The 70,617-nt window shown below is 36.6% G+C and overlaps 7 protein-coding genes and 1 long non-coding RNA gene across 27 annotated transcripts; 4 read left to right on the top strand and 4 right to left on the bottom strand.

Annotated features, from left to right (window-relative positions):
- Positions 1–16,952: 16,952 nt before the first annotated feature.
- On the top strand, positions 16,953–19,967 carry LOC113277662. 6 transcript variants are annotated; one of them, XR_003325048.1, is made up of 6 exons: positions 16,953–17,124; positions 17,371–17,627; positions 17,915–18,317; positions 18,448–18,578; positions 18,835–19,196; positions 19,295–19,790. It is a non-coding gene; the product is annotated as an uncharacterized LOC113277662 (long non-coding RNA). The 6 variants fall into 6 exon arrangements; XR_003325042.1 differs by having other exon boundaries at positions 17,915–19,196; positions 19,295–19,511; positions 19,637–19,967; XR_003325037.1 differs by having other exon boundaries at positions 18,448–19,196.
- A 1,056-nt stretch (positions 19,968–21,023) lies between these two features.
- LOC113277651 (probable folate-biopterin transporter 7) lies at positions 21,024–23,853 on the top strand. Its single transcript, XM_026526701.1, has 2 exons — positions 21,024–21,434; positions 22,577–23,853. Exons 1-2 carry the CDS (start codon positions 21,173–21,175, stop codon positions 23,650–23,652), a joined length of 1,338 nt encoding a protein of 445 aa, XP_026382486.1. The 5' UTR covers positions 21,024–21,172; the 3' UTR covers positions 23,653–23,853.
- Positions 23,854–23,985: 132 nt separating this feature from the next.
- Positions 23,986–32,178, top strand: LOC113277607. 5 transcript variants are annotated; one of them, XM_026526657.1, is made up of 15 exons: positions 24,053–24,076; positions 24,262–24,330; positions 24,862–24,918; positions 25,059–25,165; positions 25,239–25,440; positions 25,517–25,769; positions 26,518–26,674; positions 26,836–27,441; positions 27,527–27,737; positions 27,839–28,079; positions 28,285–28,435; positions 28,566–30,345; positions 30,467–31,015; positions 31,097–31,428; positions 31,511–32,178. In XM_026526657.1, the coding sequence occupies exons 3-12, from the start codon at positions 24,885–24,887 to the stop codon at positions 29,598–29,600; spliced, it is 2,997 nt and encodes a 998-aa protein (XP_026382442.1). In that variant the 5' UTR covers positions 24,053–24,076; positions 24,262–24,330; positions 24,862–24,884; the 3' UTR covers positions 29,601–30,345; positions 30,467–31,015; positions 31,097–31,428; positions 31,511–32,178. The 5 variants fall into 5 exon arrangements, with proteins under 5 accessions (XP_026382461.1, XP_026382442.1, XP_026382454.1 ...); XM_026526669.1 differs by having other exon boundaries at positions 24,059–24,176; XM_026526663.1 differs by having other exon boundaries at positions 24,066–24,111.
- A 1,619-nt stretch (positions 32,179–33,797) lies between these two features.
- LOC113277641 (pentatricopeptide repeat-containing protein At3g29230-like) lies at positions 33,798–37,102 on the bottom strand. The gene is made up of 2 exons (XM_026526692.1): positions 37,060–37,102; positions 33,798–35,781 (listed from the first exon to the last, which is right to left on the bottom strand). The coding sequence occupies exon 2, from the start codon at positions 35,388–35,390 to the stop codon at positions 33,879–33,881; it is 1,512 nt and encodes a 503-aa protein (XP_026382477.1). The 5' UTR covers positions 35,391–35,781; positions 37,060–37,102; the 3' UTR covers positions 33,798–33,878.
- Positions 35,633–37,470, bottom strand: LOC113350278. The gene is made up of 3 exons (XM_026594666.1): positions 37,213–37,470; positions 37,060–37,102; positions 35,633–35,781 (listed from the first exon to the last, which is right to left on the bottom strand). The coding sequence occupies exons 1-3, from the start codon at positions 37,468–37,470 to the stop codon at positions 35,633–35,635; spliced, it is 450 nt and encodes a 149-aa protein (XP_026450451.1).
- A 2,586-nt stretch (positions 37,471–40,056) lies between these two features.
- LOC113277509 (probable LRR receptor-like serine/threonine-protein kinase At1g07650) lies at positions 40,057–49,445 on the top strand. Of its 11 annotated transcripts, none has more exons than XM_026526628.1 (14): positions 40,057–40,263; positions 40,921–40,965; positions 41,087–41,161; positions 41,294–41,510; positions 41,609–41,809; positions 42,526–42,618; positions 44,661–44,907; positions 44,986–45,181; positions 45,256–45,502; positions 46,005–46,158; positions 46,315–46,881; positions 46,972–47,185; positions 47,708–47,858; positions 47,991–49,445. In XM_026526628.1, exons 7-13 carry the CDS (start codon positions 44,677–44,679, stop codon positions 47,731–47,733), a joined length of 1,635 nt encoding a protein of 544 aa, XP_026382413.1. In that variant the 5' UTR covers positions 40,057–40,263; positions 40,921–40,965; positions 41,087–41,161; positions 41,294–41,510; positions 41,609–41,809; positions 42,526–42,618; positions 44,661–44,676; the 3' UTR covers positions 47,734–47,858; positions 47,991–49,445. The 11 variants fall into 11 exon arrangements, with proteins under 11 accessions (XP_026382413.1, XP_026382399.1, XP_026382390.1 ...); XM_026526614.1 differs by adding an exon at positions 47,279–47,519 and having other exon boundaries at positions 47,708–49,445; XM_026526605.1 differs by having other exon boundaries at positions 46,972–47,519; positions 48,312–49,445.
- A 135-nt stretch (positions 49,446–49,580) lies between these two features.
- Positions 49,581–51,484, bottom strand: LOC113277585. The gene is made up of 2 exons (XM_026526645.1): positions 51,360–51,484; positions 49,581–50,861 (listed from the first exon to the last, which is right to left on the bottom strand). The coding sequence occupies exons 1-2, from the start codon at positions 51,372–51,374 to the stop codon at positions 49,761–49,763; spliced, it is 1,116 nt and encodes a 371-aa protein (XP_026382430.1). The 5' UTR covers positions 51,375–51,484; the 3' UTR covers positions 49,581–49,760.
- A 164-nt stretch (positions 51,485–51,648) lies between these two features.
- Positions 51,649–52,326, bottom strand: LOC113277595 (polyubiquitin). Its single transcript, XM_026526651.1, has one exon. The coding sequence runs from the start codon at positions 52,266–52,268 to the stop codon at positions 51,807–51,809; it is 462 nt and encodes a 153-aa protein (XP_026382436.1). The 5' UTR covers positions 52,269–52,326; the 3' UTR covers positions 51,649–51,806.
- Positions 52,327–70,617: the final 18,291 nt, after the last annotated feature.

Genomic DNA, 70,617 nt, shown 5'->3' with positions numbered 1-70,617 from the left:
TGTATTGTCTTGAACCAGATTTTCATATTTTTTGTGTAATTTTAAACCCAATGGATCAAATGAATGAATGAATGTGGAATTTTCAAGTTTGAGTTTAAATTTGAATTTCAGTTTGGGTTTAGTTTGAGTTTAAATTTGAATTTCAGTTTGGGTTTAATTTGAGTTCTATTTGACTTGACTTTGACTTGAATTTCTTTGAGTTCCATTTGACTTGACTTTTCCTTTACTTTGACTTGAGTTCCATTTGACTTGACTTTGGCTTGACTTCCATTTGACTTGGCTTGACCTTCATGTAGTCAGATTATTTAAGATTTAGCCATTCAGGCATTTCAGCAAATCTGAATCAATTTTTTTTTTACATTATGATTTAAATACGAGACTCACGTGTTAGGGTCTGTCCCTCGATACCCTTGAAATCAGTCGTTATTTTGAGACATACGGATAAGGGTCGTACAGAACAACTACGCTTTCTCAGAGACACCAATAGAGACGGTTAGAACGAGTCGTATAACTCGTATATATGACTTGTCCTGATGGTCGCGGAACTTCTGTTTTCTACTAGTGTACGCTCCTTCATTTTTATCTACTTGAATTCAGCTTTTATACTTATTAGGTGTGGAACAACCCGGTATCAATATAGCTATGTAGGTGAGGAAAAACCCGGCATCATTAATATATATTGTTTGAAGAAGGAGTTTGTCCATATACATGTTTGTGAATTTCCAGTGACTTAGTCACTTTGATGTTTGGGAAAACATGTATTCTTTTCCAAATCTTGCTCATGATTTCTTTAAAGTTAAATGTTATTCCTGCTGGGCACCCCATCTAGGGATGATGTGCTCACCCTTTTCCCACTTTCAGTTTCAGAGACAGATCAGAGTTGCGCAACGAAAGCTTCGAGGAGTTGACACCATTAATTAGTTAACTTCTGTTATGTTTATTATGCGGTTTATTCTATTTGCAAACAAAATGACCGTTGTATATGTATCATTTGAGAGAAGTTCTTGTATATATATTTTTTTGCGGGTTTAGTTTTGGGTTAAGTTTTATAATAAATTGTTTAAGTAAATGATTTAGATTCTTATTTCCTATTTGTTTAGCTAATCTCTTGGATTAGTCAGCGGTTAGCTTTGGGGGTGCTACATGGTGCCTGAAAGAAATATTGAGTTGGGCAAAGTTGAACATGACATTACCTAATCTTCTTAGCCAGTCTGCCCCCAAAACTATATCACAGCCACCCAAGGGAAGTAGCCTCAAATCTCCACTGAATTGGTAATCCTGCATTGACCATTGTAGTTGAGGACACACTCCAGAGTTTACAGTCCTTTCTCCATTTGCAACAGTGACCAACAAGTGTGCAGTAGGCTGAATTTCACGATGCAACTTGGTGGCTAAAGCAGAATCAATGAAGCTATGTGTACTTCCAGAATCAATTAGTATAGAAATTTTATGCTTCTTAATAAGTCATGGAATTCTAATTGTGTCATCATAGATAGTACCGGTGAGAGCATGTAGAGAGATTTCCATGTCAGAGTCCACTAGAGTCTCCACTGTTTCCTCAAAAACTTCTTCTTCTACAGTAGCATCATCCACCTCAGGAGCTTCAGCACTAAGCATAAATAGTTGTTGTCTCTTACACCAATGACCTTGTTTATAAGGTTCATCACAGTTGTAGCACATCCCCTTATCTCTCCTAGATTTGCATTTGTTCTTGAGTTAATCTTTTAATGGATGGTAGAGTGGAGGAATTTGTGGGAGTATTGGAAGTATGAGTAGTAAGAGATGGTTTGAAGATGGATGGTGGAGACTTAGGTGTACCGGGGATGGCGATGATTGGTTTAAGAGGAAATTGAGAATGAGAGAAAACTCTATTGGTAGAAAAAGAATTGTCGAGGGGTTTTGAGAATGGTTTAGTGGTTTTGTTGAGCAGTGAGTAATTCGGTTCCTCTATACGAGCTAATGAAAAAGCCTCCATGAGAGATTGTGGGTGAAACATCAAAATTGAACCACAAAATTCCTCCTTCAACCCACTAATGAAACTCAGTATAAAATGATGCTCTGTAAGATAATGGTTTTTGCTTAGCATAAGGGCCTTAAGAGTTTCGAATTGTTCAAAATATTCTTTTACAGAATTAATTTGTATCAGTTTGTTGAAAGCTCCAACATAGTCATCATCAAAAGGGTTTTCAAAACGAGTGCAGATAGCCAGATACCAACACATAAGTCATTCCAAGTAACATAAAATTTACCAATCTGAAAATTTAAGAACCACTGATCAGCTCGACCATCAAAATGAAGAGAAGCTATACTTACTCGTTGTCCATCATCAATTTTATGGATCTTAAAGTAACGCTCACATTTTTGAATCCATCCTCGTGGATTCTCACCATCAAAGTGAGGGAAATCCAGCTTAGGTAGACGATAAGAGTTTTGATTGTCTCGATGATAATTTAATGACCCAAAAGAAATTTCACCAGTATGACCATGAGATCAAGAAGCTCTATCAGATCCACCACCATTGGGAGATACAAGAATCTGATGTTTAACCGGAAGCAATAGTTCAGATAGCTGAGAATTTACCTGAGACATTACCAGATCATTAGCTTCGAACTTATCCTTGATACGAACATAATTTTCCTCTAGATGTTGGTCGAGTTTCGCCAACTTGTCTTCAATAGCAGAAATTTTCTCAGTAGTTGTTTAAGATAATTCACGCACAGTCAGAACGCCCATCGTAAGATCAGAACAACTCTGATGCCAATTGTACTAGTCTTAGTACAAATTGAACACCGATTTGAGAAGAAGGAGTAACTCTGATTCAAAGAACCAGCCTCAGGTTTTAATTATCAAAATTCATTAGTTCTTACAGAAAAAAGAAATACCAAATAAATACATTATTGGATCTAGAACAACCAGCGCACAAGAGACACGTGGAGAAGACGGCTAACTAAACAACTAACAGAATCTTCAACACTAGTACAAATCTTCACATTGGCCACACTTAATCACCGTGTCCATAGGCTTTTGGTCATAGATTTTTTTCACTCCAAAAATCTGGCATCAGGTGCCGAGACAAAAAGGTATCCCTATGGCTACATAAACTTTGAGTGGCTATAAAATATGATTTACCATGGCCATAACTCTAAAACCGTGTCTATATGGTACTCAATATTTTTTTTGTAGTTAAGCATTTTCACTATCACCATGGCCATAGGATCCTTATAGACACAAAATTTAATTATATATGGCTAAAGTTTACCTTAAAGTCACGTGAATTTTATTATAGCCGTGGCCTTTGTCATCAATTGGACACGCAAAATTCATTTTATCATGGCCAATTCATGAGTTGCAGTCACACTAATTTTTCTCAACCATGGCCATCTCTATCATTTGGATACACGAAAAATAATTTAACATCGCTAATACATGATTTGTAGTCATGTTTAATCTATGGTACCATGGCCATCCATATTTTTGGACACATGATAAACATTTTACATGGACAATTAATAAGTTATGGCTACTAAAAATTTGTAGCACCGTGGCTAAATTTTTTCGAAAGACACATCAAGTGTTTTGAATGTAGCTATTGTTCACCTTTTGGACACATCAAGTGTTTTCAATGTAGCTATTGTTCACCTTTTGGACACATAGGATAGCACAAACCATGGCGATAACCTTTATAAAATGACATAAAACATATTCAACGTGGCAAATATTAGCTTTTAGTCACTCGAAAAAATTGCAATTTTTATCGCCCAATTTATCTTCACGGACCTATTGGCCCCCTCTTTTATCATTTGTAGCAAAATTCACCTAAATAACCATCCATAAAAAATTAATCAAGACTACAATTAGAATTGAACCAGTCTAAGATCTCAACAGTTATCGAATCTTAAAATACACCAGCATTCATTAAAATGTAAACCATTAAAATGTGAAAGTATTCCAACACTTGAGCTCTTGCAATTTTCTCCTTTATTAGGGTGTAACAAAATAAGACCAGATTTGTACAATGATAAATTAAAAAGAAAATCCAGTCAATAACCTAGATAAGCATTAAGGTAGTTGACCTTCCACCTGCACCTTGCGGATGTTTTTTATAGACAACACACTTCAGAACTGACCACTCAAAGGAGCAAGCAAGTGATCTGCAGCTGACAATTGACAGTTTCAGCTTGAACCAGGGATTCATCCTTGTCCTTGTTGATCTTCTTTAGACCTGCAGAATTCAAATTACTTGTTTTTTAGCTGAACAAATTGAAAGAAAATTATATCATATGAAGCTATATGCGCTCTAATTTTTTATTTCAAAATTAACGATGAGAGATAAAGAGTAAGTTGTGTTGGCATGTATATGCACAATTAATTTAAGTTAGGTGATTATCATGTAAGAGGGTAAAATCTAAGTTAGGTGATTATCATGTAAGAGGATAAATAAAAATATAAAGTTACACTTAGTTTTGTTCGAACCAAAGCTTAATATTATCTTAGTGTGACCGACAGTATGACACCATGATGGAGATCACCCTTGATTGGCAAGCAACTTAGCCAGGCATGGACAACCTTCCAAACAACAAACATGCATATATGTTTCTGAATTCCTGACCAATTCTGTATAACAAAGATAATGGTCTAGGTAAATAAAACTCAAGTTATGAGTCGAACAAAATAGCTGATTTAAGTTTTTGGAAAAAAAGCACAATCAGGCATCAACAACTCTAAAAATTGATTATAAAGACATAGCAAAGAAGGATGATATCATACGAAAAGGACCAGACTCTTCCATAATCTTAATTAAGAATCATCATGCTAGAAGAAGGAACTCAAATTCCTTTTCACTGAGAAGTGCATATAGGAATATGAGCTTGAAAAGTCATGTTATGAAGGCGAATAACCAAGAATATGAGCCTCAAGTGCAACTAATACCTGAGATGAATCAATACTGTCTCGATGGTACCGGCATATTTTCCCAACAGCTGAAACAACATTGTCATACGCCATAACATTGTCCATAGATAGCGTATTTGGATGCCTAATCACAACATTTAGCCTGGAAAGTTCCTCTGTAATGAAAATTACGAATACAAGTCGGTACGCTTTTATATATCTTTATACCAACAATTATTATTGTTCATATCAAGAACCCACAGCCAATAGTTCATAGAATGGCAGTAAAAGTAAGTTACCTCCTATTAGAGGTTTGAACGCTGCTCCACCAATCTCTATGCAAATACCAACTTCATATAAAGCAGCCTGAAGATAGTATTTCATATTATATGAGATCCATATATAAAGAAGAGATAGAAACTGCAACAGGACTCAGTAAAGAATGAACCTGGTGAAAATCTGAATTCTCATCATTGCAAGCCTCCAATAGGAAGATAAGTATCATAATATCTGTGTCATCAAAAGTAAATTAAATAGATTTGAATAAAAAGAAATCTCAACATTCAGAATTGAACCTTATTATATGGTGCTTACTTGAGAGCAGCTTCTTGACACTGCTCGGCAACATCATCAAAAATGCATATAACAACCCTTTTCTCTGCAATCACCAGCTCAAGCTTAGCTTACAAGCCTAGCCTGAAATTATGACAAGCTCTCAGTAGCAACATCTGGCCCCTTGCAATCTCCATCAAGCTCACTGCAACACACCTGCAGTTTCACTGCAACCAAACAACAGTATCAGCTTTAGCCAAAATCATTCTTCAGCACCGCTAGAACCTACCTTCAAACCAACTTTTCAAGGCCATCAGCTGCTCAAACCACCTGCAACTTGGATTCAACTCAATCATTTCTTCCCTGTAGCTGTGTGTATATCATTTATCGCATCTTCTCAGATTCATAACCCGACAACCACAAACCCATGGCATCAATATCTCAAACCCTTACGTAAGGACTCAATTCAATCAAACCCTTACACAAAATCTCATGCAATAAGAATTCAAACAAAGCCCATCTCTTGATTCTTCTCATGTAATACTAATTCAAACAAACCCAATCTCTTAATAAGAATTGACCTGTTGAATCAAGAACCAACCATGTTCAATCGAATCACAACAACAAAACTAAACCTGTTACACTATCGTTCAAATACTAAATCAAAACACCAAATCAAACATCTATATTATGAAAAACCCAATTATAAAACCTAGGGATTCATTATGATGAAAACCCCCAAAAATTTGAAACAAAATCGAACCATTACAAACAAAATGAGGTGTAAAGATAAAAGTAATCGAAACGAAATAAAGAGGAGGAGCATAAAAACCAGTTGAAAAAGAAGAATTAACTGTCTGATCTTATGAGAAGAAGACTTCATATCCTCACAAACAATAACAGAAAACATCATATCCCACCACTTAAACCCTAAAATCGTTTCATAAAAATATCAATAAAACCCTAAATCCAATTAAACAACGTAGATTGAAAATATAAATCAAATTACTATCACCTTATTGTGCTTCTCTGAACTCAGTCATGGAAAACCCATGTTCCTATTTATCTGAACTCCCATTATGTCAAACAAATTCAGGGTTATGCATCAAAAACAAAAGAAGAGAGATCAGGGTTCTTCAAATCGTAAGATGATAAAATAATAAAGATGAAGCCGATTTGTTTCTCTGGAAAAAAATTTTTGGTAGAGTTAGGGTTTTCTTTGTTTGAGAGGCGGAAGAGATGAGGGAAAAGTGAGAGAAGGAAAATGGGAGAATTTTTTTTTGCTTATATGTAAAAGAATTTGAATGGCGATAAGAGTTGATTTAAGACTGTCATGCGGATTGTGAAACTCTTTGGATGGCCAAGATTTGATTTAAGACTGTCATACGGATTGAGAAGCTCGCGTATTTTTCTTTGTGCTAGTTCAAACTCGTTTATTCGATCTTATTACCAACTTTCGATATGAAAAAAAAATCCGAAAAATATATGGGAATGAAGCAGAAAAATAAGAAAGTGTGTTTTTTTTGTGCTTTCTCTTTGTGTTTTTGTGCTTTCTCTTTATGCTTCCGGTTTGAATTTCGACTAGTCACATAGGTCATGAAGCAATTTTGACTAGTCATACAGGTCATGAACTTCAAATGTGGTACAACAATGCACAAACTATGAACCAAAAGCTTTGGTGGGTTCTGATTTCAAAGTTATCAGGATACATCACCGAAATCGATCAATATGAAGTTCAGTGTCGATTCAAACTTCAAATGTGATATGAAGACATACAAACTACGAACCATGAAGCTCCAGGAGGGTTCTGACTTCAAACTTAGCATGATACATCATCGAAATCGATCAATATGAAGCTTGGTGTCGATTCGAATTTCAAATGTGGTATAACGCCACGCAAACTACGAACCAAGAAGCTATGGGAGGGTTATAACTTCAAACTTAGCATGATACATCATCGAAATCGATAAATATGAAGCTCAGTGTCGATTCAAACTTCAAATGTTGTATGACGACATGCAAACTATGAACCAAGAAGATCCAGGAGAGTTCTGACTTCAAACTTAGCATGATACATCATCGAAGTCGATAAATATGAAGCTCAGTGTCGATTCAAACTTCAAATGTGGTATGACGACATACAAACTATGAACCAAGAAGCTCCATGAGGGTTATGACTTCAAACTTATCAGGATGCATCATCGAAATCGATCAATATGAAGCTTAGTGTCGATTCAAACTTCAAATGTGGTATTATGACGTACAAGTTAAGTCGGAAACTTTGTAAGAACGATGAATCCAACCATTCATATGTAAGATTCCATCGAAATATTCTACGGAACCTTAAGCTAACCCTTTTCTGGCATATTATATGCACACCCTTGCTCTAAGATCGAAACCTGGCCATGAACTATAAGTCAGAAACTTGGTTAGAACGATGAATCCCTCCATTTACAGGTAAGATCCCTTCAGAATATTCTCTGAAACCTTAAACAAACCCTATTCTGGCATATTGTATGCATACCCTGGCACCGAGACTGAAACCTGGTCGTGAGTGGACTACTATAATTCGGAAACTTCGTAAGAACGATGAATCCATCCATTTACAGGTAAGATTCCTTCGGAATATTCCACGAAACCTTAAATAAACCCTGTTCTGGCATATTATATGCATACACTGGCTCCGATATCGAAACCTAGCCGGGAGTGGACTACTATAAGTCGGAAACTTGGTAAGAACGATCCATTTACTTGTAAGATTCCTTCAGAATATTCTCTGAAACCTTAAGCAAACTCTATTCTAGCATATATCATGGACACATAAACAAACCAATGTGGCTAAATAAATCCTCTTTCCGACACGGATTAATAGGTGTGGCTATTGCCATCCTACACTTTCGACACATACATAATTATTTAATGTGGCCATATAGGCATCTATGGGTACATGTGATGGTATTAAACTGAAAACTATGACCAAACGATACCCTATGGCTATAGTTGATGGGTTTAGGATTAAACCCATGACCAAATGGTGAACTATGGCTACATGGTAACACAAAACGTGGCTATAGTTATACTGATGACCAGTATCCACACAAATAACCCGAAACGTGGCTGGGTTGTAAACCAAAAAACGTGGCATATGTGAAGGTTTGTACTAGTGCAAGTAGTCGTTGTTAGTTAACGGATAACCACTGATGATGATAGCATACACCAAATGGATAAGGGCCACCAGACATGATTAAGTAAGGGAAGCTAGAGTATGACAGACTTGTATAAAAAGGTTTCACCCATTTACACCAAACAACAAGTTTTGGTCAGAACAACAATACATTATCCAGAAATCACCAAAGAACTGATATCTTACATTCCGCAAGCCAGTTCCATATTCTGATGCAAGTCATAAAATAGCCATACCTTCAGAATTAACCATTCTGGTTTCAACACCTTCTTCGCTTCCCTTCCTAAGACCAAACCTTCTCCTTCACTTTGTGGCTGAAGCAAGCCTGGAACGACCATTTCTTGGTTTAAGTCAGGATTGTACAGATTGATCTCTCAAATCTAAAGTACTCCCGTGCAGTGCATTTGTTTAGGATTTAGATTCGTTTCTCATCCACACACCCAAATTTACCAAAACCAGCAGAAACAATTTTCGCTCATAAACAATTTGCGACCACAGTGAGAGATTAAATCTCTCGGTTGTAAATTCAATTCTCAATTTCATTTCCATCCCAATTGGTCTTAGGCCAAATTCAAACCCATTTTCAATTTCCTAAATTTCTCAAGATGGTTGATCTTAGGAATGGTTCAGAAACCCTCAATCCCAATTTTACTTCTCCTAGCACCGAAAATACTCCACATGTTATCCCTGAATACGTTCTTTCATTCAAAACCATTGTCGAGGCTATGGAGTCTCGATATTTAACAACTATTCATGATTTAATGAAAATCCTGAATGATATTGTCGAGAATCAAGCTACTATTATCAAGACGCAGGACAGAGTATTTACGCTTATGAAAGCACTCACGGATCAATTGTCAAATGAACCAACACGTATTCATTCTGGAGGAAATGCTATCAACCATTCATTTTGGATCAATGATGATGGTGGTAGTCCTTTTTCCAAGATTCATATTCCTACTCCTAGTGAGGAGGATGAAGCCTATGGTCACGCTGAATGGAAAGGTATCCACCAAGCTAACTTGTCTGCTCATGAAGATCAAAAGATATTTCCTCAAGATCAGAAAGAAGACTTGTGGGATTTATCACGTTCTCATCAGAGTCCTCGCAATGAAATGTTGATTTCATTATGTGCATCCTGGAAAATATCAATTCCCATATTGCATCAGAAGCTGTTAAGAGATCCGCTGCTGCTTTACTTAGTCGATCCGAACCGTTCCAGAATGAAGAAGCTCGTAAAGACGTTCAGGAAAGCAGGCGTCTTTCTAATAAAATATCCAACGTCCAGTCAATCGCTAATGAAGGAAGAAAGTGAAAAACTCCAGCAGCGGAACAATAACCCAAACTTGTGGCACCAGCGTATCAGACGGCTTCATCCCGGAAGGTCTCGGCTAAGATTCATGTGCAACAACAAGAAACTGGAGATGCTGCTCCAAACTTCCCGTTCCCGATCGAGAAAGTAATTGAACTTCTGGAAGTATGGATTCAAGAAGATGCCATCAAACTACCTCCTGTTAGGCGCCTACCAGCTGAAGAACAAATGGAAAATCCTAAGTATTTCCATTACCACAGGTTCGTCAATCATCCTACCAGTGAATGCAATGCTCTAAAGTGCATCGTCCAAGAAAAGATAGATTCAGGGGAATTGCACCTGGGGACTGGAGATCCTCAGTCTTTTCGCGGATCGACATAAAGATGTTACACAGACAGTAAAGGAAGACTGGGGACTTCTCGCGTCCAGGATTTCGTCACAATAAACTCGGATTTGCAACCTGAAAATTCAGTTTTTTGGAGAGACCCCTAAGCGAATGGAGTATGTGGCCGTATCAGACGAGAGCAAAAAGGGAATGACCAACACCATGGCGTTACATCCTCTACCACCAACACCAGAAGCATCCCCTCCTCCATGGCCACAACTCAGAAGGAGTCTCTTCAACGTTTCGCACCAGAAGCCGCTCCGCTTCAAAATTTTGCTCCAGGGGGCGCTTCAATGTTTCCTTCCAGAAGCCGTTCCGCTTCAACGTTTCACCCTAGGGGTCGCTTCAACGTTTCGCTCCAGAAGCCGCTCTTCTTGAACGTTTCTCTCCAGGGGCCGCTTCAACGTTTTGCTCCAGTAGCCGCTCCTCTTCAATGTTTCGCTCCAGAAGCCGCTTCAACGTTCTCTCCAGAAGTCTCCACTCCTCCCTGTCAAGGATCGTGATCATAACCAACCAAGGTTCGTAGTTGTGACTACTTTTTGATCCATCTCTCCAAAACCCGTGGTCATGGACAATTTACTCGCTTACGTATCCAACCAATCCCTTTGCTTCCATAGACTCCCATGCAATTCTAGCCAACCTATTTTGGTTCCCACGACAATGTAGTCTCTTCTGATCACATCTGCTGCCAAGAACTGTTGCTGCTCGTTTGTTGATACCAGTCAGAGCTTTACCATAGAAACAACCACTACAAAGGCTACTCATATATATGGTATCTAACTTGAATGTGTTGCACATGTCCATAAGATCGGTTCCCCTTTCTGCTAAAACATGCTGCACCTGATACAAAGATCGATTACCCTTTGTGATGTGTTGCACCTCTTACTAGGATCGGTTTCACTTTATCCAGAGTCGGTCATACACAAAATCACAAACTCGATCATACCATATCAGGTGATTACTTAAGATCGGTTTCGCTAATAAAATTCATACCAATACAAAAGTCAGGCCTTTGTGAATAGTTTTACCAAGAACACAAAAAAGTCATAAGCGGTTATACTAATCACACATATTGGTTGTTCATAAGATATGCAATGAATAACAATACCAATAACGCCTGATGATTTCTTTTCGATTCACAAAACAAGTTCATGAATTTACTTCCTTAAAACACATGTAAAACATTGTTTCCTAGGATGAAATCCTCACCTCATGCGCATACATAATCACAATAGAATTTAAAAAATTATGTCGATTTCTTATCTACAAAGTTTAGTGGTTGAGCAATAAACTTCGTATTGTATTCCTTAATACTATGTCTATCTAGAGTGTTCATGCTTCGCAGTTTTGTTTTCAATATGCACGACTTGAAAGATACGTTAGGGAATGAAACAGTTCAAGTCAAATATCACTAACCTCAAGTGGAAGGATGATCTTGTTGTTGTAGCTTCTTACTTCTTCACTTCTTTAAGTCTTCGCAATACTTGTAATGTCTACTTTCAAGCTAACCTATACGAAGTTGACTCTAGTACATAATCAAGTGACTCTTTAAATGAGTTTTGATTCACTAAAATATGACAACCAAACTTGACATACCAATGCTTGCTGGGTTCAACCGAGCTATTCTCTAACAAAACCGATACAGAGAACAAATTTTTTCTAATTATACTCTTGTTTTACCTTCTTTCTTCAAGTCTTCGAGCTGCAGCGGTGTAGCTTCTTCAAGCTCCACCATGGAAAATTTCCAAGGACCGGAACTGCTCTAATGCCAATTGTAGTGATCTACACTATAAATGGATAATCAGACTTAGATCCACAGGATCTACACTGTGAAAATGAAGGATAAACCTCAAAAAAGGATGAACAACAAAACAATAATTTTGATCACTGATTCCTCAAGGGAAATTACAGACTTCACTAAATAGGGCACAATTCTAAGACATATGAGACTCACACACACGGTCACTAATACTAAGCCACCCCCTAACAAGATAGTAGACACCAACAGGGACATGACACAAAGTGTCTGAAATTTTTAATGCATCTTTTGCGTTGGGTAAGACTATTCCTGAAAAGGACATTGTGATGAAAATTCTCAGATCGTTTCCATCTAGATACGATTCTAAGAAACATTTCATCGTTGAAGGAAATAACCTTGATACACTTTCTAGAAACACTCTTGTTGGGAAGTTAAAGATCTTTGATCATGAGCATACATCCAAATCCGAAAAGGATATTGCTTTTAAAGCACAAAAGAACACTAAATTGCTCGATAAAAGTAAAACTGTTGGTAACTCTGTAGTTGATCCTATTGAGACTGATTCATCGGATGAAGATCTTGACAACTCAGTCGCACTGATTAAAGACAGTTTAGAGATCTTCTTTTCAAGAGAAGTAAACAGTTCATCAGAGATAAACCTAGGTCATCAGTCAAACCTCATGACCGTTCCCCTCCTAAAAACAGGTACACTGTCAACACTGATGATGAATATATGCCACAATACTTCAACTGTAAAGGTTTTGGTCATTTTGCTAATGAGTGTCCAAATCGTAAAAAATACACTGGTAACAAAGGTCTTGCTGCAACTCTTGATGAAATATCTGATCAATATGATTCAAATGAAGATGAAAAATTAAGTGATGCACTCTTTGGATAAAATATTGATTTAGGTAATTGTAGCAATACGTACATCAATCTTGATATTCTTCCTGGAGAAACTTCTTCAGCCACTTTAGAGGATAAAATGGTTTTTTCCTTGTTTACTGAAAATTCTATCTCACATGTTTCAGGTACCCGTACTGGCGTGAGGTTCAAGTCCCTGGAATTCAACTGAGTTTGGAAGGTATGCGTACCCGTTCGCATACTGGCGAACCCAAACCCAGTCCGACTACTTAGGTATGTGTACCCGTTTGCATACTTGAGTAGGTTATGTTCTAAAATTGATTCGTTCATGAACTAATACATTTATATAATAAGGAAAGCAATCTTTTGCAAACCGTACGTGGCTATAATGTTCATGAATTGATTCATGTGAATCAAAATCAATTTTGCTTCAATTGTGTCTTGTATACTTCTATGAGAATATAAAAAGTTGAACAACTCCACAACTAGTTTTATTTGAGTCATTTGAACTAGTTTTGATTAAGATGAATATGGTTGATATGAAAGTGTTCATATGGCTAACTTCGGTTAACTATTGTTGAGCCAACAAAGTAGCACAGGTTTAGGTATGGTTACTCATATCTAAATGAAGTCACTTTTCATTTATGTGTAACAAGCTAAGTTCGATCTAACGGTTGAAAAATATTAGCTTGAGTCTAATCAGGTTATCATCTAACGGTGAATATTGAATGCTTTGTCGCCATGGTAACTTAGATTGCAAACCTTGATTTGAAGACTATATAAAGGAGAACTCTAGCAACTGGGAAACCTAATCCCCACACCCCCTGCGTGATAATAGTTGCGATTAGAGTCGATTCTCCTTTAACCTTAGGTTTTATCCAAAACCTGTAGGTTAACGACTTGAAGACTTCATTGGGATTGTGAATCCATACCCAACTAGTTCTCTGTAGTTGCTTGTTCTGATCTTGCTGTTTTCTATCGTGATTGAGTACTATATTCTTAAAGATTTTCTCGAGATTTAATCTCCGATAGGCAAGATAAAAAGTAGTCACAAATATCTTCGTCTCATCGGTTGTGATTCCATAATATCATGTTTCGCTACCATACGATTAAGATTATTGTGAGGTGATTGATATTTCTAGGCTGTTCTTTGGGAATATAAGTCCGGTATATCAATTGGTTCTTGTTCACCTTGATTTATGAAAAGACGGAACAAAACTCATACGTATTTCCGTGGGAGACATATTTATCTATTTAATCGACTTTTGTGTGTGAGACCGATTGGTTTATCAAGTCTTCGACTTTGGGTCGTAGCAACTCTTAGTTGTGGGTAAGATCAACTAAGGGAATCAAGTGCGTAAAGTCCTGCTGGGATTCAGAGGGGTAAGGAACAAGACTATTCCTTGGTCAGTATGAGATTGGTTAGGGCTCAACTACATTCCAGTCCGAAGTTAACTTGGATTAGGCTAGTGTATGTAGCAGCTTAATACAATATGGTGTTCAAATCTGGACTAGGTCCCTGGGTTTTTCTGCATTTGCGGTTTCCTCGTTAACAAAAATTTTGGTGTCTGTGTTATTTCTTTTCCGCATTATATTTGTTTATATAATTGAAATATCACAAGTTGTGCGTAAGTTCAATTAATTGTGAATCCAACCTTTGGTTGTTGATTAAATTGATTGACACCTGGATATTGGTTTTTGATACCATTCAAGTTATTTCTTATATTCAATCGGGCTCGCAAATTCCTATTTGTTTGATTGCGGATTTAATTGAGAAATTGAGATATAACTCTTGGATATACTTTTCTTAAGATTGAGTCTGACTGTCTAGTTGATTCTCTTGAAAGTATATTGGAGTTTGTCCATACAGATTGCTAAGCGAATTATTGGGTGTGGTTGTTAGAACCCCGCCTTTTAGTATCCCAACCAACCATTAGAAAAATAAACGACATTTCACTAATTCATTTCATTTAGACAAGTTTTTTACTTATCAAGTGTTTTATGATCAACCATCACAAGATCAAATGCTCGAGCAGTGCGTGAGCAATTTTTTTCCCTTAACTGGGGGCTCCTAATTTTAATTTGATTTAGGGTATGCTAGTATGGGGTATCTAAAGGTTGTAAAAAGACTTAGTTATCCATACCCCTAATATTTAAACCTAATACTAATAGTAATTCATCATTCCCCAACTTTATTCAAACCTTAAAAACTACAATTGTTGTCTGCTGATTTGTCTCGAAACAAATATCAATGATCACTTCATTCAATCAAAATCTTTCATCCAAAACTTCAAATCTATATGAAATATTAAGATGTTTTTCAGTTACAATTAGATATACTCTGCAATGTTGATGATATTCTTTGTTAATAAAAATACCGTCGGCATTAACTGGCAAGTACTATTTAAAAATTTAAAGTGCCAATATTAGAATTGAAATTTAAAGCTTGCATTCAGTTTGAGATTGGGAACAACATTATCATACCTAATTATCAGATTGATTATGGAATACCATACTCATAGTCATGTAGAAAGTTACCATGAAAAAAACTATCGAGTACGATATTACTGACGGTTTATCATATTCATATAAAAAATTACGTAAATTTTAGTATTGACTAAATTACTTATAATTAATCCTGATTTAATCAACATATTCTATTCTATATGATATAAGGAATTTTAGGATTTATTTGAAAATGATCCTATTTTATTTGAGTAAGAGTAAGGGCCATGGAATGAGAGCTCTCATTCAAGATGAAGGAGTTTGATCAAATTAGGTGCTACTGCAGCCTGTAGGTAGTGGAGAGGTCCACTTTCATATAAACTTCTTCATGCATTCATTCAAGTGAAAGAGTGTCCAATAGTCGAGACTAAGAGGCCTAAATTAAATTTTCTTGAACGGTAGATGATTAGTTTTCCATTTTTTTTCTTTTGTAGTTTTTAATTAATTTAGAAAAACTAACTCCTTCATCCAATCTCTGTTTTGATTTGGTAAGAGAGTGCTTTAACCATGGGTGTACATGTCTCAATTCAGTTCGATTTTTTCTCAAACCAAAACCGAAACTTTTACTCCTGATTTTTAATTTTCCAAACCAAAACCGTGCCATTAACCAACAGTTTTGGTTTTTAGTTTTGCAATTGGGTCCAGTTTTACCATTCGGTTTCGATTTTACCATTATTTTGTCAGTTTCATATAACTGACAGTCAAAAAAAAAACAAAAAAACAATGAAATATTAAAATATAATTACAAAAAAAATTACACATAAAATTTCAGATTAAATTCAAATATAAACTTTTATAGATTAAATCCACTGATAAGATTAAATATAGTTCATCTAGGAAGATTTAATGATTGATACTGATCACATCAAAACTAATCGGTTTTATCATTGGTATTATGTATGGTTTTTACATCAAAACCAAAACTAAACCAAAAAATTTCAGTTTTTATCTTTTTAAACCAAAAACCAACGATTAGTAAATGGTCCGGTTCGGTTTTCCTTTAATCAGTTTGGTTCGATTTGATTTTAGCTGGATACCGTGTACAGTCCTACTATTAACACTCGTTCCACACCACTTGCTCAAGGGAACCCTGATCAGACAGGTGAAACTTGAAAGTACAATCAAACGAGGAAAACTCATCTATTTGTACTAAATCTCAGCATCTGAATGCTGGGACAACAAAGAATGGTTCAAATTTTGGACATGATGTGGCACAATCTTAATGGCTGAGAGGGGAATAATTTTAACATTGAGATTAATAATGGGGTGAAAAAACGAATAATTAAAGATTCAGATTCGTTGTCCCATATTCGGAAAATAACAAATAACAGTTGTCCCATTTCTAGAATTTTCCATCTGAATGAGCAAGTATGTCGAGGCTAATCGAAGGATCAGAAAATGCCAGGCGACAGCGTCCAATGAAATGGGCGGGAAGAAAAAGAGAGAGTTGGTGCACAAATGTCGAGACCACTAACTCACCCTTCCTTCTCTCCCCCATTTCTATCCCTCTTGACTCTTTTTTCCTCCTCTCTTCTTTCTTTTTCTCTTTAACTCAAAATCGAACCAAAGCCATTAAACCCTAACTTTGACAGTTTGACTGAAGCTGATGCTTTTGTATTTAACGAGTATGTAATCCAGTTAAAAATTTCTTCTGGAATGGATTCGAAGAACAGGTACAATAAACCAAACCCCAACTTCATTTTTTTCATTTTAATTACTGCATTTCTAAATTTGTTTGTATCAAAGACGATTGTCTCTGAGATTTTGTTTATTTATACATTAAACCCTTAAAAACAAAAACAAAAACAAAAATTAGTCATACTAATTTATTTTTATTTTCTTGGATCAAGTAGTATTTTTTTAATTATAAATTTGGTTTTTGTCTGATTTTATTTTGTTATTATTTGTTTGTGTTTTAGGGATTTTGTGACACAACCACACATGAACATCATGATGAAGGTTAATTGGAATGGGGAGTTTGTGGAATTCAATAATTTGGATGTTGATACTAAGAAAATTCTTTTGGATGAGAAGGATGAAGCTGTAGATTTGGTTTGGTGGATGGATGAAAACATGCCATTTCATTTAGCTAAAGACTCAGGGAATACAGAAGAGCAAAAGAAATGGTTTATGCATTCTTCGTAGTCGTATGAGCAGACTCTCGGAAAGTTAACAGGTAACACACTATTCTATTTGTTTACTAGTAATTTAATTGAGGCCTATCTTCTATCTGCAAGCAAGAATTATCCCTAAGGCAATCAATTTGGTTTATTCTCTTTCTTTGACAATCAAGAAGCTATTCTATGACAATGTTTAATATTGTTGTCACAATCCTTGATAAATAAATTAAAATTTGAAATTTCAGTTGTTACTAGTGGCATAGAATTAAACCATGTTAATTATGTCAGCTGTGAAGTTGTGTTTCCTTTACACACAGTAATTACTCTTGTGGTTCCCCTGCAGAAATCTAAAAACCACTGCATTCTGTCAGCAAGGAAATAATGCAAATTTATGGAAATGGAAGACCAGTTAATAGGCGACTCCTCCGAATGTGTTGCCAAAAAAATCGGTGGTTATGTCAAACTCAGCGAGAGAACGGAGTCATCCAAAACTGGGGAAGATAGGATATGTTATGCTCATACAAGTGCTGGTCAATCGTCGAACAAGAAAGAGGATGACAAAAGCATCAATGAGGTTGTTCAGAATTAAATTGAAACCGAACATGGTGGTGTGCAGAGTTCAACTGTCGGTTCTGCGTCTTCAACTATGAAAAGGATGATTGAAGATAAGTATCTTGTGGCACAGGCTATGTCCGAGCTATTTCTAACTTTCCTGAAGAAACTTGAGAGTTAAACATCGGATAAATGTGCGGCTCACCATCACCTTGCCTAACAGTATTAAACAACATTATTTTAGTAAACAGGTGCTTCATAGATTTCAAGACTGTTGTCTAATGTTTGTGGATGCTTCTATGCTTCCAAATTCATCTTTTGCAGGATGTGCAGTTGTTCAAGCAGAAGCACAGGTTTTACTAATGACAGTAAGCTGGATAAAGATCTCCATCTGGGAAGGATCCTTTTATTGTCAGACGATCTTTCTTCAGTTATTGCTGTCAGTGCTTCTGCTGGTAATACAAGTTGAACTACTTTAGGTTATGGAAATGACTGCAATACTATCTCTAATTTTTTTGTTTAATCGGCATATAAGTATGTAGATAGGTCTATAAATAGTGCTCCAGATGGCTTAGCCAAACTTGCTAAATAGCACAAAGTTTCTAACTGTTGGTTGATATCCTCCCGCTTGTATAGCAGATAAAATTGTTCTCCTTTTGTAACTTATCTGTCGTTGCTGATAATATTGGACATATTTTTAATTTATTTCAGTTATAACTTACTCATACCTCAAAGATCAAAACTTAAGAAAGACTTCTTCTCATCAGAGTAGGGGGGGAAAACCAGATAGTCAACTTGCGTTTCGTAGTAATGGATATTTAACTTTGTTGATGGCTTTTCATTTCTTGCACTGCCCCCATGCGGTATACCGTCTGCCTAAAATTGCAAGCAGAGATACTCAGACAGATAAACTTAAAGTGGAAGTTGTTGGTGGAAATTTAGTGGGTACATTCAGCCTTGAATGCACTCTTGCTATATGGATGTGGGCGAGACAAAGAGAACTACTCGCTGACTGTGCATGTCTTTAAAAAATGCCCGAAGAGAAGATAGCAAAATTGTCTAAACTTATCAGGGTAATATAACTTTTCACTTTCTCAACTTTTTTTTTTTAGTTTCATGGTGTTGTTTAGTTACTCTTCATTGTTTGTTATAACTAAGTTCTTTGTTGTAGGATTACTACATATTATTATTAGTACCTGGTGATGTAAAGGCCAAGAAGGCAATCAGAACACAAGTGAGGCTAGCATATGTGAAACTGGAGTAGCACTATAGATCATTTGCGACCCACGGGGAAGCTTTGTTGAATCCGTCCAAAGGCTGCAGCATTGATGACTCGGCCTTCATTGGCAACTTCTTTAATAAATTTGCTGGTCAATACCAATTTACAAGTATGTACTTGCTTGTAACTCAACCTCAATATCAGTAGTTAGATTCTTTATTTCCCCTTAGTTTTGCTTATATGAGAACATATTATTTGTAGCCTAACTGTTTTTGTTGGCGTGTATCCGCACAGATCTTCATATAAAGTAGCTTACTGAAATGATCTGGATTAGTGTACTAAGTGAACTCCCAAATTCATATTCAGTCTTTATTATAGAAAAACACCTATACGGAAGATTTATTAGTAAGAACTAAGAACTCAACGAGCCATTTTTATTGCTAGTGCACATTAGAAATGTTTTTGGCAATCTCATTGTGATTTGTGTGATATGGTTGAATATTTTGGCCATTGTTAGATTTGAGCGTATGTTCATGTACACTATTCCTAAATTAGTTTTACAACTCATTGTTATTGGAGATATGTCATATGTGCATCTGTAAGACACAACTTTTCGTTGAAGTAGAAATCATTTTTATTTCTGAATCTGTGCTTTATTTTTATTTATTTTTGCGAATTTTGTTTTCTTTCTTCAGGTTATTGTGGTGCTAGGGTCTATGGTTTCATATTCAAATTTATATAATCTTGATTTGGCCGTAATGAATCAATGAAAAACGAAGCTTACTGAACTGTTGTTGTGAGATATTTTTCTCTTTCACTGGCATATCTGCTTACTGAACTTTCTACAAATCCTTCGATGGAGAAGGCAAGTAGAGAGGGATGTCACAGAAATTAGTCATTTCAAGAGACCCTTATGGCATGCCTTTTTTCTAGAGGATAGCTTTTATCGGTGTCACTACCAGATTTCCTGAAATTTGAGTGGAAAGAAGCGGCTCTGATGCCAATTGTTGTATCCTTGCAACAATTAACACACATATGGGATAGAAATGGTGAAAATCACCTCTTGAATCAAAGGATTCAAGCCAAATTCTGTGCACAGAGGCGCAGCCAAGAGTTTCATTAACAACAATTTTCAGATAATGAAAAGAGAAAGACTCTTTTCATTAAAGGGCTACTCTGTGGACTGCCCTTATCCTAGTTAGCTGAGTGCCCCTGGTCAACTGTTCGACCGTTGATTAGTCACCATGTGTCAGTCACGGACTAATCAATCCGTTGATTAGTCACCAGGGACTTAATGACGAATGATTGAACCCTAACCTAATTCAATCCGTGATTTCATTTCCAGTGAAGGCATTGCCGTTGGTGAAGCCAATAAGAGTGATACATGCCATTATTAAGCCAATTGACTATTGTGCCGGCAGAGCCACCGGGATTGAATATTAAGCCGCAAACTTGTTCAATTTCTAAGAATACAGACAACCAAACAGTAAGCTTGATTTCTAAGAAAAACTCCATATTGAAATTTCGGATGAAGAGTTTAGAAAATTTATTTCGTGGTGATGCATCAGACTGGCTCAGTCAGACATCCTGTTTTACAAAGTCCCTTTGAGTCATTTCATCAAATACATTGAATGCAAAATCACCTCAAATACAATATGATTGATCATTGGGACTCACTCTTTTTACACTAAATGGTCAGGTACGTGTCACTTTTCCCTTATGAAGGAATCAGAAGAACATCCTCTCTCTTTCTTTTCCTTTTAAATCTCCCTTTTCTTGTCTTTCTTCTTCTTCTTCTTCATTTCTTTTGTTCTCTGAAAACAAATAGAAATGGTGTCGGATGATGGAGGAAGTAAGAATTCACTTCTTAAGAAGATTCTAGGGTTTGGATATTGGGTACAGGGATTAAGATGCTTTCCATGGATGGCTGTGAATTTCTATCTAAAAGACGGTCTACATCTCGATCCTTCTAGTCTTCAGATTCTAATGAATTCTGCTAATCTTCCCATGGTTGGTAAACCTCTCTATGGTGTCATTTCTGATGCTGTTTACATCAATGGTCAACACAGGATTCCATACATCGCCATTGGAGGTATGATCATGATTTCTTTCTCTGATTTTCGTTACAATTTTTTTCCTTCAATTTCTTCAAATTACCCTTGGATTCATTTTCTTTACTCACTGTATTTCTTTAATCTGCTTAGTTAATTTGATTCTGAGAGAATAGACACCTTAATTTGAATTTTGATAGTTTGATTTTAGTATCGAAATGAATATCTTGATCTGCTTTTTTTCCTCCGGGTTGGATATTTGTGAGTTGTAACTGGTACGTGGTTATGGGGTCCCCCTTTCGCCTATCAAAGGTGTACCTACTTTGGTTTACGTGTAGTCAGTTAGAAGTCTAGAATCTATCTATATTTTAATAATCAGGTGACGTAGGTAGGAATAACTCCTCTTCCTCAAGGAGTCAAGTATGCTCCCCCTGAAGTAGCAGCAAAAATAATACAGAAAGAAACAAACATTCAACAAATAAAACTCTGATGCATTTTCCAAGTATTATTCTTTATTTGAGAATCAAGTCTGATTTTGGAGATTAAACACTTGATATTAGCTAGGCAAAAGTTCCTGGAGTTTTTAAAGAGTCCCGGCAATGATCTGGGTCAGAAAGCTAGAACCTCTAGAGTTGACTTTCATTATTTGGGTGATGTTCCTCCTGATAGTTTTAACTTGTCAGGATGATAACTTAGATATAACCCTCTTGATTTATTATATTAATCTCTTTTGGATCAAGAAACACTATGGTATCTTAGTTAATTAGTCTGTGAATCTTAGGGACATTTCATAAAGGTGTCGGCAGCACATCTTAGGTTACTGTTCCTGCATAGAGAATGGGCATCTCCCGGGTTAAGGAATTTCAGTCTTAGTTATTGGGGTAAAACTAACCATGTTGAAATTGCAACTTTAAGTTGATTTTCTCCCTTTTAAAAAAATGAACCGAGTCATATATGGTGTTATTGTTCGGTTAAGTTAGTTGGATATTGGCCGCTGCATAGACATAGCCAACATAAAGTTGTTCTTGAGTAGTTTCAATCACATAAAACAAATATTACCTCGCTCTCGCTCTCATCTAGAGATAGCAATACTACTTCATTATTTAGTGTCAATTGTATATATATTATGTTTTCACTTTGCAGTTGTTTCTTTTATGCTGAATTTGCTTATGCTTCACTGCAGTGTTGTTGCAAGCATTATCATGGCTGTCAATAGCCCTACTTCCACCGTCAACAATGTCTATCTCCGTTATTTCTTTGTTTCTCCTTCTTAGCAACCTCGGTGCTTCAGTCGTTGAGGTTGCAAATGACGCCCTAGTTGCTGAGTCTGGTAAAGTACCTACAACTTCGAAAAAATCTGAAACATCATCTTCGTCCGGCCAGCTTCAATCATTTGTATGGATGTGTGTTTCTGTTGGTGGAGTCCTTGGTAACCTTCTTGGTGGAATGGCTATTAAGAAGTTCTCTCCCCAATTTATGTTTCTTTCTTTTGGCATTCTACTTGTTTTCCAGTTCTTTGTAACTGTAGCAGTTCGCGAGAAATCACTTAACCTCCCAAAGAGTTCGTCAAGCTCAGGGATTCGTAAGCAACTTTCAGAACTGTCAATGGCATTGCGAAGACCAGATATTGCGTACTCCATAGCATGGTTTGCAGCATCTTTTGCTGTTGTCCCAATCCTGACAGGAACAATGTTCTTTTACCAAACACAACATTTGAAACTTGATTCATCGGTATTGGGGATCTCTAAAGTATTTGGACAAATGGGTATGCTTGTATGGGGTTCAGTATACAATGCAAAACTGAAATCGGTCTCTCCAAGGAAGTTAATGTCGATGGTCCAAGCAACAACAGCCGTACTCATGCTATCTGATGTTTTGTTCGTTAATGGCACATATCTGAAAATGGGAATTCCAAATTCAGTTTACGTCGTAATCTTTTCTGGGTTACTGGAAATTCTACTTCTGTTTAAGGCACTTCCTTTTACTGTCCTCATAGCGCAGCTTTGCCCAAGAGGCTGTGAAGGTTCTTTGATGGCTTTTGTAATGTCAGCCATTGCCTTAGCTATGATTGTAAGTGGATATTTGGGTGTTGCACTTGCATCGTACACTGGAGTCACCGGTGAAGATTTCTCAGGGTTGCCAAAAGCCATTGTTATACAGGCTGCATGTACAGTTCTGCCACTCTTTTTCTCGTCGTGGATCCACAGTGACACTAGGTCAGCGCAAGTACAGAAGCAAAAGAACAAGAAGAAAAACTAGCTAGCCAGATCTGGAGCTGAGCTATGCGAGAAAAAATGGTGAAATTCAGTACATTGCTGAACATTACAGCGAATGTTGGTACTTTAGTTTTCTTGTTGTATTTTTTTGTATTTTTTTTTATACATCAAGATTCAAGATTCTCATGTAAAAAGAACCAGACCCAGCTTGAGTTTCAGAAAGGACCACGTTGTTTTTGTTGTCGCTGCTGCTGCTGATACCGATATTCGTCTAGGTTCGAGTAGGATACTCGGTCGGAATACACATTGACTGTATTTGACCGGTATTGACCTTTACTTTCTGCGACGAGTATTGACCATACTGCCCAAACGGCTGTTTAAACGGAGTCGTGTTCGGATTAAAATGCCTACCTTTCGTTTTTAATTTCAAAGTTTTCTCTTTGTCATCTGAGAAGCAATAAAAAATGGTGAACTTGATAATCCAATCAATCTTCAACCTCAAGTTGGTTTTGATTATGCTAACTTTCCTTTTTATGTCAAGTTCTGATTTCCTTTCTCATTACAAAAGTTAGGGTTTACTGTTTCTTTCTTTTTGGGGTTCTTGTTCTTCAATGTGCATCACTAATGTATACATTTTTGATGTTCAATGTAGATTAAATGTGGGAAACTCTGAAGAGGAGTAATCCCAAAAGAAAGATGTCTAGGGGAACTACTGATCTTGGTAATTTCTCTAGAAATTATTGAAATGAATGTTTTGTTAATGAATTGCTGAATTACCAGAGCTTGATACTTTCTGCTTTACAGTTTAAGCTCGCTTACAGGATGTTTGATAAATTGTTTCAAAGAGAAAAATCCCATACATGTGATCTCGATAAAATTTTAGTTGAGAAGTTCTGATTTTAACAAGTCTATTAGATTGCATAGAGATTTTTTATTTTTCTAAAAGAGATTGCTTAGAGATGAATAGAGGAAAATCGCCCTTAAAATTTTTTGAGTGCAAGTTGTGGACAAAACATAGGTACCAATGTCGACAAAAAAAAAAAAACCCCAAAACTTTTATCTGTAGGACCAATCCTGTAGAAGGTCAGTCAACTATAAAATGAAAGGCTCTGCTCACTTTTGAATTAAGTCTATGCAATTCATCATTAACTTTCCAAGCTGGTTCTTCCACCCTTGTTCTTTCTTCTCATTTTGTTCTTGTAACAGGGGTGAATCTCATCCCTGATCACTGATTATTTCTTTCAATTTTTAGGGTTCAGCTGAAATAAGTAAAATATGGTCAATATTATTGGAGCTGATCGATTTAACGGTAGGGATACATGTGTATAACACTAATTCAAACTTGCTATTGTCACAATTTTGTAAATTCTTATGATGATCTTTATAGCATTTGTTTACACAAACTCATAATGCTTATTGTTTTTCACTATTTTTTTGATCTAATCATAGAACATCAGCAGTATGAAAGTGGATATTTCACTCTGAAACTCATCAAAGCTGCTACTCAAAATTTCAATCCGGCAAATAGGATTTGTCATTGGAAAAGACTTTACAAGGTGGCTTTCTCTCTAATTTTGTAGCTTTAGATTAGCACTTGGCTTGTTATCTTGACTAGTTATAATCTAACAGGGAGTTCTTCCAGATGGGATGAAAATTACAGTGAAACAATTAGATGAGCGTGAAGATTATGTATTCAAAAACGAAGTGAAGTTTTTATCAACACTCAGACACCCAAATATTGTTAGATTGCTCGGACAGTGTACGGAGAACAAACAACGGTTACTGGTATATGAGTACATGGAAAACGGCTCCTTGAGTAACGCATTATCCGGTAAGGAAGAAAACAGTTATTACTTAATTTCCGGACAAAGCAAGATGTAGTTACAATTGATAAAATATTTTTGCAGGTGGTAATGAAAATTTGAGAAAGAGGCTCAATTGGCACACCAAAATGAGGATATGCCTTGGAATAGCAAATGGTCTTGCATTCCTACATCACAAGGATGATTCAAAAGCCATAATTGTTCACAGAGATATTCAGCATCGAAGTATCTTTCTTGATAAATTTCTTGATCCCAAGATATCTTATTTCGGTTTAACGAAGCATTTTGGAGCAGATGGCACGCACTGCACCACTTCAGTCGGGGGAGCATATGCAATGTAAGATATTTATATGTATATAAATATATGTACTTGATCTATAAATGTTCTCGATGTATATTTTCATCATTGCTTCAGCAATAAGCATCTAAACAGAGCATGGATGACTTCGTAATATGAATTCTCATATGCTTCAATATACACTTCTAAGTATGACAAAGCTTCCTTGACATTGTTAAAATGATACTGTATCTTACTTTTTCGATGCTATTTTTTCCACAAAGCCAAGTGTAAGATAATTAGATGTTCATTTTGTCATTGGAGAATTTTTAATTGTGTCTTACACTCACAAAATATTAGCACATTCCGTGGCATAGGTTGTTTTTTTTCTTCTTTTGCTCCGGTGACATCTAATTAACTTCACCATCTGCCGATTTGAAAATCGACCGTCGATAATGAAAGTTGTAAAATCAAATTAGTGGATATAGGTTGCATGTTGTGTTAAACTTTTTTAGCACGCTCCATAAGGTAGATACACGCTGCAGCACCCTATACTACCCATTGATCTTAGAATACAGTTCGACCCGTACTTTGGATCGCATCCCTTGTATATTCCTTCTTAAAGAGCTGGATGCTAGCACTTCTCTCATTACTTCATACCCGAGTACCTCAACTCGAGTCCCCCAGAGAAGATGCAGAATTTAGCGAGTAGCATATTATAGATTAAAATCCTAATTAGCTAAATTTCGTGCATCTATTCAAGAAGGATAAAATCTAAAGTGCAATTTTCAATTTTCTTCGCCGCCAGAGGATATGATGCCCCGGAGTATTTGACTAGAGGTTTAATTACAGAAAAGGCTGACGTATTCAGCTTTGGAGTTTCCATACTTGTACTTTCAACAGAAAAGAAATCTTTTGATTTGAAAAGACTCGCCAACGATGAGGATCTATTACTTGTAGACCTGGTAAGTGACAATTAAATGGAATTCTCACGTAAGTAAATGTTTTGATGATTGAGGTATCATAACGTATTAACTGCTACATATATATAATTTATGTTTTTCTTCCTGTCTTGCTTTTATCCTTTCTCGCAGTTTAACTCAAAAGATTTGGGTTGGGATTATAGGCCAAGGATTTACATCAGAAGGGAGGGCTTCTGTCGCTGATTGATGAAGACTTGGCGTCCAGCAATTCAGTGAAAGAAGCAACCATGTTGTTGGAATTGGCAATGTTATGTACTAACGAATCGCCAGAGTTGAGGCCTTCCATGTCAGAAGTAGTGAGCATTCTTGAAGGAAACACTACAACAAAGACCCCTCCAGTTGATCCACTCTATATGACAACAATCAGTTATGAGGAGGTCATGTCTGAAATTGAAAGTGCGAGGAGCAGTTCATCACATACAAAGCTGAAGCGTGATGGGTTTCTTTATAACCCTAACGATGAATGGGATGGTAAGGGTGGTGATGGAACTTTACCGTATCAAGTTGCATCAAAGGTAAAGGAAGACAACACTCTTCCTGAAGTTCATAATGATGTTGTATCTGATTTAAAGGCATTTTTAAGTGAAGGAGGAGAAGAGAATGATAAAGTTGAGTATGCTATACCGTCTGTAGAAACACATGAGCCATATGAAACCGCAACTTTTAGTTTAAGGTATATTGAGGTTGCGACCAGAAATTTCAGCCCAGCAAATAAGATTGGTCAAGGTTCTTCTGGTTCAGTTTACAAGGTCCACATCCTTCTTTTTCTATTTTCTACTTCTTAGAATATCTTATTAGCTTTACACTGAATTTCAAAAAAATTCAACTGAACAGGGTATGGTTCCTAATGGAAGGATGATTGCAGTGAAGCAACTGTCCCTGGAATCTGACCAAGGAAAAGTAGAGTTTTTAAATGAAGTAAACACTATATCTACCTTGAGCCACCCAAATATTATTAGATTGTTGGGACATTGTGCAGAAAACGACCAACACTTACTAGTATACGAATACATGGAAAATGGATGTCTGAATAAAGTTTTATTTGGTAAATCATTACTGCACTGTTATGGTTAACTTCAATACTGATCTATTAACTCATGGAAATTCAGTTATGCTCGTTGATAGATAAAAGTTGATGGTTTTCAGATTCAGTGAATTTGAAGAACAAGCTTAGTTGGCCAGCAAGACTTAGAATTTGCACAGGAATAGCAAAGGGTCTTGCATATCTGCATTCTGACAACTCCAAAGTGAAGATTGTTCACAGGGATATTAAACTTTCAAATATCTTGCTTGATAAAGATCTTAATCCCAGGATATCAGATTTTGGGTTAATCATGCATTACAACAGAGAAATCTCACATATTAAGACTGGTCTTGCAGGAACAGTGTAAGTAGAACAAACATATATTTATCCAGGTGGAATCGTTGGACCATATTTAGGATTTTAATGAAGCCAATACGCAATTGTTTCATTATCCTTCTTTTTTGCCTTTTCTTTTCCTTGCATGTTTCTAACGGGAGCAACAATACACCTAGTCGCCTAGCCTGCTAATGCTAATGCTATTTCTATTTTGTTTTTTCTTTATCAACAGAGGATATATGGCCCCTGAATATGTAATGCATGGAACATTAACTGAGAAAATAGCTGTATACAGCTTTGGAATAGTCACGCTCGAACTCATGACTGGAAAAAATAGAATTCAATGGAAGACAAAGCATGAAAGCATTTCTCTTCTAGATCTGGTAAGTTGATTTCTTTTTTCACCTCTCTAGAAAAGAAAGAAAAGATGGTCTTAAAACTGCAATTAAGAATAATAATATTACAAGATGTACATTTGCAATTTAACAGTATAGAGTTGGAATGGGATTACAGGCCTGTGATTTACAAAAAAAGGGAGATCTTCTAGGGCTATTTGATCAAGACGTGAGGATGAACATTCCGGTGGGAGAAGCGAAAATGGTGTTAAATTTGGCAGTCTTATGTGCTAGTTATGATCCGAAGTCAAGGCCTGCTATGTCAGATGTAGTGGACATTCTGGAAGGAACATTGACATGGGTGAAGACACTTTTGTGCAACTCAAACGACACAACAAGAATGGGCTCTACAAAAAACATTGATGACATATCAAGCCACAACTCGAGCAGTACCGCAATGCACTATGGCAAGGATGTTTCCTCAAATGATGTGTTCGACTGTAATGATGGGGTAGCTACAGGTACTTCCTCTAATGGTGTATCAGAAGTGGATGAATTCGAGAAAGATAATGGATTCCATGGTGATTTAATTTCCAATGTAAACGTTTCCGTTGGTGAAGTTTGGAAGAGTGATATGCCATTAACCCAAGTGACTATTACCTCAGCAGAGCCAATGGGATTGAATGTCAAGCCGCAAGCTTCTTCTATTTCCAAGTACACATATAACCAAAAGGGAGTACACAGCAAGCTTGAGTTTTCTGAACCCTCCTTTGAAGAAGGAAAACTCCATATTGAATTTTCTGCTGACGAGTTCAGAGCCGTATGTGATGAATGGGAGAATTGCTTAGTAGGCTTTTTCGTGGGTGAAGATGTCCCGTTCAACATGGACCTAAAATTTGTTAAAAATATCTGGGAAGTGAAAGGAGATTTTTCTGTGTTCACTATAGAAAATGGATACTTTGTATTTCAGTTCAGTTGTGTTGAAGAAAAGATGAGAGTTCTAGAATCAGCAGACCTCTGGCGAATAAGACAAAGGCAATTGATTCTGAAAGAGTGGGATTGGAAGTTGATGGTGAGTGAAAGAATTGGTATGGAATCTCTCCCGATTTGGGTAAAGATTTACAACTTACCCCTCTTCTTTTGGACTCCTGCTGTTCTCAGTAAGGTTGGGAGTGGACTAGGGACTCCTCTGTATGCTTTGTATAGAATTTGATGCTAATAAGCCATTGCCAGATTCTTTGCGAATTCTAGTGAAAGGAATGGAGTATCATCTGAACTTGGAATATGACTGGAGACCCTTAAGGTGTGAAAACTGCTGCACTTTCGGTCACATAGCTTGTAAGCCGAAGATGAAGGCTAAGAAACAAAACTAGGTTCAAACTTGTTGCTTGAACTCATTGTTGGAAAACTAAGATGAGCCCAGGAAGGTTTTGAGCAGCTTTTCTAATTTCAATCTCAGTTGTTGCTTGACACAGCTCTCAAAATTAGTCACAATTACATCAACAGATCTGTAAGATTTGACATTAGCACCCCACCACATAGTCTATTATGAAGAAGGGTGTGTGCTCTGAGGGTGTCATTGGTTGTATATGGGCAGGCATTACTTTTAGGTTACTTCTAGGAAGTTGGCATGTAGATGTTTTAGCTAGAACAAGACTGTGTACTAGTTTGGATGATGTCTTTTGTAATTTTCCACCTCTTTGGAAAAAAAACAAAGGAATCCATCTCAACATGATCTATCCATTTTAACTTTTTTCGTCCCCATTATGCATTATGCACCATGTGATATCTCATTTCAGCCGTTGATGATCTATTATAAAAGTTGAAAAGCTATCTCAACCCTGGATGTATAGTTCCATTTGGTTTAGTTTTCCTGACACTCTACTGCAAGCTTTAAAAGGCTTTGTTGCAGGTTTGGTGGTAGATGGTGGATGAGACTTGATCACAAGAAAATTGAGGTTAGAATCTCTGTCTCTCTATCTATTAAGTTGCATGAAAATTCTCAACTCTAAGTGATTTATGTTTCAAATTTTATGATATGTTTTTGCTTACTAGAATTTTGATTCAAATTTTGAGCAGAATGGGTGTTTTTCTTGCTCTACTACTTGTGTTCACCTTGTTGTCTGTAACCCAATCTAAGAGTAGCACACCAGCACACAACGTTTTCTCTGTCACTGACTACGGCGCAGTTGGTGATGGAAAAAATTACGAGACACAACAAATTCAGGCGGCAATAGATGCATGTCATGATGCTGGTGGTGGTACTGTAAGATTTCCGAGAAGCAGATATTTAGTTGGGACACTTTTTCTGAAATCTGGAGTGGTATTAAACTTGGGTAACGCTAGGATTCATGGTGGGACGAAGATGGAGGATTATCCGGCAGACCCGCGCAGATGGTATGTCATATTGGCCGAGAACGCTACAAATGTTGGCATCACAGGGGGGACGGTTAATGGTCAAGGAAGAAAGTTCATTGAAAAATTTGATAAGAAGGCGAGTGTGATGAAGAGTTGGAACACAACAGGTGTGTGTCACGGTGATAAATGCAGGCCGAGGCTCGCTGGATTTTTTGATTGCAAGAATGTCAACATTTCTGCTGTTACACTCAGAATTCCGGCTATTTCAAAGTATGTATCTCCCTCTCTTTGTCACTTCAATTTCCATATTTCTGACCATAAGATCGTTTCCCGTTTTTTCTGGCTTTGCAGCTTACACATAGTACGGTGTGAAAACACATTTCTTGATGGTGTAACCTTAGCAAGTCATTTCTATATCCCGCACAACCATGGAATACATGTAGTGGATTCAAATAACACTCTCATGAATGATCTCTTTATCGACAACGGAGGCAATGCCATCACTGTGAAGACAGTCAAAGGTCCCGTTTTTAACTTAACAGTGACAAAGTCTTGGCTGAGGACTAAATTATCAGCTATCAAATTTGGAAGCGGTAGTAGGTTCGATTTCAAAGGTATCAAGTTTCACAACATAGACATTAACGACTGTCATCGAGGAATCACAATGCAATTACATGAAGGAGGTAGTGTAATTCTGTTGTTCACAATCTAGTTTTTACTTGTTTCCGGTGCCCAAAGATATCCTTTGTTTATACATCTATGCAGGAATGGCAAGCGATATAACTTTCTCGAAAATAACTTTCTCGAGAATAATCATGAATCCAAGTCAAGATCTGTGGAGAAGAGATGAACCAATTTACATCACCACTTGTTCGAAATCGAGAATCTCTAACCTGAGGTTCATCAACATTTCAGCTCACTCTGAGAAGGGAGTCGTCTTATCTGGTGGTTCGGGACGAAATATCAAGTTCATGAATGTCAATCTTACCTACTATAGTGCAAACTTGACAGATAACGCTCAAGTCGACAACGGATCAGGTGGGTGCGGCCGAGACCAAAACAAACAAGCTTCAGCAGGGATGAGATTGGAGCACATTGATGGTTTACTGATTGAGAATATGATTATGAGATGGATAAATATCGCCCGTTTGGAAAGTGCGTGGAAGAACGTCAACACTTTCGACTTTCAACCCTCCACAGTGAATAATATTTCTATCCATGGCTTTAGTTCTTCCTACTCAGAGTAGCTGCGCAGTCAGTTTGTTGTTTTGTCTAGCAGTAATTCGTAGTAGCTGTAATAAGCATAAATCTTGGGATGGACTGTGCTCTCCTAATACACCCAAGTGCCAAAAACAGTGTATTAGCAGCTACTCTTGGGTTCCCAGCTTGTGCCATTAGGCACCAGACTTTAGTCATCTCATTCTCTTATCGATCGTTTAGCACCAATCGAGGGAAAACCCGGAATTTACATCCCCGAAAGCTCTACCATGGATTTTGGGAGCTATGTTGTGAAAGGCGAGCTAGGCGCCTAGCTAATAAAGCGCTCAAGGCGCCAAAACCATGAGCCATTACTTCCTTTTCTATTATCTGGTCGCCTAGGCGCTAGGCGAGGCGTCACACCTAGCGCCTTACACCAGATAGCTTGGGCGCACCGTAACGTTTTGATGGGCATGTACTTTATCCGGGTAACCCGATCCAGATATATTCCTTTGTGTTCTGTATAAAAATGATAGAGTTTTACCGAACATGACTTCAATTTCTCTACCAATGGCAGAAAAAAGTGATGAAGGAGATGAAACCAGAAACCCGAATTGGTCAGAGTTAACTTATGAGTGCCTCACAAACATATTATCAAGACTGAGTTTAGAAGAGAGATGGACAGGACCCATGTTTGTCTGCAAATCATGGATTCATGCCTGCAAAGATCCCTGTCTATTCTCTGTTGTTGATCTAGAATCTGTTTTCAGTTCCAAAACTGAATCTTCTGTTTGGTGGTCTCCTGAATTTGAGAGAAAAATTGATTCTCTCAAAGGTAACATCTTTTAAAGAAAAAAGAAAAAATATATTTTTTACCACATCTGTTTCAGAAAAAGTGATACTTTTAATTTTCATTTTTGCCTAAAAGTATCACTTTTTCTGTAACAGAAGGAGTAATAATTGTTACTTCTAAGATCTAGTTGATTGCCACTCTTTCTTGATTGCAGGTGCCCAAATCTGCAAGTTCTTGCAATCAAATGCAGCCCAAATGTCACAAATGCATCTCTTGGAAAGATAGCATCACAATGTGCTGTGCTGGAAGAACTAGACATTAGCTTCTATTATGAGATATCTCATGAATCCTTAGAGTTGATAGGAAGCAGTTGTCCAAATCTCAAGATCTTGAAAAGAAATCTGCTATATCCTTGGCAGCATGTCGGGATTGTGCCGAATGAGTACTTAAATGCTTGCCCGAAGGATGGGAATGTCGAGGCTGCTGCAATAGGGAAGTTCATGCCGAACTTGGAACACCTCGAGCTTCGGTTTTCTAAGTTGACAGTCCATGGCCTTGCTGCAATAACTGAAGGGTGTGTGAAATTGGAGTATTGGGATCTATGTGGTTGTGCAAACTTGACAAGCCAGGATATCGAGAAACTTACAAGATATGAAGAGAGTAGAGATACCACCTTGCTATGTTCCTAGGGATGTTTTCCCTATAGAGAGGTATGGCCACTGGAGGTTGTACGATGAACGATTCCAACCAAGCAGCTTCCAGATATAGTAGTCATGGCCAAGTAAAGACGGCCCATGTTAGTTCTATGGAACGGCAGTCTGTTAAAATTCCCTAATATGGTACTGTTTGTATATTGCTTCCTGGAGTCGCATGTGTACGGCTTATTGTTCTTATTCTGTATGAATAAATAAAATGTGTGATTTTCTGAACCAGATGGATTGTTATAGCAGGCAATACTTTATAAGTAGCTACGGGCACTTTATGTTTCACTTCTTATAAATGATTTTCGCAGTTGCATCAGGATACTGCAAAGAAGTAGTGCATCACTTATCGTCAGGATGCTGCAGAAAATGTTACAGATGGCAGGAAATTCGGCTTATGATTCAAAAGTGAGTACAATAACTGTTTGTTCAGATGCATTTGTTATCTATCTCCAGCTAAAAACTTTATCATTTTACCCTTAACCAGAATCATACTATAACCAGCAGTTTTAGTAATCCCAGCATTGTTCATCTCTCTTCTCCATCCATCTGCTTCCTCGAATTTACCACAGGAAGCGTACAGATTAGCTAGCATCATGTACTCCCCATCGCTCAAACGATGCATTCGTTTCGTCATGTGTTCAGCAACCATGTTTCCCACCTTGAGATCTCTATAAACCAAACAAGCGCCTAATAGTGCGCCATATACAGTCGGTCCAGGCTCGAATGGCATTGCTTTCATTAGCTGACACGCACTGTGAAGGTAACCCGCTCGTCCCAAGAGATCCACCATGCAACCATAATGCTCAGACTTGGGTGAAATCCCAAATTCCTTCTCCATGGATTCGAACAGACGGTATCCTTCGTTCACTAATCCTGAGTGGCTGCAAGCAGTCAGAAGACCTATGAAGGTTATATCGTCAGCCTTCATGTTTCTATTCTGAAAATCACTAAAGAGTTTAAGGGCAGCGTGTGATTTTCCATGCAGTGCAAGCCCACTGATCATTGCATTCCAAGAAGTGACATCCTTGGCTTGGGACTTGTAAAATACTTCCAGAGCTCCATCTATGCTACCGCACTTTGCGTACATGTCAATCAGTGCTGTAACTACGTGCACATTCGAAGCAAGCCCACTGAAAAGAGCAAAGATGTGTACTTCCTTCCCTTCATCCACTGATCCTACCCACGCGCAGGCTGATAAAACCGCTGATACCGTTATATGATTGGGTTCAAACCCTTTTTCTTTCATCTCAGAGAACAAATCAATGGCATCAACATAAAGCTCATTGTCCAGATAACCAGTGATCATTGTGTTCCATGATACCAAAGTTCTTTCCACCATACTATCGAACACTTTACGAGCCTTATCCATATCCCCTGCCTTACAATAACCTAACATCATTGAATTCCATGAAACAACATCTCTTACAGGAATCTCATCGAAAATTTCCTCGGCAAACTCTATAGTCCCAAGCTTTGCGAACCCGGAAATCATAATGTTAAATGACACAGCATCCTTAACAGGCATCAAGTGAAAATGTTTGATTGCACTTTCCATCATTCCTTTAGAAACATATGCATCTAACATAGAATTCCAAGCAATAACATCTCTGCTAGACATTTTATCAAACACTTTTTGTGCATTCTCAATATCCCCAACTGATGCATAAGAGTTCAGTAAAGAAGTTTCCACAAAAACATGATCTGAAAATCCAGTTTTAATTGCTTGTCCATGAACAGTGAGTATAGATATTGAAGAGGAGAGATGAGTTAATGCTTTTAGAAGAACTGGGTATGTAAAATTATCACCATTACAACCAGATTCTAACATTTGTCTGTACACGAAAATGGCTTGGTTTGGATTTCCATCAACAACATGATGCTTCATCATCTTATTCCACTGTTTTCTGTGTGATGGCAAAGAATGACAAAAACAGTAATTTAACATAGCCATCTTAAGATTCTGACCTCTAAAACAAGATAGAGTCCCTTGACTTGATGATACTCATGAATACAGCAGATAAGAACCACAGATATTTTCAGAATTATTTGTTTTTGACAACAAATTAAAGAAACAACATAACGCTGCAATACCCTGAAAGGAGGTGAAATTCGGATGCCTACTCATCGACGGGGGAGTATCTACGACTGCTAATTTTGGTTGAAAACAACCATCACATGTCAATGAAAAAAGAATCAAGCTGTTTGAACTTCTGCTGCTGATTTTACTATGTTTTCTTCTTTCACTTTCAAGTTTTCTTCTTTCCCTTTTGAGTTAGGAATGTATTTCCATCCGCGCTTGTGAACACCACTTATTTTCTTGGGAGTGTCTGCAGCAGGCCGACCTGTAAACATAACAGGCAGAGCTTAAACATGTTGCTTCATCATTCATGGGACACCAAGGCCCAGGCAATCAGAATTAAGATCCATGTGTTTTATTTAGTAACGAACAACTGATTACCAACAAAAATGTGTAAATTTAGTGTTAGAACTACACCAGGACAAATTTTGGCAATCTTACAATCCCATCAAGGGATACAGATTAGCAGATTCGCAAAAGCAGAAATACGGCAACTTGACCTCGACCATAAGTAGATATCAAAATCAATAACTTTGAAATATGACGCAATATCTCTATAATTCATGAAAACAGTAACCTCAAATCAGGCAACTTCAGTCTGCAGTCTAACCTAACATCCTAATAAACTAGCGACAGATATTCAAAAATCAGCATACAAAAACTAGGATGTGTATACGCATAAAGTAATGTAGCAGAAACATGAAGCCAGCTATACCATTAACTACATGAGATGGCAAGAAACTAAAATCATCAGCACTTCCTCAGGATCGCTTAATGCCCTTTACTTGGTAAAACGTAAGGTAAAAACCCTCGTCTCATTGTCATACCTATTTTATTTGTTACAAGAGACAACACATGCAAATGACCAGCACATACTGACAAGACATACGCATCAGGTCCGACTAACTTTCACTGTTAGGATCACAAGCTCGTACCATTTGTTAGATGTTTGAATGTGTATTCGACCTCAAAAGTAGTTCTTAATACCTATCAACATAACCTGGAGGTGTAGTCACAATAGCCAAGAAAAATGATTTCTCACGTCATGCTACAACTCTTCTATTCCATCTCACAAGTCACAAGTGTATAGCCGACTGATTCTGCCTATAATTCTAAAATGTAACATCAACACACTCCTCTCATGGTTTGTCTGCTCATCGATAAACCATGGGTGATATGGTAGACGTTCAGGTCTAAAATGTAACATCAACACACCCAAAAAATTTACAGGTCTCTAAAGTTTGAATAGTGCACTTACAAATAATTTAACTTACGAAGCATTAAGTATTTCAACTATCCTACTAATTTGAATTTAACCGGCACAACTTTACACAAGAGAACCTTGCAATTCATAGCCCTAAAACTAGTTTGCCTTTCAAATCTTCTCCTGCAATTGCAAGGCCTGAAGGGGGTTACAGGACTAATCCTCCAAAACCCGAACTGTATGTCTTGCACACACTATCATGTTATGTATGCTACACAAAAAAATACAATAAAATAAATAAATAAAAAGTGATAAGCAAAACAAAACAAAAAAAGGCACCTTCTTTATGAACAATTCCCCAAGCTTTGCCATGTTTACCATCCTACAATGATAGAAGAAACACAAAAAAAATGTCAGACAATGAGGAAAATGATTTTTTTCTTAAAATATCTAAAAAAACATTAAGAAAAAAAAACAAAAGAGGTTTGGGACCTTGTAGAGATTGATCTTGGTGATTTGATAGGAAACACCAGACCAATGTGTTTTAGCCATTTGATATCCAATTCCCCAGTTAGGAAGAAACTGAGCTACTTCAAATAAGTTCTTCTTCTTTTTCCTCTTTGGTTTCTGCAAAGCTGATACTGTTGCTTCTCCTCCTCCTCCAGTCGAAGAAGGAATAGCAGAAGCGCTGAAATTTCTTCTGGTGAGAAGACTAAAGGAATGCCTGAAGATACCCAGGGTTTTGTCCATTGCTGCTCTGTTCCCTAGCATCGCCAAAATGTTTTCTGCAGAGTTTTGTAAAATAAAAAACAGGTTCCGAAAATGTCTGGAAATTGCATAAAACAAAACTTTCCAAGTGCTTGGTTTACTAAATAATTTGCAGAGATAAAATAACAAAACACCACCAAATTAAGTTTCCTATGACAAAAGGAAGCATTTTATATAGATCCTCTAAATAGTATATGACCATGTTGTATCAAATCAGTTTCAAGCAAACTTCCCCTGGTTCATTTAGAATTATTAAAATGAGTATACTATACGTCTTTAACATTGGGCATGATGGGGCTAGTTGGTACATTATGAGATTACAAAGACCATTTTTACATGTTCGTTGGTTCCATAGGACTTGCCCTCTTGGGCTTCAAAACTAAGAATAAAGGTAATAGGTGTCAATCACGAGATTAAATACAAGCATCTAGTTTCTATTTTAAGTCAAGGAAATGATAGAAATTGGAATAACAGAGATAATGGTGTTTAAAGTTGAAGAAACGAAAGAGACATTGGATGTTACAAGAGAGGAGACAACAGCGCTCGAAACTCCGGATTTTACAGAAATGGAGGGGGCTGCGACAGTTTAAACAGAAAACCCAAAACATGGGTAGGTATCCCTCGGACTGCTAAGGCAACATATGTCTCGAATTCCTCCAAATTGGTTCTTGTTTGAAGACCATAAATCATAGATATTCCTTATGAAGGGCTTAAAACCAGATATATGCAATACTAAATGAAGGTGCTCAAAATGTTGCTATGCTCATTGGTCGTGGTGTTGGGTTTGCTAATTAAATATACATTTCAGTCTTGCAATTACTGATGAAATTTCAATCATGAATTGACTTCTATCTTCAAACCTAGCTTGGATTCCTCTGGATAGTTAGTATATAGCCATGTTAAATCAAATCAGTTTCAATCAAATTTCACACACTGATTAAAAAAGAAGAAAAGGGGGCAAATATACATCTTAAACAAGAATAGCAAGTGATAGTGAACCCTAATTCCTCATCTTGACTATCGGTATTCAAAACCTTAACTGCAAAAAAAAAAAAAAAGATTGGAGATCGTGAGAATACCTGGTGTAACGTGAAGGAGGAGGAGAAGATGAAAAACCCCGATCTCTAATTCCTGATTTTGAATGGCTTCTCTTAAACCCTTGATTCCTTTTTTCCAGGGCCTGAAAGTAAATGAAGAAGAAGAAGAATGGTTCTATTGTAAAGTAAATAAATAAAAGGAAGGGTTATTTATCAAAACCTGCTTTTACGTTTAGGGCGCCCATACCCATTTTCCACTTTCCATCACCACTCGGTTGCTCAAATGAAATGGAATTATCTACGTCTTAATTCTTTTTTTTTTTTTCATTCTTGTTATACGGGCGACATGGTTTATTAGAGGGGCGGCATTTTAATAGGACAAAAAGAGTCATTACATGATAATTCAAGTGTCCTTTATCCAAAAAAAAAAACTGGAAATGACAAATTAACCCTCATATTTAATAACCTAGTTTAGTGATGATAATCAAGTTTACTGTTAATGATTAATTTCACTTATATTAACTCAAAATCAAAACCAAAATCAGATTTTTAGAGTTAAAAAAAAAAGTTTAGAGGAGAAGGTCAATCTCAATCAATTGAAGAAATTAACCAACAAAATGAAGAACCAGGACCTAAAAATGACCAGGTATATTTCTAAATTAGTCCCAACTAGCTTTTTGTTGCTCAAAGTTATCTAAAGTACGTAAAAAATTCAATTTTTTTACATTTTCAGAATTAATTACGGTTGGAATTTTGCTCATAACCAACCGTAAATCGAAGTTACGGTTCGTAAAAGATGAACTATCAACCGTAACTTGTTAAATTTGAAGAAAACTCAATCGTAAAACCAGTTACGGTTGGTAACTAAATGCTCGATACGAACCGTAACTGAGTTACGGTTGGTAACCAAATGCTCGATACCAACCGTAACTGAGTTACGGTTTGTAAACTAAAATGGTTACCAACCGTAACTGAAGAAAATTCTTAGATATAAGAACATACGGTTGGTAATTGAACTATTTCCAACCGTAACAACATCAAAATATCCAGTTACGGTTCGTAATTGAGTTAAAATCAACTGTAACCACATAAACCCAGAAATTTCAATTTCAATTTTCATCTAAAACCCTAATTTTTGATAAAAATTAAACTTAAATCGAACAAAATAAACCAAATCGTAACTGAATTTTTAAAAGATACCTCATATAAATCGTTACACTATACTTTTCGAATCGTCGATCAATCAAAAACGATGAAATTTTGAGTTTTAATGGAGGTTACAGTTGATGGGAGGAGGAGAAGAGAAGAAGAAAGAAAACAAATTTTTAATTCAGCTTTAATTTAGGCTAAAAAATAGGGAGGGTAATCTAGTCCATTTACACTTCCATATAACATTTCCTTACCAACTAGAGGGACATTACTATCACAATGCCCCTCCTTTAATAAACCATGCTGCACCTATAACAGGCTTGTCTTTTTTTAATACGAAAACGGATTGTATCGAGGCAGTTTTGAATGCATCCCTTGTGCACATATATCGAGACCACCGACTCACCCGTCTCCTTCATTTCTTTCTCTCTCAACACTTTTTGTTTTTTTCTCTGCAACTGAAATCGTTCAAGTGAGCTTAAGCTGAAGAAAAATTAGACGATTAAGTGACTGAGTCTGAATCTACGTTGTCTATCCAACAAGATTATCATCGACTTAAAAGTTTCTGGGAATGGATTCCGATGAAAAGGTACTGTAAACTACTAAACCCTAACTTTTGCTTCATCATTTTCATCACTGCATGTCTAAATTTGTTTGTATGAAAGACAATTCTCTCTGAGATTTTGTTTATTTATGCATTAAACCCTAAAAAAACAAAAACAAAAATTAGTGTTACTATTTTTTTTTTAATTTTTTGTTTTTTCTTGGATCAAGCAGTATTTATTTTTTTTAATTTTTAGGATTTTTTTTTTTATTATAAATTTTAAATTTCCGTATGGATAATGGTTTTATTAAGTTTTGCTGATTATACGATGTTATTCCTTGTTTGTGTTGTCGGATTTTTTTGAAAGAACCACACATGAGCATCATGGTGAAGGTTAATTGGAATGTTTAAGAAAATTGGTCTGAAATCACCAGGAGTAACAAGATTATTCGACTTCCGGTGTAATATCGTTTGCAGTTTATACTGACAGATAAAAAAATAATTTGAATACAATTATTTGTGGTGGTGGCCTTATTATAAAAACAGATTCCTAAGAAGCTTTTCTAATCAAGGCCTATCTTGGATTTACAAACATGAATTATCCCCAAGACAGTAAATTTGGTTTATTCTCTTTCTTTGAGAAGCTATTCTACAATAATATTTAGTTGCGTTGACGTAAATAAATTGAATTTGAACTTGCAGTTGTTACTGGGAATCTTAAAGTTGGATTTGGTTAATTGCTGATAGGTATAAATAAATTTCGGGCCTGTTCTGTCGTAACGGAAAATTGTTTGGCTAGTAATCTATTCTTCTAATTTAATTTGAATTTTTTTTCATATCTTCTATTTTTTTTCCGGTGTCTGTCTAGCCCTCTCAGAACTAAAATGATATGTGGTTTCGAGTGGTTCTTATGCATGTGAATATATGTGAAATCCGTGTAAAGGTAAAAGTAATTCACTGAATAACTTAGTACAGGTATAGCTCAGACTTCTTCTCATCAGATTAGGGGAGAACCAGATAGTTAACTTGGTTTTCATAATAATGGATTGTTGATTGCTTTTCATTTCTTGCACAGCTCCATGGGGTGTTCTGCCTGTCTAAAATTGAAAGGAGAGATACTGAGATATGTAAACTTAAAGTGGAAGTTGTTGGTGGAAATTTGGCGGGATTCAGCCTTGAATGCATTCTGGCTATACGGATATGGGTGAGACAAAGAGAACTCCGCACTGACTGTGTGTCTCCTTAAAAACTTGCCCGAAGAGAAGATAGCAAGATTCTCTGAACTTGCCCGGGTAATCAAATTTAATTCACTTTTTCGACATATTTTAGTTTCACGGTATTGTTTAATTATTTTTCATTGTTTGTTATAACTTTAAGTTTTTTGTTGTAGGATTACTACATATTAGTACCTGATGATGCAAAGGCCGAGAAGGCAATCAGAACACTATTGAGGCTAGCATATGGGAGATACTGATCTAAAATAGCAAATCACTATAGATCATTTGCGACCCACGCATATCATCCATGAGAATCCGCAACATTGACGACTGGACTTTCATTTTGCGACTTGTTTAACAGTGACGGGTTTAAGGTAAATGAATTCGCTGGTCAATGCCAGTTTACAAGTATGTACTTTCTTGTAACTCAACCCCAATATCAGTAGTTAGATTGACTTTTTTTTCTTCTTAGTTTTTGCTTATATGCGAACATATTATTTGTAGTATAACTGTTTTTGCTGGCCTGTATCTTTACGGATCTTAATAAAAAGTAACATACTCAAATGATCTGGATTTGTATACTAAGTGAGCTCCCACATGCATATTCAGTCTTTTATTACACGAAAACACATGTTTGGAAGATCTGTTAATAAGAACTCAATGAGCAATTTTATTGCTAGTGCACATTAGAGATGTTTTTGGCATTCTCATTGAGATTAATTCATATCTAGTGGGAAATAATGTAGTTGGAGAATGAGCAGGGGAAATCAATTTAGTGGAATATACTTGTCTCGTTACTTTCCTTGGATAGTTGTTTCTCACAATTTGGGCATGTGTTGACTATGATTTATACAACTAGCAGAACAAGTTATGATGAAGGCAGTTTCTGAAGGAAAATTTATTGATAATATTTTGAGAATTTCTTTGGGTCGTTCATGTGATTGGTTTGGCGTGTTTAGGATTTCAATTATATTAAAAGTGATTGCATCTTTGCTGTGTCATTTATGACATCTCTATCTATTTTATTTAGAGTTATATTTTTTGAGTCACGAGTGTCTTCTAACTTGCATTTTTCATATTTAATTGGTAGGCTGCATCTAAGAAAGGAAGGGACACACAAAAGGTTCAAGCCCTAAACCATACTAATGGCACACAGACTTTTGCCAGAAAAGCATATGAAATGGTAAGTCTTAAATTGTTTGTGGGTGTTCTTTTTCTCGTTCTTTATGTACCACTTTAATTGGGGTATACTCGCAACTTAATTCAAAAGGAGCGTACAATCTGTCCTTATAGTCCTGGCGATGCACAATCTCATAAGCTTGGCAAAATTACGTTTCCTGAAACATACTCTCGGCACGAGTCAAATGTAATCTAGTATTTAGGTGTATAATATTTCCCCCACACCAGATTAGACAAATAGAATGTCCAGGCCATAAGCATTGGAAATTTTGTGTTTTCATTCTTATGTACACTCTTATTGTGCTTGTCTACAATCTTATAAAAATACTGGAAAATTCAACTGCTTTTGGAATCATGCATTCAAACGCGTACTCCACTCTTATTGTGGGATGTTCTTAATGAAGTTCTTCTTCCTGTTAATTAGGAAGATTCCAATGCAACTGATTAATATTCTGATAATGGATGTTTTATCGTAAGGTGTTGGCCGTGGAGTTGTTCAAAAAACAGTATTTTGAGGTAAATGCCATCATTGGCGAATGATAAGCTATTTATACTATACAGTATTTTGAGGCAAATGCCTCTAATTGAGTCTGAACTGTTGTACTAGTTAAAAAAAATACTACCTCCGTTTTTAAAAAAGAGATACTTTCACTTTTTTAGTTTGGCCTATTTTTAGGCTAAAATGAAAACAATGAAAATATCTCTTTTTAAAAAACGGAGTCGGAGAGAGTATTATATACTGGGATTTGCTATGTTTCTTTGTACTACAACATTACTCGGAGAACTCCAAGTAGAATCTTGCAGCACTGCGGTGGTTACAAAAGCAACACATATCGCATCAATTGTAACCTCCTCTATATGTATAACTACAGTAAATGAAATGAATACCACACTCAAACGAAGTGAGAAACCCAAATTTAACTCTCTGTTTCAGTTTGTATAGAGTCTACCTAGTAATTTTCTTGATCGAATAATAGTTGTCCATGTGATGATATATGACATCAACGAATCACATGTTTCACTGTACTAAAATTTTCCGCAGTAGGCATCTGTAGTCAGGGAAAGTGACTGGTTTTGCTTATTTTACGACCAGTATGAAACAGAGAAGTAAATAATATTCAATTAACATCAAGCAAAGCTGCAAAGCCATGGGATAATGATGAATAAATTAAGAGGAATAAGGATGGATGCTTCTCTCAGGCTGTGAATGTTTTTCCAAGTCGGTAGATATTCCTGTCGTAAATTTTACATAAAGGAGTGGTAAAATAGATTACTGAGAGTTACCATGTGAAGCTATTATTACTGTCATATATGCAGTCTCACAAGTGTACCACGTGAAGCTTTTACTGATCGGTAGAAAATCAATCAATTACTATTGCACTATAATTGTGGATCTTTTAATCCAACAATCCATACCCAAAAAGAGAAGGAAAAGATACTCATTTGGGGTAAAGGATATTGAAAGGTCAACTGGACTAACTGACTGACTGAGTCCTTGACTATTTTACAGGTCAAATGAGTCCTTGACGATTTGTTTTGCTCCAAATGAGTTATCTTTTCCTTGTCTTATCTTAGAAATGATTTTTGCTCAGCATGTTTACGTTTAAGCTTTTGCATACAAGGTGTTTGATAAGTTGTTTCAAAGGAAAAATCCCGTATATGTGATCTTGATAAGCTTTTGTTTACTTGAATTTGACAAAATTTAGTTGAGAAGTTCTGAATTTAATAAATCTATTAGGTTGCATAGGGATGAATAGAGGAAAATAGATAGTATGAAAATTTTGAGTGGAAGTTTTGGACAAAACATTGGCACCCAAAAAGCCCAAAAATCTTCTCCGTAGGACCAAGTCAGCTAGATGGTCACTCAACTATAAAATTGAAGTCTCTTGAATACAGTACTATCTAATCAATTCTCTTCTTATGAAGTCAAGTCTATGCTAACTACCATTAACTTGCTCAGTTGGTTCTTTCTTCACAGTTTTTCTGGTAATAGGGATTTATCTCATCCCTGGTCACTGATTAATTCTTTCAATCTTGTGGATTCAGCTGAAAGAAGTGAAAAATGGTAAATTTCATTGGGGCTGATCGATTTAATGGTAGGGATACATGTGATATTAGTAGTTCAAACATGCTATTCCCACAGTTTTACCATAATTGTTATAGCATTTATTTATCACATTTCATAGAACATGAGGAATATGAAAGTGGATATTTCACTTTGAAACTCATAAAAGCTGCTACTCAAAATTTCAGTCCAGCAAATAGGATTTGTAAACATGAACGACTATACAAGGTCTGGTGCTGCTCTCTCTTCTCTCTAATTTAATTTGTAGCTTAGATTGGCTCGTCTTGACTAGTTATAATCTAACAGGGAGTTCTTCCAAATGGGGTGAAAGTCACAGTGAAACAATTACATGAGCATCTCATGTTCAAAAACGAAGTAAAGTTTCTGTCAACCCTCAGACACCCAAATCTTGTCAGATTGTTTGGACACTGTACTGAGAACAACCAACAGTTACTAGTGTATGAGTACATGGAAAATGGCTGCTTGAGTAACGCACTCTCCGGTAAGGCAAAAAGCAGTTATTACTGAACTTCTGCACTAAGCAAGTTGTAGTTACAATTCATAGTACATTTGCAGGTGGTAATGAAAATGTGAGAAAGAGGCTCAACTGGCGCACCAAAATGAGGATATGCCTTGGAATAGCAAATGGTCTTGCTTTCCTACATCAGAAAGATGAATTAAAGGCCATAATTGTTCACAGAAATATTCAGCTTCCCAATATTTTTCTCGATAAGTTTCTTGATCCCAAGATATCTTATTTTGGTTTAGCTAAGCATTTTGGAGCAGATGCCACGCACTGTACCACTGCAGTGCGGGGTTCAATGTAAGATATATAGATGATCTAGATCTACATTTTAATCACTACTTCTGCAATAAGCATCTACATAAATTCTTCAATTTGCTTCTAGGTAGTATGAGAAGGTTTCATTGATATTGTTACAATGACACAATCTTACTTTTTCGATGCTAAATTTCTCAGAAGGCCAAGTGTAAACTAGATGTTAATATTTTTTAATTTGGCCTACACGTACACAATATTAGCGCATATCATGTTGCACAATTTTTTTTTTGTTTAACACAGACCATTCTGCGAAACTTCTTTTGACCTCATAAGAGAAATGTTAGCATGCAGCTCTTTCAGGATTCAAACCCGGAAATAAATGGGTCTATTATATTCTAAGTTCACCGAGAGAAGATACAGAATTTAACGAGGTGCTTGTTATAGATTAAAATAATAAAATTCTAATTAGTTAATATCATGCATGATGCATCTAAACTAGAAGAATTAAATCTAAACTGTAATTGTCAATTTTCTTTGCTGGCAGAGAATATAATGCCCCGGAGTATTTAAAGAAAGGTTCAATAACAGAAAAGGTTGATGTATTCAGCTTTGGAGTATCCATAGTACTTGTACTTTCAACAGAAAAGAGATCTATAGATCTTGAAAGACTCGATAGCGATGCAATCCTTTTAAACCAGGTATGTAACAATTAAATTAAATGGAATTCTCATGTAAGAGATGTTTTGAAACTGAGGTGTCATATCATATTAATAACTGCCATATATATAGATTATGTTTTTCTTCTTTTATTCTTTCTCGCACTTTAACTCAAGATATTTGAGTTGGGATTATAGGCCAAGGGTTTACATCAGAAGGGAGATCTTCTGTCATTGATTGATGAAGACTTGACGCCAAGCAATTCATTGAAAGAAGCAACCATGTTATTGGATCTGGCAATGTTATGTACTTATGAATCCCCAGAGTTGAGGCGTTCCATGTCAGAAGTAGTGAACATTCTTGAAGGAAATACTACAATGAAGACCCCTCCAGTTGATCCACTGTATGCGGCAACATTCAGTTGTGAGGATTTCATGTCTGTAATTGGAAGTGCAAGCAGCAGTTCATCATATACAAAGCTGACAAGTGACGGGTTTGTTTATAATCCTTGCGATGACTGGGATGGTGATGATGCATCTTTATCCTATCAAGTTGCATCAAAGGTAAAGGAAAAAAATACTCGTCCTGAACTTCATAATGAAGGCGGAGAAGGGAATGGTAAAGTTGAGTATGCTAAACTGTCTGTAGAAACACAAGAAATGTATGAAACCCCAGCTTTTAGTTTAAGATATATTGAAGTTGCAACCAGAAATTTCATCCCAGCAAATAAGATTGGTCAAGGTTCTTTTGGTTCAGTTTACAAGGTCTGCGTCCTTCTTCTTATTTCTGTTTTCCACTTCTTAGAATATCTTATTAGCTTTACACTGAATTTGATAAAAATTTTAACTGAACAGGGAATGGTTCCTAATGGAAAGATGATTGCAGTGAAGCAACTTTCCCCTGAATCATCTGCCCAAGGGAAAGTGGTGTTTCTGCATGAAGTAAACACTATTTCTACCTTAAGACACCCAAATATTATTAGATTGTTGGGACACTGTGTTGAAAACAACAAACACCTATTAGTGTATGAGTACATGGAAAATGGGTGTCTAGACAGAGCTATATTTGGTAAGTCATTACTGCACTCGTATGGTCAACTTCATTACTGCACTCAAGGAATTCAGTTATTCTCGTCGATAAATAAAAGTTCCTGGTTCTCAGGTCTAGTGAATTTGAAGAACAAACTTAGTTGGCCAGCAAGACTTAGAATTTACCCAGGAATAGCAAAGGGTCTTGCATATCTGCATGATGAAAACTCAAAAATGAAGATTGTTCACAGATATATTAAACTTTCAAATATCTTGCTTGATAAAGATCTCAATCCTTAGATATCAGATTTCGGGTTAACCATGAATTACAACAGAGAAATCACATATATCAAGACTGGTCTAGCAGGAACAGTGTAAGTAAAACAAAATATATGTCGGATTTTAATAGAGCCAATACTTGTTTCCTTATCTTTTTGCTTCGTCTTTATTTATTTTTTTAAAGCTTGGTAGTTAAAATCTAAGTGGTGTTTCAGATTTCTAACGGGAGCAACAATATGCCTATCGCCTATTAATTCTATTTTTCGTTTTTCTTTATCAACAGAGGATATATGGCCCCTGAATATGTGATACAAGGAAAAGTAACTGAGAAAATTGATGTATACAGCTTTGGAGTAGTAACCCTTGAACTCATGACTGGATAAAATAGAATTCAATCGAAGACAAAGCATGGAAGCAGTTCCCTTCTAGATTTGGTAAGTTAATTTCTTTCTTCATCTCTCTTGAAAAGAAAGAGAAGATAGTCTTACAATTACAAATTCAAATAATATAAAATTACGGATGTCCACTTGCAATATTACATTAACCACTTGGAATGGGATTACAAGCCCGTGACTTTCATCAAAGGGGAGATCTTCTTGGACTATTTGATCAAGATGTGAGGATGAAAATTCCAGTGAAAGAAGTGGAAATGGTATTGATTTTGGCAATCTTGTGTACAAATTATGATCCGGAGTTAAGACCTGCTATGTCAGAAGTAGTGGACATTTTAGCAACCTTATGTTCTAACTCAAACTGCACAGCAAGTATTCACTCTACAACGAACGTTGCTGACATACCAAGCCCCAACTTAAGCAGTACTGCAATGCACTATGTCAATGCTGTTTCTTCGAATGATGTGCCTGACTATAATGATGGGGTTGCTACAGGTTCTTCCTCTAATAATGTACCAGAAGTGGATGAAATCAATAAAGATATTGAGTTCCATCGTGATTTTATTTCCAATGAAAACGTTTCTGTTGGTGAAGTCGGGAAGAGTGATATGCCATTATACCAAGTGACTGATACATCAGCAGAACCACTGGGATTGAATATTAACCGGCAGACTTCTTCATTTTCAAAGGATATATACTACCAAAAGGGAGTTCAATGTAAGCTTGGATTTTTTGAACCCTCCTTTAAAGAAGGAAAACTCCAGATTGAATTTTCTGACGAAGAGTTCAGAGCCGTATGCGATGAATGGGAAAATTCCTTAGTAGGCTTTTTCGTGAGTGAAGATGTCCCCTTCAACATGGACCTAAAGTGGGATTGGAAGTTGATGCTTGAAAGAATTGATATGGGATCTCTTCCAATCTGGGTAAAGATTTACAACTTACCGCTCATTTTTTGGACTCCTACTGTTCTCAGTAAAGTTGGGAGTGGACTAGGGACTCCTCTGTATGCTGATCAGAAGACACGGAACAAACAGCAATTAGCTTATGCCATGCTTTGCATAGAATTTGACGCTAATAAGACATTGCCGGAGTCTCTGTGTATTCTAGTGAAAGGTATGGAGTATCATCTAAATTTGGAATATGATTGGAAACCCTTGAGGTGTGAAATCTGTTGCGCTTTTGGTCACACAGACTTGAGTTGTAGGGGGAAGATGAAGGCTAAGAAACAAAACTAGGTTCAAGTTTGTTGCTTGCACATATTGTTGGCACAGCAGAGAACTAAGATGAATGGAGGAAGGTTTTTCGCTGAAGCTAGTCATGAGGTTGGAGACCCTCCAACAGCAACAACAAAGGATCCACTTTCTGAAGGGAGTTGCTCGCCTTTTAGCTTAGCTCTTTCTGTGCCTTCTTTTCCACCTCTCACATTCTCAAGTTTTCTTATGCATAACACCTGAAGAAAGTTCGAACTTGCTAACTCTGCAATACCCCATGTAAAAACCTAATGTTTCAAGGCACGTGAGGCTTTCTGTAGTGTGTCGGTGCGTATTTTACGATCTCTTGTTCATCCCACGATCTCTTGTTCATCCCAATTGTCGAACACTATGAATAATCGATGTTGAACTAACTGAATCTATGTACTTAGTAAGTTATTTTACTGTAGTTGAAATTATGTTCCAAATTGCAAGTTATTTTTCTTCTTTTTTCCATTTTGAATCAATGCAAGAGCTCCAAGTCAAAAAAATCTGTAGCTGCCAAGGCTGCTTGAAGCATAAATTTCAAGTCTGATATTCACTTTCAAGTTCAGTTACAGCAATATTACATGATTCTAAAATTCCTACACGCATCCTAACCCATCACCAGGTTGATGCAATACTACATGATTTTACGAGGAAATTGTCCATTCTGTCTGCATCAGACACGAAAGAAAACTTCATTAACCATAGACTACATGTTGAGGCTAGAAATTAATCGTGTTTTTCTTGCAGTTCCTGTAGAAGGCACTCTCTTTGATTTGTTAATGTTATTGATAGGTTCTTCAATCAGACTTGCACCCTCCTGCATTGGGGCAGTGACAGGTGAGTTGGGCACTCTCTTCGACTTGTTGATGTTATTGATAGGTTCTTCAATCAGACTTGCATCCTCCTGCATTGGAGCCGTGACAGGTGAGCTAGGCACTCTCTTCGACTTGTTGTTCTTATCAACAGACTCTTCTATCAGAATTGCATCCTCCTGCACTGGAGCCGTGACAGGTGAGTTGGGCACTCTCTTCGACTTGTTGTTGTTGTCAATAGGTTCTTCAAAATTAAAAAGCGGCAAAGGACCACCACATTTGTTTCGAAAATTTTGTTTTGCCATGAGTAGGGCAGGAATCTTAGTTTCGAATGCAGAAAGTCGCTCTTTTGCCAAGGCAAATTGCTGCTCAGCCTCAATGACTCGTGCCTTTGCCTGATCCTGCTCCGCTAACATCTCCTTGAGCTTAAGCTTCTTCTCCCCAGCAAAATCTATCTTAATATCTTCTAGGCGCTCACGAAGCCAGCCAATGTTGAATTCAAGTTTCTCTGCTACTCTTAGATTCTTCTCCCAAGAGTCGATCACATCTGAAGAAACCTCCTCGGGAGGGTATCGATTCATATCCACAATAAAACTCATAAATTCAGAGACAACGACTACTTGGGAATAATAATACGATTCGGGAAGAACTTGGCTGGAAGCAATGTGACCATAATTCAACCAGATCTGTTTATACGACGACGCATGTGTTTTCTGTACACTGAAGCCTCCAACGTCTTCAAATTCGTCATCCTGAACTTTTCCGCAGTGCTTTCCTTCGTCGTATAGTTCGCCAGCACCTGGAAACTTATCTTGTTTTGCTGCACTAGAAACTCTGACCTCAGATACAGCTTCCACTATTCTTGCAAGTTGACTTGTTTGTGTTGGACCAATAACTGCTGTAGGCGTCACAACTTCAGCAAGCACCTCTACACTCTGATCTACTTCCATCGAGTTATTCTGCAGGTCAACTTCCATTGAGTTACCTGTGTGCGCCTGAAATGCTCCTCGCGAAGACACCGTCAAATTAATAAATTAGTAATGGAAATGGGTCATGCATACCAAGGGTGAAAAACACAACAGGATAAAAGTTGTTGCATTTTGGACCAGATCAAGGGAATACTTGATAAAGAAGAATGAGATGAATTATGTTTCAGAAAAAGTGATACTTTTAAAATAGGAAAGTATCACTTTTCCTGAAAGTGAGGGAGAATTTTTTGGATTGGATTCAAAATCAAGGGTCTGTTGACTAACAAGCATACAAAACGGACTCAAGAGTATTACTGATCATGGAATACATTCAAAGCTCCAAGGGATTGACCAACAAATATGCATACAAAATGGACTCAGAAGACTGATCATGGAATATATTAATGATTTTGGTAACATTCAAACTCCAAGACATGTTCAGTAGATGGTACTAATATCATGAAATCACATTATAAAAACATAAAGGATAAGAATCAGGTAGCAAATGGATCGAGAATCACCAACCTGTTGACAACCCATTGTTGAGAAAGAATTTTGTTGACAGGAATCTTGAGATCACCAACAGGGGAATGAAAAAAAAATGAAGAGAGAAAGTGAATCTAGTTCAGTGACGGCTGATCATATTTTAGGGCACCCTTTGATTTTTAGGGTATAACTTATAAGATAGATAGACAGACAATCCAACGGTGGCAAATGATAATGGATATCCACGGAATATTCCACAAGGGTATTATTTTAGTGGTTGGACCATGGACTCACATAGGGTATCTGTCCGATTCAATTCAACCATGAACACATTGAGTTTTAAACGTACTTGAATTCATGCAGGCCAAAGTAGCTTACATAAAAACTGAAAAAAAAAAACAATGTGCCGATAAAAAAAAAAACACAACGTAACAGCAAAGAACTAAACATCTTCTTGGCAATCATCACCAAGAATAAGAGGAATTTCTAATGGCCACCTCTGAGACGAAGGACAAGGTGAAGAGTAGACTCCTTCTGAATGTTGTAATCAGCTAGAGTTCTTCCATCTTCCAACTGTTTACCGGCGAAAATCAAACGCTGCTGATCTGGAGGGATGCCTTCCTTATCTTGAATCTTGGCCTTGACGTTATCGATCGTGTCAGAGCTCTCGACTTCCAAAGTGATGGTCTTGCCGGTTAGAGTCTTAACAAAGATCTGCATACCACCTCGGAGACGAAGGACAAGATGAAGAGTAGACTCCTTCTGGATGTTATAATCAGCTAGAGTTCTTCCATCTTCCAACTGTTTACCGGCGAAAATAAGACGCTGCTGGTCTGGTGGGATGCCTTCCTTATCTTGAATCTTAGCCTTGACATTGTCGATCGTGTCAGAGCTCTCAACCTCAAGGGTGATTGTCTTCCCAGTTAGAGTTTTCACAAAGATCTGCATATTCAAAGATCGCTGAAGAATTCAAATTCCTTTAGAAGAGAGAAAGAGATGGTAAAAACCAAAGAGTATGTATATGTGATCGAGGAGCTCAGGTAGCCTCTATTTATAGCCTAACTCCTAAAGCTAATCCCAGCCGAGAATTCGAACCGCCTTGGATGGAATGTTCCGGAAGAAAGAAAGATCTCTTTAAAAGGAATGTGCGCGTTGTGGCTATTTTCGGTTTGCTCGTCTTTTTCTGGAAGGTTCTCACTCGCGCTATTCTTGAGGGGTACCAGTTCTTGAGGGCACACCAGGAGTAATGTATATTCCAGGGGTGTAGATTCGGGCAGGCCGGGCCGCCCGACCCAAAAACTAAGACAGGCCGGGCAGGCCAGGCTTAATATTTGTGAGCCCGTAAACAAATTCAGGCCGGACAAGCCGTGTTCAAGTAGATAATTTGCTACCCAAAGACCGCCCAAAGCCCGCTTTTTATACGGGCATGCCAGATCGGGCCGGACAGACCACTATTTTGAATTTTTTTTTTAAGTTTAAATTTTCAAATGAACGGTATTAAATACAATATCCTTTCCTTTCCAACATCGCATATCGTAAGTGATAGTATTATTTTATATTTAAATTACACTGACAAATTTTTAATTTTAGCCTATAATAAGTAATTAATTAGAATACAATAAACTTTTTAATAAGAAAATATATTACCATTAATGTTTTGAAAAAGTTAATTATAAGTAAAAAAACAATTATATATTTTATTTTTCTTGATACAAAATTGACAATTATAAAATTGTAACTTTTAAGTCTTCTTAAGAGAATATTAAATGATTAATGGTACATAGAAGGCTTTCAGGCCGGACACCAGGCCGGGTATCAGGCCGGGCATCATAATTAATCGCAAAGCCCGAGACCGCCCAATAAATTAATCCAGGCCAGACCGGGTGGTCCATGACAGTCCATAACAGGCTTTGGGCTACTTCGGGTACAGACGGGCTCGGACGGATACAGGCAGACCGAGTATTTTCGGGTATTATTTACACCCCTAGTATATTCCAAGATGAATCTTATTCATAGTTTATTTGGATACAGTCATCAACAGATTCGGGAAGAAATTCACTTTGAAGTACCAACGGTAGAAGAAGCTTTTGTTCCAGAAGAAACAAAGATTGAAGAGTTGTTTGTGGCTGAAGAATTGATTATTGATTCTTTCGGTTCTCTAGACTTGGAGTTTCTTTCCCAATTTCTCTTTGTTGAAACTGGAGAAGATGACGGTTGTCTCGATTTCAAATTTTCCATTCCTTCGTTTTTCTTCGACGAAGAGGAAGATTTGGCTGATGAGTTGAATTTTCAATCTAAAGAAATTATGAGTTTTGAGGTTGCAAAACCTGAATGCTCCAAGGAATTGGTCATTAATCACAGTAAACTAATTGGTAAGCGTTTTTCTATATATTATTCCCAGTTCTTCTCGTAGCATCTTCGATCGCGGAAAATCATTGGAATGTGTTAAGAGTTTTTCTAATTCTGTTGATAATTTTGTTATGATACTTCTTATGTGATTGCTTTTCATGGGTTAATTGTACATGATAAGTTCAACGGGAATTTGGGTTGTGAGCTGATTACAAAGGATTTTCAATTAATGGATTCACTCGTTCTTATGTGTGTAAATAAGGCTGAAATTAGTGGTGATAGGAAGTTGTTTGACAAAATGTCTGAGAGTAAAGCTATTAAATTCAGTGGTGTTGACTCATAATGGATAGAGTATTTGATCGTGGGAAAGAAATTCAACTTCTGGGAAGGTATTCTAAATTTTATGTGGGTTTCAAATTGTGGGATATACACTATAGGAGACTTGTTCATGAGATGATTAGCAAATACGGTTATCAACCATATTTGTTGTTTAGTGAAATAGTCACTTATCTGTTATATTACTTGTGGTTTTACTGATACTGCTTTGGTGTTATTTGGTATAATTACTGAGAGTGAAGCTTGGCGTCTGTGTGATGGTGGAGATGTTTTTATTCTACTGCTTAAGACAGTGCAAATGAGTTACAAGTTAATAGTGGATGAATGTATCTTCCTTATCATCAGTTCTTCTCACTGGATATCCGAACGTGGCAAGGTGTTAGATAGTGCTAAAAAGTATTTTTTTTCTGTGTTACAAGGACATGGACACGGTGTCCGGGTTTTGTGTCCAAAATCTTACCTTAACACGGCAAGGTAAAAAACTAGCTTATTGCGCTTTGCATTTTGGATATTCGAATAAGTCTACAAATTTCTCTCGGCACTAGAAGCGGCGCTTGGTTGGTTCATCAATCTATCTGCCAAGTTAGCTAGCAAAGGAGCAGCTGCTCCATAATTATTCCACCATGGTGCTGGATCATCTGTGTTTCTATCTCTTTGAGATGCCCAATTTGAGAAGCCTCCTTTGCATCCAGAAAATGCACCATATTGTTCTTTTATAGTTGTTCTATCTGCCGGGCTTGTAAAAAATCTTTCAAAGCATGCGTTTCTCCAATTTGACAATTCTTCGTCACGATGTGGAAGAACACGATTCAACCCGCCCTCAATCCATTCTTCACTATAAAATTTTGAATTATTGGGTGTATTCACCTGTGGAGTTCGAAGGGTGGTAGTTGTTTTTCTCTCTACTTTGTTTACATTTGTTACTTATTTGATCGTGCAAAGGGATTTGATCGATCTATTCTGGATTCTTACAATGGGACATCTGTCTATGCGCTGGTTTTCGAACATGGGTACCAACTGGATTTGTTGTTGGCATCCTTAGTTATGTTTTTGTTCGTGCTGTTGTATTTTGAAGCTGGGGATAGTAATGATAGTACAGAGCTGAATATTGAGATGTCAGAGAGACTTATTCTTGTGCTTGCGATTCTTTCGGAAAAGTTTGATTTTCTCTTGGTGCTTCTTCTTCCAGATTCTACCAATGTGAGCAGTCATTTGTAGAAGACAGGTTTATATTTATATTTTATTTATCTTTCATATGAAGTACGTAGAAGACTGGCGACTGACCAGATAATGATATTGCAAGTTAGGCAGTTCCTTAGTAATTGTATGCACACGTTTTCCCCTTCCTGGTATATTGCTCCTTGCTGCAAGAAACTGACAGATTTATACAAATTAGATTCAAGGAATTTTGCTATCCCTTGTTACACTGATCTGTGGGGCTCGATATCTGAAACTGTGGAGAATTACTGTTGTATAATCTGTGTACTAGTGAGGATAGTTGGAACTTATCTCCATACTGCGATGAACAACTTTCCAATTGCATTACATATGGTATTCCCTTTCATGTGGAAGTTTGCTGCAAATGGTGATGCTCAGCTCGCTTCCGTACTGGTGTGGATGACTAGTCTGGTCGAGATTCGTCTTGGGTCTGCAACAAGGTCATTTCTCACTCAAATGGATGCTGCCACATTTTCATGGTACTCACACAAGTTTATAATGGAATTCAAGTGCTAGATAGCCTCACAGGGATGATCACTGCAATTATGGCTACTGATCTTCTCCTTCTAGTGGGAGGAACCATTATGATGTGCCACTGTAGGGATGGATCCAGGGATTCCTAAAATTAAGATTTCAGACTTGATGATAATTCTCATTGATTCTGAGCATCAATAATTTTCATATTGATCCAGCTATCGGTCCTGATACCAACATTTTTGTTGCTCGACTGTCCAAGAAGCAACATGTCATTGGTCAACCATCAACTTGGTCAATCACCCAATATTTCATTGGACAACCATCCTCTTGGTCGATCACCCAATATTTCACTGGACAACTATCCTCTTGGTCGATCATCCAATATTTATTGATACTCTAATTTCTACTTTGTCACTCGACGACTAATGACATCATGGATCAATAATGAGTATTATATAATGACTCAACAATATCTGATTTCCTGTCAAATACTTGACATGTCATAACATGTTGGTCCATGATCTCATCAGACCGACATTCATCAACCCTAAACATTCAAGTACCATTGCGACCTCAGCTGGCACAATAATATGTCACAATTCATCAGAATCGATGTCTAAGCATTATTGTTGTCCCATTAGACATCTTATGCTCAATCCATCATAATGATGAGTCACAGAGCATATCACACTCGATAATCATGCTCGACTCATCAAGGCTAAGACTCACAGTCTAGCAAAGTCAAGAATTGACCAATTAAATACACGTCTTTGCAGATTTCACATGAGACATCAATCATGTCATATGGTGGTATATTCACTCGGGTTTTGGTATTGCGGCTTACAATACCTGTGATGTAATAGTACATGAAACAGCGGGGGTCTAATAACCACACCCAATATTTCGTTCGGCAATCTGTATGGACTAACTCCAATATAATTCTAAGAGAATCAACTAGACAGTCAGACTCAATCAAGGAAAGATATCCAAGAGTTATATCTCTTTCTCAAATCAATCATCAAATCAATAGGATGGAATCCGTGAACTGATTGGTATGAGAATAACTTGGACGGTATCAAAATCCAATGTCAAAGGTTCAATCAATTTCTATCCAACAAAACAAGGTCGGATTTACCGATTGATTGAACTACGCAAAACCTGTGATATTTCAATTATATAAACAAATATAATGCAGAAAAGAAATAACACAGACACCAGAAGTTTTGTTAACGAGGAAACTACAAATGCAGAAAAACCCCGGGACCTAGTCCAGTTTTGAACACCACATTGTATTAAGCCACTGCAGACACTAGCCTACTACAAGTTAACTTCGGACTGGAATGTAGTTGAGCCCTAACTAAGTCTCACACCGGTTAAGGTAGAGTCGCGTTCCTTACGTCTCTGAATTCCAGCAGGACTTATAAACAAATCTGTCTCCAACAGAAAAGTCTATTCTGTTAGATAAATCCATCTCCCATAAAAGTACCTATGAAGTTTTTGTTCCGTCTTTTAATAAATCAAGGTGAATAGGAACCAATGGATAATTCAGTCTTATATTCCCGAAGAACAACTATAAATATCAATCACCTCACAATAACTTAACTATATGGTAGTAGAAGAAGTTATTCTGGAATCACAAAGAATGAGACGAAGAGCTTTGTGATTACTTTTTATAACTTACCTATCGGAGATAAATATCGAGAAAATATTAGAGAAGATAGTAATCAATACGATAGAACAAGTAAGATCAGAACACACAACTATAGGGAAAATAGTTGGGTCTGGCTTCATGAAACCCAAATGAATTCTTCAAGTCGTTAACCTATAATGGTTTTGGAAAAACTAGGTTAAACGAGAATTGACTCTAGTCGCAACTAGTATCACACAGAAATGTGGGGATTAGGTTTTCCATTTGCTAGAGTTCTCCCTTATATCGTCTTTCAAACCAGGGTTTGCTTAGAATCAAATCTAAGATATCTTAGTAACAAAGCATTCAATATTAAGCGTTAGATGAATCCTGATTTAAGATTCAAGATAATTTTGCTTAAAACCAAAGCAATATCTCTCTTAGCTTGTTACACACAAATGAAATATACTTTCATTTAGATATGGGTAACCGTACTCAAACATGTATATTTAGTTGGCTCGATAACCGTTAACCGAAGTTAGCCGTATGAAGACTTTTGTCGTAACGACATTCATCTAACACTTTTAGATCAAATATGATGATCAATCAATCATGAAAGATAATCAAATGAATCTAACTGTGTTACTAATAGAGTTGTTCAATTGTTCACCATTTCATATAAATATATATGAACCAATTAAAACAAAATCACATTGATTCATAAGAACCAATTCATGAACATTAAACCGCGGTTTGCAAAGATTGCATTCCTGAATTTATTAATGTATTTGTTCATGAGTATGAGAATCATACTTTAAATGATTTTAGAACTTAACCAACTAAGTTTGCAAACTAATACGCAAACTATAGTATCCAGACTTGGTCTTCTCCATCCGTTTGCAAACGGGTACGCAAACATCCGTCCCGGATTTAACTCAGGTAGAACCGTTCGCATACTGGTACGCAAACTTGCTTCCCGGAATTTAACAGTTAAAACCATTCACATACTGGTATGCAAACAAGGTTTCCGGACCTGACTCATACCAAAAGGGTTTGCATACTGGTATGCATACTGTGTTGTATCCAGACAAAGGTTAATTGTTCTAAACTCCAATTTCAATCATTGAAACATCCTTAGAAGACGATAATGGCTGTCTCACACATTCCATTAGCATATAAATAATTTTCAAGTGATCGAATGATCAATACGAAAGTTTCCGAGTCGACATCAAATGATTATCTCACACAAATCACGTAAGATGTTTCAAGGAAATTTTCAAATGATCATATTTTGACTTATTATTTAGTTTCCAACAAATAAATTGTTTCCAACTAAACTCGTCAAGAATAATGATGAACGTAGCTAAAGCAAAAAGCTTTCAACTCGTATTTCGATAAATAGATAAGCGAGATAAACTCGGCTCAAAATATCAAATATGTATAATATAAAAGTCTATATAGCTATACGACTTAGTCTCATTAGGAGATAGAATATAATAGATTTCTGAGTGATGGTTAAGTTTTAGTATCCATATACCTTTTGTTGATGAAGTTCCTCCAAGCTCTCCTCAGTAGATCTTTGTCTTCAATCGATGAATGTCGTGAAGTCTAAAGCTCAACTACACATTCTATCCTAAGTAGACTAGAAGTTCCTCCAAGCCCTTCTCAGTAGATCATCGTCTCACACAAATCATGTAAGATGTTTCAAGGCAATTTTCACATGATCATCTTTTGACTTATTTATTTAGTTTCCAACAAATAAATTATTTCCAACTAAACTCGTCAAGAATAGTGATGAACGTAGCTAAAGCAAAAATCTTTCAACTCGTATTTCGAGAAATAGATAAGCGAGATAAACTCGGATCGAAATATCAAATGTGTATAATATAAAAGTCTATACAACTATACGACTTAGTCTCATTAGGAGATAGAATATAATAGACTTTTGAGTGATAGATAAGTTTTAGTCTCCATATACCTTTTGTAGATAAAGTTCTTCCAAGATTTCCTCAGTAAATATACGTCTTCAATCGATGAACTTCGTGAAGTCTAAAGATCAACTACACATTCTATCCTAATCCGAGACATAGTTATAAGTAGACTAGAAATCAAGACTTATAGTTTTGATGACCTAAACTTGAAAAACAAGCTTGAGATAGCAACGCTTGCGAGTTCGACCGAGCAATGCTCTAACAGTACATCCACGATGAGAAATTGAGTAAGTCGTGTTGGTAGTTGAAGGAGTAAGTAAAGTATTGGATGGAAAATCAACCAAGTCTCCCACTCTATGTCATGGACATGGTTCAACCACGATTTCCCACTTCATCATTCTTCCACTCCTCTTCCACTCCCACTTCATAATAAATAGGTTCATAAACCTAGGATTTGAGGACTCAACTCAGTCGAACTTAACTGGACTGAACTCAATCAATCTGATCAGAACTTACTGTAATACAATATACGACAGTCTATCATCATCAATGCATAACTCTCGAACACGGAGAACTCAACACATCCGCAATCCATTACTTATCATTGATCTCACATATTCTAAGCTTCCCTCCTACATATCGACCCTCATCCCTCTTTCTGACCGAATTGACTCTGGAACAGCCATTGTCTTGGTTTCGGACGGAGTCTTACAGATAGATCTCTCTAATTCAAGTACTCCCGTGCAGTACATCTTTTAAAGGATTAGGAAATTTTTTTTAATTGAGGATCCGCCTTACGCAAAATTGTTAGAGCATTTCTTGGTCTAACTCGCTTGCGTTGCTATCTCAAGCATGTTTGTCAATGTTAATGATCAAAACTATAAGTCTTGATTTCTAGTCTGTTATAGCTAAGTCTCGGACTAGGATAGAAAGTGTAGTTGAGCTCAAGGACTTCATGACGATTCATCATACAAGTAGAAGAACTACTCAAGGAACCGGAGGAACTTCTCGACAAAAAGGTATATAAAGACTTGAACATATCTATCACTCAAAAGTCTATCTACTCTATCTCCTATCCTTTGAGACAAGAAGTCGTATGTATATATATATACTTTGATTATACACATTTGGTATTTCGATACAAGTATACCTCTCCTATCTATATCTCGAAATATGAGTTGGTAAGCTTTTCGCTTTAACCAAATTTATCTTTACCATATGACGAAAGTCATGATATGTTTCAATCATCTTGAAAATTTCTTTGACGAGAAATGGTGTAACAACTATATAACGTCTTCTAAGAATGTTTCAGTGATTGAAACGAGAGTTTAGATTACATAACCAACGGTGGACATAAGCATTGTTGTGGAAACACATTTATGTATAAGTCCTATTCCTTGAACCAAAGTTTGCGAACTTTGTTGATCAAGAGAACCGGAAGAATGTCGTGAGCCAAATCCGCGAACTGCCGAAGTTCTCAAACCCGAGAATTTTTGCTGGAATTGACAAACTACTTGCGTGAAAATAAGTCCGTGAACTCAGTCCGCGAACCGGCGAAGTTCTCATACCGGAGAATTTCTGTTGGAGTTTGTAAACTCTGCCCAGTAACTTAAGTCCGCGAACCTAGTCTGCGAACTTGAGAAGGTTATATATCTGAAGATGATTTCTGAACTTAAACTTAAAAAGACTAAGGAATGCAGTTTGCAAACGGTGGATATAAAAGTTCATGAACCGTTTCAAGTGAATCAAATCATCTTTGCTTCAATCGTGTCTTGTGTAGTACATGAGATTTCCTTGCAATTGAATAACTCTCTAACTAGTTCATCTTGAAGTCATTTGAACTAGTTATGGTGAAGAAGAACATGGTTGATATGAAATGATCATATGGCTAACCTTTGGTTAACTATTGTTGAACCAACAAGTGCATACATTTTGGTACGGTTAACAAACCTAGAAGCGTGCATTGTCAAGCGTGTGTAACAAGCTAAGTTTTCTATCTAACGGTTGAGAAATATTAGCTTGAATCTAAATCAGGTTTTCATCTAACGGTGGATATTGATTGCTTTGTTATCAAAGTAACTTAATTGCAAACCCTGATTTGAAAGACTATATAAAGAAGACATCTAGTATTGTGCAAAACTAATACCCAAACCTTACATGTGATACTAGTTTGCGTGCTAGAGTCTTTTCTCCTTTAACCTTTGGTTTTCTTCTTCTAAAACCAGGTTAACGACTTAAAGACTTCATTGAGATTGTGAATCCAGAACGATACTACTTTTATCGTAGTTGTGTGATATAATCCTTGCATCTTCTATCGTACGAGTACAATCAGATTGATTGGCTTGAGATTGATATCTACGATATGCAAGATATAAAGAGTAATCACAAACATCTTCGTCTCATTGTTTGTGATTCCGCAACATCTTGTTTCGCTACCATACAATTAAGATTGTTGTGAGGTGATTGATAACTCTAGGCTGTTCTTCGGGATTATAAGACCAGATTATCAATTGGTTCCTGTTCACCTTGATTATTATCAAAAGACGGAACAAAAACTTTTAGGGTTTGTCTGTGGGAGACAGACTGATACTTTGATAGACTTGTCTGTGTGAGACAGATTTGTTTATTGTCAAAGCCTGCAATTTTGGGTCTTAGCAACTCATAGTTGTGGGTGAGATCATCTAAGGGAATCAAGTGCGCAGTATCCTGCTGGGATCAGAGGCGTAGGGAGTACAACTGTACCTTGGATCGGTGGGAGACTGATTGGGGTTCAACTAAAGTCCAGTCCGAAGCTAGCTTGAGGTAGGATAGTGTTTGTAGGGGATTAATACAGTGTGTGTTCAATCTGGACTAGGTCCCGGGGTTTTTCTGTATTTGCCGTTTCCTCGTTAACAAAATTTCTGGTGTCTGTGTTATTTCTATTTTCGCATTATATTGTTTTATCTTTATAATTGAAATAACACAGGTTGTGCGTTTATATCATCAATTAGAATAATACAATCTTTGGTTGTTGGTTGTCATTGATTGATCCTTGGATTTGGTCTTTGGTACCATCCAAGTTATTCCTTGTGTGATTAAAGACTCGCTGATTTCTATTAGCTCGAGTAAATCAAAACAAGATAGAGATATTAACTCCTTGAGATACTTTTACCTAGATTGAGTCTGACTTTCTAGTTTATTATCTAGAAATTATTTCGGAGTTAGTCCATACAGATTGCTAAGCGAAATATTGGGTGGTGTTGTTAGACCCCCATTTTTTTCAATTGGTATCAGAGCACGCAAACACGTTTAAGACCTTACAAGTCTGTGTTTGTAGCGATCTGACTCTATGGACAGAGGTTTTATCTCTATTAACGTACCACCAGTCTTCGATGGCTCTAATTAATTATGGTGGAAAATTGTTATGCGAGATTTTCTTCAAGCGCGTGATTTTCAATCATGGGTATATGTTGTTAATGGCTATGATGCTCCCGTTGTGGCAGTTGGAGATGTAAACGTTCCCAAGAATATCGGTGAATATAATCCTGCCGAGATACTTGCTGCAAAGCAAAATTCCGACGGTTTGAATGCCATCATACATTCCATTACCCCAAATCTTCAGCACCATGTGTCAAATTTTACTAGGTCTAAATATGCTTGGGATATCTTAGAAACCGTAATTGAAGGTAACTCCAGTGAAAAGGAAGCTAGGATTCAAAACCTTAATTCCGATTGGGAGAACCTTCATATGACATATGAAGATACATTTGATGAGTTTAATCACAGAGTGTCTGAAATTGTTAATGCATCTTTTGCATTGGGTAAGACTATTCCTGAAAAGGACATTGTGATGAAAATTTTCAGATCGCTTCCATCTAGATACGAGTCTAAGAAGCATGCCATCGTTGAGGGAAATAACCTTGATAATATTTCCAGAAATACATTGGTTGAAAAGCTAAAGATCTTTGATCATGAGCATATATCCAAAATCGGAAAGGATGTTGCCTTTAAAGCACAGAAGAACACTAAATTACGTGATAAAAGTAAAAGTGTTTATGTCTCTAAGGATTATCAGTCTGAGGGTGATTTTTCGGATGAAGATATTGACAAATCATTCTCCTTGTTCACAAGACAGTTTAGGGATCTTCTATTCAAGATAAGTAAACGGTTTTCAAAAGACAAACCTAGGTTGTCAGATAAACCTCACAATCGCGCTCCTCCTAAAACAGGGATGCTGACGAGGCTGATGACGAGGATATGCCACAGTGCTTTAAGTGTAAAGGTTTTGGTCATTTTGCAAACGAGTGCCCAAATCGTATAAAATGCACTGGGAACAAAGGTCTTGCTGTAACACTTGATGAGATGTCTGAGATCTATGATTCTGATGAAGATAAGAAATCAATTGTCGGTCTTCTATGTGAAAACATTGAATTGATAATTTTAGCAATACATATATCAACCTTGATTTTTTCGGCGAAGAAGAGAATCCAATCAAGATGGAAGAATCAATTGACCCATCCTTTGGAAACTATGCTTGTAATGTTTCAGGATCTACTATGTGTCTAGCTGCTTTCACACCACAGATGCCTGAATACTATCCAAGATTGACGTGCTCGTTTTGTTCTCATAAGGGTCATGAACTATCAAGATGTTACAAGTACAAACATCAAGTGAGGCACTCCAACAAACTTCAGCGAAGAGAAAATCGATTTGCAAGGAAGCTTAAACTTTCCCAGAAGACTACTGAGGTATGTAAGATTTTATCTTCGTCTAAGAAGTTGGTTTCCAAAGACAAAATAAGACCATTAGAGAAGAAGGTATAGTCAAATCGCTTGATAGACAGAAGTCAGAGGATTCGTCTCAAGAGGAAAATGGTGGAAAAATTGTTGTTCACCACAACACAAATTAATTGTGTTGATTGGTAAATCTTGTCTCATGTGCCTGATCAAAAGAGATAAGATTGTGTACCGCTCAGGCTTTAGGAAAAGTTTTTTTTCTTAGGTTTGTTTTTCCTGTGTATCAAATAAAGGGTTATTATTGACAATTCTACTCTTCATAGGGTTTAGAGTTGGGCGTCCACGAACCTGTTTAAAGGTTGAGAACCCTACATTCCTTTTTCCTCTCTGATATCCTTTATATCTTAAGAGTGCTTGATGAAATTGTGATTTCCACTCATAAAAACCAGTTTTTTATAATTGTTCTCTAAGCATCATGTCTTTGGATGGAAAAGATGTCAACATGATTGTTAAGCCATCAATCAAGGAAAAAGGGAAATCTCCGGTAACTCCATCCTTGAAAAGAAAGAGGAGGAATACAAGAAAGCCAAGGGCTGTCCCTTCTAACTCTAAGAAGTTTTTTGATGTTCTCGATGAGTTGAAGGAAGTAAGAAAGAAGATTCATGAAATAAAGGCTTGCGTTTTAAGATCTTTGGAAATTCATAAAGCCCTGGTTCGACATCATCATCCAAGACGGTTTGTTGATATTAACTTCTATCTCCACGAACCCTATGTTCCAATGGATGTTGACGACAAGGAGTTCGTGAATGATAAAGAATTTCTCAAAGATATTGTTGCCTAATATGTCTTCGTTTTGGCTTAGTTGGAAGAATAAATAATACTTTGAATAGCAATGATTGTGACTACACATATTATTTTTCATCTTCTTGTTTCTTTTTAGATTTATTTGTTTAAATTCTAAAAATTATTTGGAAGATGATGTTTTTGCAGTATTAATCTTTATGATCTGTTATATTGTAATTTGTTATGGGATATTGGTGTTTACGTCCGTGAACTATGTTCGTCCCATACTTTGTCAAAAGTAAAGTCGTTTGTGATTGGTATTCACGTACTGGTAAAAGAATGAATGAACTTTTGACAAATACAAAAGTTAAGCCTATATTGTCAAGTATTTGATGGAAGATAGGTTAAAATCTTTTGTTTCCAAGGATTATGTCTATTAATATCGTTATGCAAATAGTGGAGGAAAATAGAATGAATCCTTGTGTATTCCGCAGTATTGATCATCCCTGATTCATATTTTATGTATTACTGGCTCCATAATGTATCTTATGTTGAGCACTATACAACCAAGTTGGTTTTTTAGATTAGTTGTTGTTCCGTGAGATATGTTATGTCGAGCGTATTGAACTAAATTAATCATCTTGTTTGGTTATTTAGTTATTGCTCCGTAAGTTTTCTTATGTCGAGCAAAACAAATGACAATTAAATTGATTACTTTTGTGATTAGTTTGGTTGTGTATTCCGATTAGATTAATTATGGGTTCTCTTGTAATTAATCTAGTTGAGTATTTTCGTGTCTCCATAAGTTCTCTTATGTTGAGCATAATCAATTGAGTTGATCACTTTTTGTACTTAACTTGATCGCGTATTCCGATTAAATTAATCATGGGTTTACTGGTGATTAATTTGATTGAGTTTTTTGATATAGAAAATCATTCTCATGGTTTTTTGTGTCCAATAAAAATCCTTCTTTTCTTTTGAAATTAAGGTCGCTCTTGTTGTTCTTTCGGGATGACATCAAATGGGGGAGAGTTCTTTTGAACTTGTGCTTAATGGTCATATCTTGAGGGGTGTGCGGCTGTGGAATTTTAGAGGGGTTATCTTGTATCTTTAAACTCCTTGATGAATGCATTTAGCTTCGGCTTTATGATTGCATCTAAATTAGTTGGTATGTATTTTTTTCTTTTGTCATGAAATGTCTCTCTCGGAAATTTTATTATGATCCCGTTCTTGTACCTTTGCCAATTTTATTGACAAAAGGGGGAGAATTAATATGTAGTTCACACTACAAATACATATGGTTTTCAGATCATTGTGTAAGAGGGAGTGGTTTCCATATGATATGGAGTATTGACTAAGAGGGAGTGATACATATCACCATAGTATTATTGTTGAAATTGTGATACAATTGAACTTTGATGTTGTGAAATAATACTATGACATTGTATAACAATGATCGAGAACTATGTTTTCTCATTGTTATAGCTATGGATCTTCAACAGTAGTGATGCTAAACTTATAACCTTTGGGATCATTGGAGTACTTGGAAGTGACGAAGATTTCGAGGAATGTTGAAGATTAGACATGTGTAATAGGAGCTACTAAAGTTTCTTTATCTTTTTTGTATTCCATATGTATTGATAGTTCTGTCACTAAAATTGACAAAGGGGGAGATTGTTAGAGCATTGCTCGGTCGAACTCGCATGCGTTGCTATCTCAAGCATGTTTGTCAATGTTAGTGATCAAAACTATAAGTCTTGATTTCTAGTCTATTATAGCTAAGTCCCGAACTAGGATAGAAAGTGTAGTTGAGCTCAAGGACTTCATGGAGATTCATCATAGAAGTAGAATAACTACTCAAGGAACCGGTGGAACTTCTCGACAAAAAGGTATGTGAAGACTTGAATTTATCTATCACTCAAAAGTCTATCTACTCTATCTCCTACTCCTTGAGACAAGAAGTCGTATGCTATATATATAGACTTTCATTATACACATTTGGTATTTCAAGCCGAGTATACCTCGCCTATCTATATCTCGAAATATGAGTTAGTAAGCTTTTCGCTTTAACCAAGTTTATATTTACCATGTGATGAAAGTCATGATATGTTTCAATCATCTTGAAAATTGCTTTGACGAGAAATGATGTAACAACTACATAACGTCCTCTAAGAATGTTTCAATGATTGAAATGAGAGTTTAGATTACATAACCAAAAGTGGACATAAGCATTGTTGAGGAATCACATTTATGTATAAGTCATATTCCTTGAACCAAAGTTTGCGAACTTTGTTGATCAAGAGAACCGGAAGAATGGCGTGATCCAAGTCCGCGAACTTCCGAAGTTCTCAAACCAGAGAATTTGTGCTGGAGTTGACAAACTAATTGCGTGAAACTAAGTCCGCGAACTCAGTCCGTGAACTGGCAAAGTTCTCATACCCGAGAATTTCTGCTGGAGTTTGTAAACTCTGCCCGGTAACTTAAGTCCACGAACCTAGTCTACGAACTTGAGTAGGTTATATATCTGAAGATGATTTCTGAACTTAAACTTAAAAAGACTAAGGAATGTAGTTTGCAAAACGTGGCTATAAAAGTTCATGAACCGATTCAAGTGAATCAAATCATCTTTGCTTCAATTGTGTCTTGTGTAGTACATGAGATTTCCTTGCAATTGAAAAACTCTCTAACTAGTTCATCTTGAAGTCATTTGAAATAGTTATGGTGAAGAAGAACGTGATTGATATGAAATGCTCATATGGCTAACCTTTGGTTAACTATTTTTGAACCAACAAGTGCATATGTTTGGGTACAGTTAACAAACCTAGAAGCGTGCATTGTCAAGTGTGTGTAACAAGCTAAGTTTTCGATCTAACGGTTGAGAAATATTAGCTTGAATATAAATCAGGTTTTCATCTAATGGTGGATATTGATTGCTTTGTTACCAAGGTAACTTAATTGCAAACCCTGATTTGAAAGACTATATAAAGAAAACATCTAGTATTGTGCAAAACTAATCCCCACACCTTACGTGTGATACTTGTTTGCGTGATAGAGTCTTTTCTCCTTTAACCTTTGGTTTTCTTCTTCTAAAACCAGGTTAACGACTTAAAGACTTCATTGGGATTGTGAAGCCAGAACGATACTAATTTTATCGATGTTGTGTGATCTCATCCTTGCATCTTCTATCATACGAGTACAATCAGATTGATTGGCTTGAGATTGATATCTATGATAGGCAAGATATAAAGAGTAATCACAAACATATTCGTCTCATTGTTTGTGATTCGGCAACATCTTGTTTCTCTACCATACGATTAAGATTGTTGTGAGGTGATTGATAACTCTAAGACCGGATTATCAATTGGTTCCTGTTCACCTTGATTATTATAAAAAGACGGAACAAAACCTTTTAGGGTTTATCTGTGGGAGACAGATTGATACTTTGATAGACTTGTCTATTTGAGACAGATTTGTTTATTGTTAAAGCCTGCGATTTTGTGTCGTAGCAACTCTTAGATGTGGGTGAGATCAGCTAAGGGAATCAAGTGCGCAGTATCCTGTTGGGATCAGAGGCGTAGGGAGTACAACTGTATCTTGGATCAGTGGGAGACTGATTGGTCTTCAACTACAGTCCAGTCCGAAGTTATCTTGGAGTAAGCTAGTGTTTGTAGCGGCTTAATACAATGTGTGTTCAATATGGACTAGGTCCCGGGGTTTTTCTGCATTTGTGGTTTCCTCGTTAACAAAATTTCTGGTGTCTGTGTTATTTCTATTTCCGCATTATATTATTTTATCTTTATAATTGAAATAATACAGGTTGTGCATTTAGATCATCAATTAGAATAATCCAACCTTTGGTTGTTGATTGTCATTGATTGATCCTTGGATATTGGCTTTGGTACCATCCAAGTTATTACTTGTGTTTGATTAAAGACTCGCTGATTTCTATTATCTCGAGTAAATCAAAACAAGAGAGAGATATTAACTCCTTGAGATACTTTTACCTAGATTGAGTCTGACTGTCTAGTTGATTCCCTAGACAGTATTTCAGAGTTAGTCCATATAGATTGCTAAGTGAAATATTGGGTGTTGTTGTTAGACCCCCGCTTTTTTCAACAACTCTCCACTTTTCCTCAAAAACCAGCAAATCATTTTTTCCCATCAACAGATTTGCGACCACGGTGGGAGATTAATCTCTCGGTTGCAATCCCAATTCGTCAAAGATGATAGATCTTAGATCAGGCTCAGTTACCAATCCCAATCTGGCTTAGTCAAGTCACTTATCCCATTTCCAACAATGATGCTACTGATACCTCCTCTCCAAACAATACTACCGCAGTGCTAATGCTAACATCAATGACCACACAATCAACAATCCTTTCTTTAGCATGCTCCTGAAGGAATCAGAAGTGATCCATCTACCATATACGATCTCATGAAAAAGTAGGAAGTTCTCGCCAAGAATCAAATGGATGTGGCTACCACACAAAAGGAGCTCTGCATTTATCTCAAAATTCTCAAAGAGAAGTTTTCGCATGAGCAAACCCAATGTTATATGAACAAAGAAAAATCTTAGGAAACATCCTCGGCGTTGATCCTGAAATCTCCCCAATCCATGTCCTCGATGATGATGAAGTCCACAATATTGCAGATAATCCATGTTCAACCGAGCTGTGCTCTAACAATAACAAATCAACATCCATGTGGATTTCTAAGATTGCAGGCAGAGAAGTTTCTTGGGAATCGAAGAACAGAGGTGTATTACACATTCTACTATGGAATGTGAATTCGTTGCATTAGCAGCATCAGGCAAAACAATAAAATGGTTAAGAAATTTGATGTATGAAACAGAGTTGTGTCCACAACTGATGTCACCCGTATCTTTGTACTGGTACAACGAAGCCACTTTTTCTAGAGATCCTACAACAAAGTATACAATGGAAAATATAGATATAGTTGGAGACATGAATATGTTAGACAACCAATAATTGATGTATTTGTTAATATTACTTATGTTAAGTCAAGTAATAATTTGGCGGATCCGCTTACTAAAAGGGCCCTCAAGATATTTAGTAAGATCAACTTCGAGTGGAATGAGGCTGAAACCCTTTTAAACAAATCATTTGTGATGGTAACCGCGCAACTTCGAATGGTATATCACCACTTCAAGGTTTAATGGGTAACAACAAGTCACTATTATATCATTGATTAACACTAAATTGAGTTATTTTATAGTCCATTCCTGAATGTTTTTCAGTGAAGAATGCTACGCCAAGAGGATGAGTAATCTACTTTTAATGAGGTTTATTTGGAGTCTATATAGTAGCGTAAACTTAATGAATATATAAATCATCACATATATGAACATAATAAGTGGTGCCTCTTCTACCAAGATATTGGGTTATACCTTGTAAATGCTTCATGAAACCAAGATGGAGCACAAGGCCGTAATATTGCTCAATTGTTTCTGAATTTTCCTTGAAGAATGAAATTATGATGTATTTATATGTGTAGTACTATCCGATTTTGATACTTAAAAATGACAGGTTTAAGGTTCCTCCACCTGCACTTAGTTGCAACTTTGATTTACTTACACTAATAGATGATTTATATCGGAAAGATACCATCTACTGTGCATAAAAACATCATCTTGAAGTCTATGAGTTGTTACAATCTAGTGGGGGATTGTTAGAAGATTGTAACAATGAAAATTATATGCTAACTGGCTATCATAATTTCTTGACATGGAAAGCTTTAATTTTACCTTTATTCAATAAGTTTAATGTTCTTAGATTCATACATGGATCTTATCCATGTCCTCTCAAATACGTATACGCTACTCGAAACGCTGACCTGATGAA

Source organism: Papaver somniferum, chromosome 1, assembly GCF_003573695.1.
Source record: "Papaver somniferum cultivar HN1 chromosome 1, ASM357369v1, whole genome shotgun sequence".
NCBI lineage: Eukaryota > Viridiplantae > Streptophyta > Magnoliopsida > Ranunculales > Papaveraceae > Papaver > Papaver somniferum.
The sequence above is the reverse complement of the archived record's forward strand: the minus strand, read 5'-3'. Positions and strand labels throughout refer to the sequence as shown.

Excerpts from the sequence above, each read along its gene's own strand:
- LOC113277651 (XM_026526701.1), top strand. The coding sequence starts at position 21,173 with ATGGTGTCGGATGATGGAGGAAGTAAGAATTCACTTCTTAAGAAGATT. Across the intron at positions 21,435-22,576 it reads TCCATACATCGCCATTGGAG|TGTTGTTGCAAGCATTATCA; the intron begins GTATGATCATGA and ends GCTTCACTGCAG.
- LOC113277607 (XM_026526676.1), top strand. The coding sequence starts at position 24,885 with ATGGTCAATATTATTGGAGCTGATCGATTTAACG. Across the intron at positions 26,675-26,835 it reads ATCTATTACTTGTAGACCTG|GCCAAGGATTTACATCAGAA; the intron begins GTAAGTGACAAT and ends TTGGGATTATAG. Across the intron at positions 27,442-27,526 it reads CTTCTGGTTCAGTTTACAAG|GGTATGGTTCCTAATGGAAG; the intron begins GTCCACATCCTT and ends TCAACTGAACAG.
- LOC113277641 (XM_026526692.1), bottom strand. The coding sequence starts at position 35,390 with ATGGCTATGTTAAATTACTGTTTTTGTCATTCTTTGCCATCACACAGA.
- LOC113350278 (XM_026594666.1), bottom strand. The coding sequence starts at position 37,470 with ATGGACAAAACCCTGGGTATCTTCAGGCATTCCTTTAGTCTTCTCACC. Across the intron at positions 37,103-37,212 it reads CCAAGATCAATCTCTACAAG|GATGGTAAACATGGCAAAGC; the intron begins GTCCCAAACCTC and ends CTATCATTGTAG. Across the intron at positions 35,782-37,059 it reads GGGAATTGTTCATAAAGAAG|GTCGGCCTGCTGCAGACACT; the intron begins GTGCCTTTTTTT and ends TTATGTTTACAG.
- LOC113277509 (XM_026526596.1), top strand. The coding sequence starts at position 44,677 with ATGGTAAATTTCATTGGGGCTGATCGATTTAATGGTAGGGATACATGT. Across the intron at positions 45,182-45,255 it reads CTTGAGTAACGCACTCTCCG|GTGGTAATGAAAATGTGAGA; the intron begins GTAAGGCAAAAA and ends GTACATTTGCAG. Across the intron at positions 46,159-46,314 it reads ATGCAATCCTTTTAAACCAG|GCCAAGGGTTTACATCAGAA; the intron begins GTATGTAACAAT and ends TTGGGATTATAG.
- LOC113277595 (XM_026526651.1), bottom strand. The coding sequence starts at position 52,268 with ATGCAGATCTTTGTGAAAACTCTAACTGGGAAGACAATCACCCTTGAG.